Consider the following 72,089-nt stretch of genomic DNA (forward strand, 5'->3'; position numbering starts at 1 on the left):
CCCGCCACGCAAATATGTATCCATCCCCAGAGGATTCTTATATTAAGGATATATATTGGTGGGGTGGCCCCTGGGGTTTGGCGGCCCTGTGCAGGTGCACAGCTTGCACATGCCTTAGGCCGCCCCTGCCAGCAGTTCTTAACCTAGGCTTCACGGACCCCCTAGGCGTTCTCAAGGTCTAATCAATGGATCCGCGACTGTTTAGAAAATAAAATCATTTTAGCGGATAATATAGCGCATATACATAAACAGCAACATATTAAATTGAAACGTTTAAAACACTCCGTATATGTGAAAACGTGAACTTCGACGCTAAAAACATTAGGTTGATATCTTTAGCTTAATTCCTGGGATCAGTGTATGTACATCAAACAAAATCTAACATGGATGATTGGTGGTCTACAACAAATCAGGGGTGTGGCCAACATAAAAAGAGCAGGCATTACGAGCAAAAAAGGCAAAGCCATATTTGAGAGTGCAATAAATATCGTTTAGAAAAAAAATCTAATCTAGAAAAGCTACAACCTTCTCATTAAAACTAAACTTACATTGTTTTGTATTTTTATGTTGGGAATTAAATACAATTTCGTGATATGTGTATTTGTACGATGCCCACTTGTTTCTGAATTTTGAGGTTTGTTTAATTTGAAGAAAGTGAATTGGCGGGGTCCATGGCTTCCAGTAGCGATTAAGAAGGGGTTCACAGAAGTCAAAAGGTACGAATGCTGCTTACCCCATTACTCAATAAGGCTGTACTCGGACATTGGTGCTGCTAACGAGTGGTTACTGGGACCCACACCTACAGGCGAGGTTTGACTGAAAGTGTCAGGCATGACTTTAAGTCGTTCGACAGCAGTTGGGATTTTATAGCCCGAATCACAAATGAATATTGACCTTGGCCTCTCATTCTAAGCATGAAACCGAAACTTAGGGCTCAGTGTCACCTGTGGTGGTTGCACATCTCAAAGGTCGGCATCAGTTACGCTCGCTTCTGGGGTGCCTCCGTCCCTGGGCGAGCGAGGGCCTGCGCGGCTGACAGGAAAAGGAGTGTGCAGTGCATACTTGGAGGGTTAGTCGTCGGCGGCTTCCGCGGGCCCTCCGGCCTGAGCTCGCCGCCGCAAGCGCTTCTGGGAACACAGACGTACCCGGGCCGAGCCCCTCTCAGTACCGGTAATTGCTGACAGGATGGCGTGTAATGCGACTCCGTAATGGTAGTCTCTTAGTGCCGGGCTCTCGTGAGTGTCGTTTCCCTCTAATAGGCAGTGTTGAGACACTCCCCTCAGTTGGTCCCTTGCGGGGATCTGTCAGACAGTTCCTGTTCTCGGCTGGGTGAGCATCCAACGGGGTGCAGAGCGAGTGAGACCCCTCCAGACATCCCACGGACGCCGGGGAGCTCCCAGGGAAGAGGCGCTGTGACCCATCCCGTCAACACCCAGCTCAGGGGGTTCAGAGTGAGTGTGACCCTAGCAGTCACCAAACCCACATCAGGGGGCTCCCAGGGAACGGGCGCTGTGACCCCTCTTAACACGCAGCTCACGGGGTTCAGGGTGAGTGTGACCCTAGCAGTCACCACACCCACATCAGGGGGCTCCCAGGGAACGGGCGCGGTGACCCCTCTTAACACGCAGGGTGAGTGTGACCCTAGCAGTCACCACACTAACATCAGGGGGATTGTGTGTTGTGACCCCTCTTATCAACACGCAGCTCACGGGGTTCAGGGTGTGACCCCTTGACCCACCACTAGACTAGAACATCGGGAGCTCCCAGGGAAGAGAGAGGCGTGACCCCTCCCAGTAACAGCGGACACACAGGGTGATGGGATAACCGTGTGGTCCCCTCCAGCCACCACCCAGGAATCCTGCATCTCACAGGGCACAGGAGGGTGTCAGCCACTCCTCCCAGCACCGGACATCAGACAGATCACAGGATACGGTGTGGTATTACCAGTGAGTCCCCAGCAGTCAGCAGAGTGTGGTGTGACCCTCCCCTGTCAACACCTGGACACCCAGCACCGCCAGTGCACGGTGTGACGTGGCCTCCTACAGCGACCACTTGGACACACAGCACCCTTCCGAGGTACCAGCTTTTGTGACCCATCCTGCTCTCACAGGGTGCACTATCGTGTGACCCTCCTCCGGCACCACCCGGACAGACGGACGCTCACACACACGGTAGCACGTGGGTGGGTTAACTTCCAACTGTACTGTAGTCCCGGGCAGCTCACACTGTGCCGGTGGGTGCGCTCGGCCCTGTGGCCCTCAGCTTTCACGGATCTACAAAGGAACACCGGCGCGGGAACAGATGCGCTGCAGGCAAGACTAAACCTACAAGCCCGAGGTAAGCAAGTTATTAATGTGATAATTTCTAATTTATGACGCGAATCATTCTGTACAAAGAAGGAAGCTGATTGCGCGTGACTGTTCTTGAACTTGTAATAAGTTGTACCATCTTTGGTTGGCATCGCGGCTCAGAGTACAAGACACGCATTTTGTAATCACTAAAGTGGGCGTCGCCCGTGCATGATTTATTGCGATCGTTCATTTAAAATCAGTTTTTAAATTCCCCAAGACAAGCACAGTATATTGAGGTACACAACAAAGCTAGTTCAACTGATGGGAAATGTTTCTTTGACATGTGCCAACTAATAAAGATAACCGTTTGTCTCCTCTGATGTATACTTTGACACACATTTCCTGAAAGATTTGCGTAAGATTTTCACATCTTGAAAAGAAGCTCTTCGTTTTCACAGCGTTGCTCAATACCTAGGAAGAAGTAGTGTGGAAGTCAGTAGGCGTGGCTTTTGTATGGTGTATTCCCATAGAGACACTCAACATCCATGCTGGCATTCACAAACAGATCACACAGACAAACACAACCGCATGCAGGCACCATACACACAGACAAACATACAGGCACCTACAAAGACGGAAACAGGCATACCAGAACCACGCACATATACCAAATATACATCATCATACATAAGGTATAGACAGTTGTGAACGTAAACCAACAGGCAGACGTACTGATAACAATACAGTCAACAGTTATACAGTCACATGTGAAAAGAAATACAGTCAGCCATGAAGACATACCAACTGACATTCAGACACTCATGAAACTGAGCAACAGGTGAACAAACACATTGACCATCAGCGATAGTGGCATTCATGCACACAGGATAAAAAGTCATACATTTGGTCATACAAGCACACATTATCAGAGACCAACACACAAAGAAGCAGCAGCTGGCAGAGGGCAAGAAACACACAGGAACCCAGGCATGCAGCCACTGATGTGTGCAGTGCCACTTAAACACTCACATATAGTATAAAAAATGCCAGCACACTTACGGTCGCAGACATCAGTATAAATTAAGACTTTGACGGTGTGACGGACATATGGATGAATAGATGAATATATGGTTGAAGAATGGATGGATGGATGCATAAACGCCTCTGGTAACCTTTCGCTTTTTGCAGAGATAAATCTCATTTGAGGAAGGAAGAAAAGAGGGTGTTGGGGGCAGTCATTGACCACTGAATTATCTCCTTTGAGAAATTGCTGAAAGAGATATACACGCCATCACAAAGTCCACTGCACACACAGACCAGCAAACACAGCCTTTATGCAAACAGACCAATATAAATACAGGCACTTTCGCATACAGGCCAACACACACACATGATTATCCAAGTAACGTATTTACACATATAACTCACATTATCACACATACAAACACAGATAACACAGCAGTTCCAGATAACAAACACGGGCACGCATGGATGGATGGATGGATAGACGGACAAAGGAGGATCAATAGATGCACAAAGAGGCAGACGGGTAGGGGAAATATTAAGATAACTTCACTAAGGGTATCCATGCACATGAGAATCAATTCACCTAAAGACACGGCATGAAGACACCCATCTACACACAACTTGGGAGATATACACACTTAAGTTCACAACGAACAAAAGGCATACAGGTATTCCATGCCCCCAGACCAATAGACATTCAAACATGCATGTATGTAGGCCAGGAGATATGCAGGCACCCATGAATCCAATCTAAAAAACATACATGCACCTGTGTCAACATTTAAATAAACACACCTGTACCTGCGCCACCACATAATAATAATAATAATAATAATAATAATAATAATAATAGGCATTTGTAGAGCATGCAGCTACCCCAAATGGGGTGTCCCAGCGCTTTAGTGGACAGTGATCAAGGCAGAGGACATCAATATAGTCAGTCACATACATGCCAGTAGTTATAAATGCAACCAAGCACTCAAACCAACAGATATACAGAAACAAATCCACACACAGAGACCCATGTAAAGACAGACAACACTCATACAGGTCCTCTTGTACCCACCTCTGTGGAGGAAACCTAATTTTAGGCAGGCGTAGAATGAGTAGCATCCTGTGTCCCAGTTCCTTGTAAGTCTGAACTGGTGTCTGGAATGCTGAGAGCGAATGATGCAATAGAATGTTAGCCAGCAGCGGCTCCTCCCATAAGGCAGAGGAGCGTCGCAGCACTGCTCTGTGAGCAGTTAAAAAGAAAAACTAAAATGATAATAACTAACATTATTATCATTTTAGTTTTCCCTCACACTTAGGTGCCGGGTGGGTGGGGCTGGGCTGTCCAGAGCAGGGGCCAAGGGGGAGGAGTGTTAGGCACACTCTAAAGTGCACAGTATGGTTTGGCCGGCCATCTTAGGCGGCCAAACAGTCCTGCGCACTTTGCATGTTCCCCAACGGGCTGCATTTTACAGCCTGGTAGGGAACATGCACAGCCTCCCTGTCCCTGTCTGTGCGCCAAACCACGACAGTCTACTGCTGTTTAAGACCTCTAGTGACTGTTTGTCGCTGGGAGCTGGAAGCTCGTCCCAACGACGAAGAAGCGTGTCGCATCCGCACCAAGACCCGCGCATCGACGAGCCACGGAGAAGAAGCGTGCTGCATCTACACCGATTCCCGACGCATCACCAAGAACATTGTTGCAGTGCCTGCCTTGCGGCTGCAAAAATTTACGCATCAGACCAGATCGTCGCATCGCATCAAGCCGCCATTTTATCACATCGCACCGGATTGTCGCATCGAGGCGCCATCTTGTCGCATCGAAACTGGAACGCAGTAAGAAACTGACGCATCAACTCCCCACACAGTAAGGAAGCAACGCATCTCCTCCCCTGCGCTGCAGTAAGGAACAGGTGCATCCCCCCCGCGTGTAAGGAACGGCGCATCACCTTCCCTGTGACCCTTTTGTTTGCTTTGCGTGACGCATCTAAGGTACTTTGTTGGAAAAGTGTTGCATTTACCATCTGCATTAAACGGAACTATTTCTACCATTTAAGAAACTTATTTTTGATACTATATTGTGGATTTTTGCCGTTTGGTCTTGTTTAGATAAGGGTTACTCCTTTTTTTCTAAACTGGTGTGGTGTCCATTTGTAGTGTTTTCACTGTGTTACTGAATGTATCACAAATACTTTCCACACGCCCTCTGAGATAAGCCTGTCTGCTCGTGCCAAGCTACCAATGGGGTGAGCAGCGGTTATTTTAGGAGTGTATCCCCCTTATCCTGACTAGAAGCAAGGGTCCCTATTTGGACAAAGGTGCAAACCATTGCCAACTAGAGACCCCCATTTCTAACAAGATCCATTTGAAGTTTTGATGTGAAGGAACCAGTTTGGTAGTGGCGGTTTAGAGCGGGCTTAAGGCTCTTAGAGAGCTGTGACTACTGGCTGCTTGAAGACGCCATCTTGAAAAATCCCAAGAGGTTGTGCAGGAGTGATGGGACAGGGGTGGAGTGATGATGTGTCACCTTTGGATTGGGTTAGGCTCCACTCTCTGGCACCAGATAGACTTTGAGAAGCACTGGATCCTGCAGAACACTATTACAGACAGACCACTTATGGATGAATCCCGATCTGGAGTGGTGGGCCAGTGACTCCAGAGCCAGTGGCACCGACTGTCTATCTTCATCTGGGATTCTTGCCAGGGACCCTATGTAGTAACCTGTGCTTCCAAAAACATAAACGATCAAACAGACGCTGCAGAAACAACTGTAGTTTGTAAAGTGTGTTTATACCGAGTTCCCAGATCAGCGTTTTAGGGCATCCCTTCAGTGCACAGAAGTCAAACCAACTGTTACACAACTGCAAATAATGCTGAGAGATGTCATACTAAGGTTCCTTTCAGCACTAATTCCAATAACATATTCATCATTCTACACTACACCCTGACGGAGAAGGATCCCCTGGAACTTCTGTGGACTAGCCTCTGAAGGGTATCTAGGGTGAAGGACCTTTCAGACCCCCGCTGGATACATAACCACTTGCCCTACAAGCGGCCAGGATGCTGTGGGGCCTCGGGATTGCAGGCATGGAGTGTAGCCTGATTTGAAGGCCTTGGGGTACCACTAAAAGAAGGACCCTGGCCAAGGGGATCACTGGGAACCCAGATACAAATGCGGTTCTTGGCATCTGCATCTACTGCTTGAAGGATGCAGCTTGTCGATGGAGCTCCAGTAGAGGTTTATGAGCAGACTAGGAGTTAAGAAGGGCACAAGAGCAGATCCAGAGCTCTCTCCATCAGAGGGAGGGCAGGTACAAAGCAGCTCTGCAAGAAAATATCAAACATTTAGAGGTTAGGAGGCCAAAAACGAATACTTCTGGTGGTTAGGGAGATTCACAAGGAGCAAATTGCTGCAAACCCCATTCTTCTTAATCCAGGTAGGACTGGAGTTATCTTATTCGTTTTTTTTCCTCATGGAGGAGCTGCACAGTGGGTCATCAGAGTCCCTGGGCTGAGGTGATCTACATGTCAGCTTGTAAATCTACTGACACACCAGAGAGGACCGGGGCTCCATAGGAGAATCAATAATTGGCGCGCCTAGTGCTCCCCTTCACCCTCGTGCTGCCCCCTCTATGGAGGGCCATATCACAGGGGAGAGTCTGTCTAACCAAAGCGCAGCAGACCCCAGTACAGCGCCGGAGATTCCTGAAGAGGGCCAGCCCACTGGTGGGTTAACCCCTTCGCCGCAGGGGTAATTCCCCCACTGTGCTGGGGGGGGGGGGCGCGCACAGCGCCCCGGTGCTTGTGACGAGCTCAGCTCGTCACGCAGCACGGTGGCGCTGTGCTCATGACGAGCTGAGCTCGTCACAGCCACACCCGTTTCCTCAGAACTTTCAGCACAGCGGGAGAATTATCCCTGCGTGTGAGCACCGCTGCCGTTATGACGAGCTCACCTCGTCATGAGCACAACGCAACCATGCCTCATGACGAGCTGAGGTCGTCATGAGCACGCATGATGTTAATGAGTCTGGAGCACTGCCGTGTTCACGTACCTCCGGACCCCCAGGGAGGGCCCGAACCCCGGTGACGCCTCTGTGTGCCTCTGCCCCTCCTCCCCGGGCCGTGTTTGGGGGGAGAGGGTAGAGTGACGCACTCCCTCCGACCTCCCACCGATACCGCAGAGCAGAACTGCCAGTCTTCCCGATCCCCACTCGGGCAGGAAGCGAAGTCTGCTGACCCCCCTGCCACCACATGAGGAGTGTGCCCGAGTGGGACGGGATAGCATGGCAGCGAGGGCCCTGGCACCAGTAGGCTCAAATGAAGGGTTTCTTGGGTGCGCCTCACCTGGAGGTCGTGTCCTCCGGCACAGGAGGATACAGGGTAAATTTATGGGTCACTTGATCTGTGGGACCTGTCTCTAGTATGTGCCCCATGTTGGTAGTGAGGCCTACAAAGGGTGCCAACATAGGCATTTCCACGTGCCATTCAGACTATATATGTGTGTACAGTTGTGTATAGTATTCAAGGCACAAGTCCTATAAAAAGAAGTGGGGGGACTGACAACATGCAAAAGACCCCATGACGTCACATGCTCAACGTGTCCAAGTTTCTGAAAATTACACTGGGACATGTTCAGCTTATTTCTGTGGGCCCAACTTCTTGGCAGGGGGGACGGCATCCACCCTGTGAAAAGAGTGGGGGGACGCCGTCCACCCGCGTGTACCACCGACGCGAGCCCTGATAGTATTTAGTAGTGTGCTGTAGAGTGGTTTCATTTTTATTTTATTTAAAACAAGGCAATGGCTGTACCTCAATTTATTAAGTGTTGTTTTTTGTGTTGCAGGGTGCTGAGTCTCTAGCCCCCAGCACCTCCCCTAAGTAAGCCTTACGCTAATCTGCACCCTGAAAGCCAAGTGCTACAAAGGCGTACCTAGCTCCTACTTAGGGGTTCCTCGATACCGATGCCTCAGGGCACCAGTGATGAAATACCCAATTTGTTGTAATTGGGGCCTACTATCTCCTGGTTGCTGAGGGGCCCTTCAACACGGATTACTAACACCAGAGCTATCAGTCCTAACTTCTGTCAATAGTTCTGGCGGAGGCTAACAACACCGAGGTAGTAACCTAGTGAAGTGCCTAGGAGGGAAGTAGTACCTTTTCCACACAAATGTTCCATATACCCAGAAACAATTGTAGTTTCCTATGTTTGTTGTTCCCTGGTCTCCAGCTGCGTCCAGAAGGTAAAGAGGCTGTTAAAATCTCTGCTGTGCCCTAGTTGGAATGATGCGCAGTCAGTCCTGGGCAGAGAAGAGTATGAAATGGAAGGCGAGGCGTCCTTTTTACCTCACTACTGTCCTGTTACGATATAGTGAAGGCTGCCCTTTGTACATGTGATGTCCTGCCTGCTTCACACATGCCCAGCCATCCTCAGAATGTTGCACAAATTCATCATAGAAAGTGGACACGGCTCCTGCATTCTTTTACAATGAAACAAATCACTCATTATTTAACAGCTGGATTGCAATTTTGACAACATTCCTTTGCTCTATAAAATGACTTCTATACGTTTATACTAACAATAAACATTGATCTGTATTTATACCAGCTCGGTTTCAAAGCAGTGGAACGAGGTGGGGCTTCGCTGCTGCACGCCAAACTCCTTTGTCTACCTGGAGGTGCTTTCGATAACAGCAATTGGGGCTTATTGAAAAGGTTTTCACGAGGGAAATGACTGTTGCTTCTCTAGGCTTCCATGTTTATTTGACGCATTTATAGCGTTCACTCTCTGTGAGTAGCCCTTCTTTGCTCTGCAAGGCAGACCAAGTGGACACAGGAACCAATTCCAAAACAAGCATTTGCAATGCAATAGGTCTCGCAATTACAAAAGTTTGAGCTATTGGCATTGTAAATGACAATGCCTTTTATCCCGTTCCATGCTCATGACGGAGCCGCTCCGTCATGAGCCGCGGTTGCGCTGTGCTCATGACGGAGCGGTTCCGTCATGGCCCTGCCGCCGCGCCTGCGCGGCGCTGATTTCGCGCCTGTGCGGCGCGTTCTATTGAACGGGCAGGGCCATGACGGAACCGCTCCGTCATAAGCACAGCGCAACCGTGGCTCGTGACGGAGCGGCTCCGTCACGAGCATGCGAGCGCAGCCCGGCCCCCCCCCCCCCCCCCATAGCGCTGCGGCGGAATTGCCGCCGCAGCGAAGGGGTTAATTATGTTTTGTTTTTTTGAATATAAATAAAATGCATTGTCATTTACAATGCCAATAGCTTGAACTCGCGTAAATGCGAGACCTATTATGTTGCAAACGCTTGTTGTTACCAGGGGATGGTTTTGCAGCATAGCTGCAATATCGCCCCCTGCACAAAATCGCAAAAGCGGCACAAACCTTTCCCGCTAGCCTCCCCGCCCCCACGGCACAGCTCAGTTCTTTGCCAGGGTCGGTTTCGGGTCCCTGTCTGGCTCTGGCTGAGTGCGAGGCCCTGGGTAGCTCCCCACACTGCCCATGCCTAGCACCGGCCCTGAAACTAGCCTGCTTGAAGGACAAGACATTGTACTTAAATGGAGGAAGGTCATAAAGTAAAACTGAAAGGAGATGTGCACAAGGAGGCTTCATGCCAAAGAATTATGTGGCATTTCGAAATAAATGCATCACATCAGACAATACCAGCAATAGGGCGGGACTCTTCGATGACACAGTGAGAAAATTAATGCAGCTTCATTCCTATATCCAAACTAAACAAGACACAGCAGGTAAGACAGTCACCTAGACACATAGGGCACACTTCAAGAAGGTCAAGTATCGAGGACTAGGTTACAGTTAAAATTGGACGGACACCTTATCATATCCCACTGAAGGCTCCTGCACCCAACCATCTAAAAAAAAGAAAGACATTTATTAACCCACTTGAAGCTACGTCAGGGGCTGTTTACTGTATGCTAAAGTAAGGTAAATATGAAAACAGGTCACGGAGGAACGAACTTCGGCAGAGAAAGCTGGTCTCGTGGGCTAGTGGTTCTCAAAAGACTGCGCTAGGATAAAATGCACGAGCAAGCGGCTGGGGTTACTCACGAGAAAGGACATCTTTCCGACGCCGAGGCGTGCCTCTCTTCTGTGAGGTGATTCTTCATAGCGCCGAAGCCTCTGAAGGCTTATATAGACTACACAGAGCCACCTTCCCACTAAGAGGGCACTTTTCTGGTGTAACCATTGCACAGGTATCTGTTCAAGATATATAAAAAAAGATTTTATGATTATTTTACATTATTTCAAACACAATTGCTCAATCTTTTAATTCGATCTCCCAGAGAGATAAAAAACAAGAACCAATGCTGCGCTTTAATGAAAACTGCACCCGAGGAAGGCTAACCCTCGTTTTCAGCAGTCGGCAATCCGTGTGAAGCCACTGCGAGGGATTGTGGTGTTTAAGAGACGGGGTCGCTCATCCGCCATGACGTATAGTTTTCTCTTTTTGAGCCGTCCCACTTGGACGGCCTGGCCAGGTTTGTTATCTTTATGGAGCCATGTGTTTGGCCCAAAAAGATAAGATACCTTTTACGCCAGAAGTAAGTCAGGCGAGCCAGTCCAAGTGGGACGGCTCAAAAAGAGAAAAGTTTACGTCAAACTAACCTCTTTCCCAATGCCCGCCCACCGTTTAGCATGAACAGTGATGCCGGCCAATGGGAAAGAGGGGCTGGGCTTAAAGCCCGCTAGTGAAATCTCCCCAATATCACTAAATCTCGCCAGCAAGGCTGCGCAAATGCGCAACTTACGCTAGGCTTCGACCTAAACACAAAATGGTGTGAACAAGAAATAAACCAATTGGAGGGACGGGGGGAAAACTGGGGGACGAGGTTGGAGGTAAGAACAGGGAAGCGGGGAAAAAATATATGCACAGTTGTGAGTCGAAAATAAATGCATTAACAATCAAAATAGTTCCAGAACAGTTGGATTTTGAGGATCATTTTCATGTGCCCTTTCCAATGTAGCTGAAGAGGTAACCTCCAAATTTGGAAGTAACAAAAACGCTCAGGTGCTGCTAGATGGCAATTGATCCTTACGCAAATATAATGTGGGCTGGATGCCCTATCAACCGTGTGGGTTATGAATAGGACTTTGGGACGTATATATGAACACATTTTCTCAAAGATACAGAATGGGGAAAACCCTTTGATACATCTGGCCCTTTGAATGTTTTTCTTCTGGAAGAGGGCAACCCATGATATCCTTTCTAGCATAGAGTAAGAGGCAGTCATATGTGGATCTGAAAGATTAAGAGGTCTGCTTGGTTGTCAACACATTAGCATGCATTTCTGGAAGACCAATAAGAAAGGAATTACAGTAATCCAGCAACTGCCCTTATGATGTATTTTTTTTTACATATTTAGATTTTATTCGCTAAAAAAAAAAGATTAAGGAGACCCAAGCCACGCTCATATCCATATTTAGAGGGGCAATTACCTTGCATAAGACAATAATCCCCAGTTTTTCCATTGGTCCACCTCCGTTCCAAGTATCCAGCCCAAAACACGTACCTATTTCAATCCTCCATAGGTCTCTTCCCTCCCTACAAAGCAGGATGCACCTTAATTGCCATGCCTGGTACGGCCAATCAGACACCAGTGCCTTGGGTTGTTCAAACCATAAAAAAGGGCAGGGTTATCAGGGACTGGTGAGGGATATGAGGTAACCAAGGGGAAGGGTGTAACTGAGAAAGGAGACAAGTGTCCATGGGGTGAGTAATCAAAATGGAGGTTTGGCATCCAGCACATAAAGGGGGCAAGGGTCAAGGTGACCGCTCAGAGTAATTATCCAGCTTAAAGCTTACTCCTCAGTGTGTGTATGGTTGCAGTATCTTACTGACATGGGAATGTCTTCATCTGGTACATGTCTAGATAGACATGTCCCCAGTGAAAGGGATGACTTTGTCGAGTCAATTCTTTTCCTGGCAGATCAATATCTCTATGGAGATCCTGATCTTCTTCATCTTGACAGAGACATGTAGTTTCCGCGTATCCTCACAGTGCCAGAAGACATGTATTTTACATGCAAAACTATACACGAACTTGCTGGCAAGAGAATTTTACCCTGAACTCCCATCGCAAGGAGATTAGAGGTTGCACCATCCTTCTTTCCAATTTACCTGGACACATCAATGATGAAGTGGATCAGGCTGCCTCTTTTGTTTATTGTGCCTTTTTATCTGTCCGCCTCCAGTATTCTATCCCTCGAGTTGTCATCTCACAGCATTGCCCTGATTGTGTGGTCTGATTCCCAATTATGATCCCAATTTAGGGTATTTTAAGGGATTGATATTTGCTGATAGATAGACTCTCTTGACAGTTTGGGAGTTCATATGATACACTTTACAAAAAATCCTCTCAGATTCCCCTCTCCCCATCTTCTGTTTTTGGAATACTTGAGTTCCTTATGTACTTGGCCTTCTGAATATCCCTCATCTCCATTCTCAGACCCGTTTGTTCAACAGTGCTGATACAATTACCTCACATAAGTTCAGTTTGTAACTGCTTCATTTGGTTAGGTTAAACAACACCTTTGTCTCAACCTTTGTTCCAAGGCTATCACAGAATCATAACATTTGTCGCACTGGGCTGCTTAGAGGTTTTTCCCGCAAGGACACAGAAGTGGGTTTCTCCCACTGTTTTGAATCTGCTTTTCACAAAAAGAACAGATCCTAACTGCAACATCCCCCTTAGGCTGAGGCAAGACCCAGCACTCACCCAAGGCGGGGTACTTTTTACCACTGCACCCTTAAATATTATCACTTTTGAGCATGTCTTACCACCCCTGGCACAGCAAGACTTCAACACAAAACAAACAGCACCTTTTGAATAGGTTTTTTTTTAAACAAAATGCAAAGACTCTATTACTTTTAGAATAAGGCTTGGGGTTTATTATATAATACTCTCTAAACTAAGGCTGTCTCAGATACCAAATGCATAAGATTTTAATATATGTAACAAACTTATAATCTAAAGCCATGAAACAATAACTGAGCAAACTTATAATCTAAATCGCATGAATCAATAATTATACTGATTAATAAACAAGCAATAACTGATATAAGATAAGATACACAGGACGTCCTGCAAGAGATCAGAAACATATATATACACACACACACACACACACACACACACACACACACAGTGGAGGATCACTCTGGATGTGCACCTCCCACACACAAAGACAACACCTCACAATGGCAATAGCCAAAATAACTCAATACATCACCTGATGCATACACTGCCCACTTCTGGCCGGAGGAAGTCTTCACAAAGCCGGGGATCAGAGCTCAGCAATCAAGGTTTGATCACTCCGAGATAGACATGTCTGCCCTCACTCGGATTCCAAACTCCCAATCTCTATCCTGCAACCCTCAGCTTTAAACACAATAGAAGATTCCCGAAAGACCTCCTTCCACCACCAAAGGAATTTGACTAGAACTGGCCAAATTCCAAGCAAGCATCCCATGGCATTAAGGAGCTCTTGCGTCCCTTCCTCTATTCTCACATCTTCCAGCCTCTATCTTGACGAAGCTCTCACAAGGCCTTCCAGACTACAGGGGCGTGGTTTGGACGCCGATCGGGATGGCAGCATGAGCCTGCAGCTCCGTGCCAGATCCCGCATTTATCCTGCAATCCCTCGCTTTTGAGCCGGCAGGAAAGCGGAAATTCCACCTACAACATCGGACTGGCCGAGGAACACTCGTGAGGGCCGGCGGGTGGTCCGCGGATATGCTGGGACTCGGCGCTGAGATCTCGAGGAGCCGTGAGCGAGGACTTAAAATGGCGGCTGCCCCGACCGGCGGAGACTGATCGGCAGGTCACGGCGATCTGTGGCTGCGAAACAGAGGGAGCTGCTGCCTGGCGGACACTGTGGAGGGGGGGCCTGACTAAACGGAGACAGACGGCAGCGGACGAGGGAGGGAGAGCTATCTGCTGCGCCAGAGACTCACGATCGGGGAGCCCATCCCCCCACCGCTGGTCTCGGTGGCTTCCTGGGAGCGGTGTTGCCCCGCGGCTCTGCGCGGATCTTTGGTGGCGGAAAGGACAAAGGCGGCGCCGTGACACCGGCAGGCGGTGAGGAGGCGGAGGTTCTTGGGGGAAAGGCTCTGCGGATTGGAGGACCCAGTACCCAAAACCGGGATTGACCTGCTGACCGGCGCGGAGCCCCAGGGGACGCCCCGTACTTAGAGGGGAATGGCTGCGGCGGAGTGGAACGCATCCGGGTGAGCGCTATCGGCCCATCGGGCGGACAGAGATCGACGGCTGCCGCCAGGGCAGGGCTGCTATTGCGCCGGACAGAGGGAGCGGACAAGACCGGGTGGAACCGACAACCGCCGCGCTTGGCAGCTGAGGGGCCCCTGCACAGATTGGGGTTCCGGTCCGGGCTGGGATCCTCCCGCCTGACGAGGGACCACGCGCTCAGTTTTCCCCCCCACGCTCCTCTCTCTGACATTGGGCCTACAACTGATCTGTGAGAACCCTGTGTCTGGCACAGGGAAACGGTGAGATTGGGCCCAGGAACGACCGGCGCAGGACTACAGGGGGCCCCGGGGAACATGTGGAGCTAGGTGGGCCACTCCCAGAGGGAGCAAACGGAGGTCGGCCATTTTGAGCACTGGAGTGGAACCCCTGAGAAGCAGACGACTTGTACCCTGAAGGTGAGGGCCACTGCCCGGGAAACACGCAGTGAGGGGTGTGGGGGCACGAGAGGTATCCCTGCCTGGCGATTGGGGACTGGAGCCGAGCCGTCCACCTGGAAGCACTAATCGGACAACGCACGTGGTGCCCAAGATGGCCGCTATCGGTGGCGCAGCGAACGCAGGGCAGGGGCATGACCAGACGACTATGCCGGACACGGATGGCGAGCTCCAGGAGGGCCCGGATACATCGGCACAAGAACGCAGATTGAATGCACGGCTAGATAACATACTGGAGGCGATCACTGCGACCAAGGAGTCTCTGCACCAGGATATAGCACAGGTGGCTCCAGGACTGGGCCTCCTGAGGGCGGACCATGCCAAACTTTCCGCTCCAAGAGTTAAAACCGGCAGTGGTCACTGCAGAGCATAAACTGTCCGATATACTCACCCGACTGGCGACATTGGAGAAACGCGTGGAAGATTCCGAAAGCCGCAACCGAAGGAACAACGTAAGGGTAGTGGGCCTGCCAGAAAAAGTTGAGGGGGACGATGCAGTGGCTTATATGGAAAACTGGTTGCTCTGGAAGGCTTATCTCCATTCTTCTCGATAGAGAGGGCACATAGGGTCCCGGCCCGCCCACCCATGCAGGGTCGACCTCTTAGACCGATGGTGGCCAGACTCCTGCATTTCAAAGATCGTGACCTATTGATACAAAGGGCACGCTCCACGGGACCCTTCCAGGTGGACAATAGCTCGGTCACGGTTTTCCCGGATTACACGCAAGAAGTCCAGAGGAACACGGCATCTTTCCTGGCAGTGAAAAAGGAACTAAGAGATGAGGGGATACAATACTCACTACTCTTTCCAGCTAGACTACGAGTGATCCTAGATGGCACAACCCAATTTTTCCAGACCCCTGACGAGGCATGGTCGTGGCTTGAGCTATACCGAGCGGGTACGGACCGCCAGAACAAAGGGGGAAAGGAGAAACAAAGGCCAGTCCAGGTCCGAAAGTCTCAGCAAATCCGCAAACGTAACAAACTTAAAAGGGCACTGAGAGCGGACCTGATGGCGGCGGATAGGAAGAGAGGGCTGGCTGCAACGGCAATCATCACGGGGTCAAGCAGGAGAAGTTGTCGGAGGATTCAGACTCGGAGGAAGGGGAGAGAAAGTCTGGAGGAGAACTTTCATAAGCTGATAGCTCGGCGGGGCCGACGGTCACACCACAGACAGCGGATGGACTGTTTAACAAATAGTATTGGGAATAGGAGACATGATGGTGGCTCTCTGTTGGAGCAGACTATTCCTGATGCTTGGCGAACTAGCAGGTACTCTGTTGTAACTATCATATGGGATCAAGGGCTTGGGGTGAGGGCTGGGCCTGCCCCGGGTCAACTCTGAGGCACCCCCTTACTGCCCTTAAGGCTTTCTGTGGTGATGACCACAGAGTAGTGGGCTGTGTGTGCTGTTACAGGTTTGGATGGGGGCTGAAGCTGTGTTATTAGGTCCTGTCCTGGGGAGTGGGGTTGGGGTAGTTTGTTGGGGTGTTTTGGAGGGGGGGAACTGCTGCAATGTTGTGGGGGGTCGTTTGACACTGTCGAAGTGGGGGGTGATGGCTGCAATGGGGACGTTACCTGATTTGAAATGCCTCACATGGAATGTCCGTGGACTCAGAACTATGTCAAAGAGATACAAGGTGCACGCCTATTTGGTGAGAAGAGGCGTCCAAATCGCACTGTTGCAGGAAACTAATTTAACCAAACCAGAGTGTAATGCATTGCAGAAGAGATGGCTTGGCCAAGTGTTTGGCACCTCTTACTCGGCGTTTGCAAGGGGGGTGCTGATATGGGTCAGAGCGGGGGTCCCGTTCCAAGTCACGAATCAATTGGTGGACCCTGGGGGTCGGTTTGTGGCGGTGGAGGGGAGGCTCTATGGCCGTGAGGTGGTCCTGTGTAGTGTTTACGCCCCCAATGTTGACCAGGCCCAATATTTTGACAACCTCACGGGCTCCTGGCCCACTTCCTGGTGGGCCCTATTATACTGGGCGGGAACTTTAATTCAATCATTGACGTGACGTGGGATAGATCGCACCCGCCATTGGCCGACTCCCCGGTGCGTAGACTAGCAGCACACAGGAAGGATTGGCAAGAAAGGTGGGGCCTGAGAGACGTGTGGAGGGAACAGCATCCTAATGTTAGGGACTACTCCTTCTTCTCAGCGCTACATGCACTACATGTCAGAATAGATTCCATCCTGTGTAGCGACCCCCTAGCTGCCATGGTAACGCACACAGAATACCTTGCCAGGACGATCTCGGACCACAATCCCTTATTGATAGCATTGCGATGGCAAAGGACGAGATCTGCGGTCCCGACATGAAGGCTAAGGCCTGATACACTAGAGGACTTGGTGTTTAGTGACAGGGTCGAACAGGGCATAGAGCATAGAGCACTTTGATGAGAACGAGGGATCAGCCGCCACGAGATTGATTGAATGGGATGCGATGAAGGTGGTGGTGAGAGGTATCTGTATGGGCAGCTTTTCGAATGCAAGGACGACTGTCTTGGCTGATTTGGAGAAGGCGGAATGTGTGCTGAGAGAGCTCGAGCAGCGTAGGCCTGAAAGACCCGACCTGCAGGGCCAGCTGCTGGAGGCGAAAGAATTGGTGGCGAAAGAAACAGAGAGATTGCGATGCTATGATTACAAGCTGTACCTCACTAAGGTGCATGCGGAAAGAGACAAGGTGGGCACACTGCTTGCGAAACTTGCTAACCCGGAGCCTAGGTGGTGCCCGGTCATGAGTATCAGAACTGAATCGGGGGAGGTGGTTTACTCACAAACTGCAGTATTGACGCGCTTTCAGACGTATTATACGAGCCTTTATGAGACTCAGTTGGAAGCGGAACCCTCTGCAATAGGCGACTACTTACGCACGGTCCGGCTCCCGGTGCTCGATGAGGAAACGGCGAAGTCCTTGGGCGGCCCCATAACGTTAATGGAGATTCGGGGGCTATTAAGCAGATGGCTAGAAACAAGACACCGGGGGAGGATCGCATGTCAATTGAACTCTATGTGAAATACATTGATGTTTTGGCACCCAAGCTATTAACGGTGTACTCAGAAGCCATGACCCTGGGGCGCCTCCCCAGCTCAATGAGGGAGGCGCTAGTGGTGCCGCTGTTGAAACCTGGTAGGGAAGCATTGGATGTGATGTCGTATAGACCCCTCTCTATGCTGACGGTGGACTACAAGATCTTGAGCAGTATTCTGGCCACTAGACTACTGCCACACATGACCACGCTGGTACACGAGGACCAAGCAGGATTCATTCCTACCAGGAACACGTCCATTAACACCCGCCGGCTGATCTGCATACTACACGGCCCCTTAAGCTCGGACCATACATCAGCAGTACTATCGGTGGATATTGAGAAGGCTTTTGACAGCCTTGAATGGTATTATGTAGATGGGGTGCTAGAGAAGTTCGTCCTAGGTGGAGGCTTTGGGCGATGGACAAGGGTTCTCTATTCCTCTGCCACTGCCAGGGTGCGATTGGGGTCTGTCATTTCACCCGCTTACCCGGTACGCAGAGGAACGAGGCAGGGATGCTCGCTATCTCCCCTTCTGTTCGCTCTCGCGATGGAACCACTGGCGGCGCGGGCTAGACAGGGAGAATCGTATAAAGGAGTTGGATGTAGTGGGGATACTCACTATATCTTGCTGTATGCAGATGATCTGTTGCTGTATTTGGAGGACACAGAGGCGGCTCTTAGGGCGGGCATGGAGATGCTATCATCCTTTGGCGGATTATCAGGACTCAAGGTGAACTGGACTAAAACTTGTGTTTTCCCATTGCGGACGGTTATGTAAAATATCCTCCTCTTGCAGTGGATGTGGTCTGGGAAGAGAAGTGCTTCACATATCTAGGAGTCCGAATTTACCATGACGCTGCGAGTCTACTAGAAGGTAATATAGGTCGCTGTATCAGGGGGCTGCGGGATGCTTGTCCTTCTGGGCCTCCCTTCCTCTATCGGTTCAGGGTCGAGTAGCATTGTTAAAAATGGTAGCTCTACCACGACTGCTATATTATTTCCGAACCTTGCCAATCTGGATCCCTCAGCTGATCTTCAAAGACTTGAGGTCAATGATTATTGGTTTCCTTTGGGGAAATGGCAGACGCAGAGTGGCGTTGCACAATATGACCAGACCCAAACTCGAGGGAGGGATGGCGGTTCCTGATTTTGAATTGTATTACCTGGCGGCCCAGCTCCAGGTTTTGACACAGAACGTCGCAAGAGAATTTAGAGGCCCAGACCAGGTACGTGGGAAGGGTATCCAGAGGCACGTCCTGTCCTACATAGTTATGCAACAGAGACTGAAATTGAGTGAGTTCACCCTTGAAGAGAAAACCCTCCGGTTGTGCTGGCACAGGAGTCTGAAGAGAGCACGGGCCACACAACCTTATGCCCTCTCGGGATGTTGACGGCGCTGCCGCACGGAGGCGACTGGTCTCCGTTGTTGGAATGGAAGGAGCTGGGTCTACAAGTGGTAGGGGATCTGTATGTGGAAGGGTTGTTGGCTCCATTTGGGGTGCTGCAAGACCAATTTGGTCTCCCAGACGGGGTTACCTCCTGCATGCGGCGGTCTCTGCAGCAATGCAAAAACACTGGAAGGTAGGACTGATGGAGCCAGACACGACTATGGCATGCCAGTATGTGGTGATGGCTGCGGGCACGGTCAAGGCGGTAACTTGTCTCCAATCGAGGATGTTGAATGAAGGGCTAGAACCGCTCACTGCGCTGAAGGTCAAATGGGAGGAAAGTATAGGCAAGCCTATTCCAGATACGGTTTGGGGCCACATTTTGAAACGGACGTGGAAGGGTAGTAGGAACGCCCGGTTCCAGCAGGTGCATTTTTTCATACTGCACAGAGCTTATCTGACCCCAGGGAAACTCCGACGGCACTTTCAGGTACAGGATGCGGCATGCCCGAGGTGCTCGGCACTCGAGGCTGAGCTGGATCATATGTTGTGGGGTTGCCCAAGGTTAGGTACATACTGGCCAGAGGTGGGCGAGCTTCTGAACGCAATTACGGACAGAGAGGTGGAGTTTGATATGGCGGCATGCCTGCTGCTTTGGTTCCCCCACACAGCGAAAACGAAAATCACGAGCAAATTTATCGATCTGGGACTCATGCTGGCCCAGAGAGAGATTACGTGGTGCTGGAAATCCAAGGAGGGCCCCTCTATCAGAAGATGGACGAACGAGTTGTTGGAATGGTATAGGTGTGAGAGTGTGATAAGAATGCGGCAGGCCACCAGAACGGGTAATGAGAAGAGCCTGGAGATGGCTAGGGCTTGGGAGATGATTGTGCAGGCTTTGTGTGACTATTTGACAGAAGATGAGGAAGAGGGACTTCCAGAGAATGTGGTTCTATGAGGCCGGGGGCATGAAGACATAATTTCTATTGATAGCGAGCCATTCTGTCCGGAACCCACAGTCACAACCCACATCAGCAGCAGTTGGGGGGAGGGAGGGGAGCATGGGTGTTATTAGGTCACCCTGATAGGAATAGGAGGGATGCCGGCGACAGGACTCATAGCTGGTGACTGCAGGAAGTGGTCGCGGGGCACTACGCATGGGCTCCCGGGGGGCATAGGTTGGTAAGTGCTAACAAATGGTCGACATAGGAGTGCACTAGCAGAGACCTGCTCCATAGATCCTGTAGGTCCTAGCTTTGCCCGCACGGAGGGAACGATTCCACGGGTGGTGACGGGGGGGGGAGGTAGTTGATGGGGATAAAAGCAGATACTTAATTGTGATATCGACCGGAAACCCCTCTGTGGCACGCTTGGCGACCCTATGCTGGAACTTGTTGTAGCACCGCCCGGCCTCCGGGATGTGGGCTGAAGGGCTGTGTACAACCTTGAGAATGCATAGTGCCTCGTAATGAGGTGGATATGATGGTCGATTTATCCCGATATTTTGTCACTAATTCTGCAATAAAAATATATTACCAAAAAAAAAAAAAGGCTACATTAAACAAAAAGAATTGCTCAGGAAAACAGCAAGACCTTGAATGTAAATAACCCAAACTTGCAAGCACTGCTGTGCATGCAGAGAAACAAGGCAAAGTATGACATGAAGCCATGACAAAGTCAATAGTACAGCTCCCACTGAAAGACAGCAAGATTACAGGACAGAAGAGAAGCAGGCATATGCAGGACCATCCTACATTAAGGCTAGGGTAAAATAACACACTAAAGTCAGTTAAAATGGTGGTGGTTGCGGGTCATCATAGGGTGCCAAAATCACGAGTGGCTCTTTTATTACACCCACGCACCATCCTCCCCATGTTCTTTTATTTATCCTTCTGATACCTTCTATTCGGCATTGCCATTCAGGGTCCAAGATTGAGCTGCATTCCTGTTTGTAGACCAAGGCCATGGCCTGTGCAGGGTTGGATAGTGTTAATGTCACCATACAATGAACCCTGCCTGCAATAAGGTTGGGTAGTGTCTCTATCTCTACCCCATGAGCACACCCAGCCCCACTTTGGATAGCATCACTGGCTGTAGACCCCAAGCACAGCCTCAATGTTGGGTAGCATTGGTATCCATAGACCATAGTCAAAGCCCCAGTGTTGGGTAGCAGAAGCATCTCTAGATCATCAACATGGCCTGCCCCAGGGATGGGTAGCACCAGACTCTCTTCAGTCTGAACACAGCCTGCTCCAGGTTTGGGTAGCATCAGCACGTATTAACCGTAGTCATAGCCAGACCCAGGGTTGGGTAGCAGAAACATCTCTGGATCGTCAACATAGCCTGCACCAGGGAGGATTAGTATCGGCCTCTCTAGACCTTAAACACTGCCTGCTCAAGGGTTGGGTAGCATCGGTATATAGACGGTAGTCACAGCCAGATCCAGGGTTGAGTAACATTGTTGTCTCTAGGCCAGGAACATAACCTGGTCCGTGGTTAGGCAGCATCAGCATCTCTGGACCAGGAATTCAGCCCAGCCCAGAGTTTGCCAGTCTGGTGCTGTATCTCTATACTTTAAACATAGCCTGCCCAAAGGATGGATAGCACCTCTGTGTTTGGACCGGTGGACGTGAAATTGTGGGAATGAACCTCTGGGTGTCGGGCATGATTAGATGTCATGTGGGAAGCAACTGGCTCTGACAAAGAGAAGCACTTACCCTGAAGACAAATTAAAAAGCAGTGCATGAAAAACAGAGAGGCTGTGAGCCTTCATCTAATGAACAATGTCTTTTGTCACTCATGTCCTGGCGGGAAGTTGGTGTCAAATGAGAGCCACCAAATTAACCCAAAGACTTCATCCGCTCAATTCAGATAAATGATCACACAATGTACATTTGTAAAGAGAAAAGTCTGCCAATAACATGCTGGCAATCATGAATTTGAGGGAGCATTCAAAAGAGATAACATAACTAGAATGTACAATTTTAAGAGTTTGCAAGGTGCCCCACGTGTTGAATACACGGCCAGCTGGTTGGGATGGAGTGGGGGCAGAAATACCAGAATGCAAACTAAGTTTGTCTGAAAAGAGTGGACTGATTAAACATGTTACACATGACATGGAATCCATTGCCACCTTAGTATAGTAAAGTGACCAATGACAAGGTAAGAAATAACATAAATCTTTGGAAAAACCTTTTTAGATGTCCTCTAGGATCCCTCGTGAATGTTGGGTCCTTTGCCTACAATGCACTTTTTAAATTTCACATATGAGGTTTATTGTGAGAAATAAGAAACACAGAATGTTGAATATGAATGCTTTAGCACATATCAGTTTTATCTGCATTTGTTACAGGGTACGCCCTCAATCCAATTGAAATTCTTCCAATTGCTTGCAGTGTTTAACAGTTCATAGAATAAATGTGAGTAAAATATGTTTATCATTTTTGGAGGGTCCTGGTGATATTATTTCTTACGTAAGGGGCACAGGATTAGAAAGTTTGAAAACATTGCTCTAGCCTATACCATAAAGACAGCCTGTAACAGGATTGGGTAGTCTCAACCATAAACCTGGGTTTTCCTAGGGTTGGATTCTCAACACTTAATAGGTATGCTCTGCAATCCCCGGAGGTCTAGGGGCTGTATAAGACATATATGTTGCCCGCAGAAGGCCTGAAATCTCACGACATATGTAGTACATTGGCAGCTACGGTGCAAATGATCTGTGACCAATGGTAAAAACTCAACTGGAAATAGACACAGCAGTGGCGTAGCAGAGATGCCATGGCCACTGGTGCCTGCACGGGAAATAGGTCCCCAGCATGCTGGTTTGGTAGTAAAATACAGTCACAATCAGTGTCCAGTGGGCTCCTAAGATCTCTGCGTTCCGGTGCCACTGCATCTGCTGCACCAGTGATAGCTACTCCCCACAGACACAGACCACTCCTGAGACTGAAACAGTATAAACAAGCGACAGTGCATTGCATATTACCACAGGCAGTACATATGTGAGAAATGCTTTACATTGAAATACATTGTGCAGCTGTTCACACAGTGACAAATAGGTAGTGCCATCAGTTAAGTGTTAGGCACAGTGCTTAATTTGAGCTGGTGGTTGCCGGTGTGGGCCACCGGCACTCATTTTTGGCGACTGGCACTTATTTTAATAATTTTGACATTACCTGAGAACAATAGAAGGAGAAACATGCAAAGGGGTAAGAAGGAGAAAGAGAAAGAGGGCAAACTGACACAAAGGGAGAAAGCAGGAACCCGCACGAGTACAATAAAGGGTCAGGGAGTGTTTGGTAGCGGATTAAAGAGGCCTGGGGTGGATTTAAGACTATGAGACCCTGTATTCTGCTCACTGACATATTATAGCGCCGGCTGCGGGCATCTAAGCAGAGTTGCCCGCCACCGCCCCATCAATAGGAGGCCCACCAATCCAGTCAAGTGCCCCCCTCTGGATTAGAACTGTAATCCATGGCGGGCGGGTGGTGCTGCAGCAGTCCTACAGCAGCAGCTGCATAAGGCTCATAGTGAGCCTTAACAGCAGACAAAGCTGTGACAGTACTTGTAGCACGTTCCTGCACATTGTGTCATGCATGCCACACTGTGCCAGAACTGGGGTGCAATTCCAGTGGGAACAACATGTGTCCCCCCACATGCACCCTCAATGCCCATGAGTGGCAGGGGGCCCTATTAGGGCCCACTTAGTTGCCTCAAAGCCACCCTTTTCATGGCAGGCTTTCTCGTATTATGCACGGTGGTGCTGCAGCGGCACCACCACCATTCCGCTGCGCGACGGCCGCAGGATATTGGATCCCCGGCAGATGCAGGTGTCCTGTGGCGTCACACTCTGAATACTGCGGGCGGACCAGCAGGGATCAGACCACCACCATGAGTACGGTGGTCCTGTGGACTGGCACACTTGTAATATTGTTATAGTAGAAGGGTATACCCATAACAGTCGCTGGGATCTGGGTGCTATATGGTACAGAAAAAGGGGGTCCCAGTAGCTAGTATTTGTGAAAGACGCAAAATATCTATGTGTAAAACACTCGTAACCAATTAAGCAAGAAAGAGATTTGTAATAAACACACTGTTATTTAATCACACTGTGTTTCATTATACACATTACTTTTCAGATACAGTGCAAGTGGTGCCCCAAGGAAGTGAGAAAGTGAAATATAAAAATATGTACAGTATTGTCGCAATTGTAAACAAGGAGAATGTTCATTAACATCACCACTATAGTTGCTTTCTTGGCATCAAAGGAGCCAAATACTATGAGAACAATCAATGTTCAAAAAACAACTTTAAGCCTAAACCATGCTACATGCGCTACAAACAATGTTCCTCTTGTTTACAATGCGACAATACTGTACATATTTTTACATTTCACTTTCTCACTTCCTTGGGGCACCACTTGCACTGAATCTGAAAAGTAATGTGTATAATGAAACACAGTGTGATTAAATAACAGTGTGTTTATTACAAATCTCTTTCTTGCTTAATTGGTTACAAGTGTTTTTACACATAGATATTTTGCGTCTTTCACAAATACGAGCTACTGGGACCCCCTTTTTCTGTAACACTCGTAATAAGGCCCTAAAACTAACAAACATATTTCTCACTTTGTATTTGGGAAACAGTTAGCGAAAATGCATCTTGTCCACTGCTTTGCGTCAGCCTCAAGGATGCATATTTTTCTGGGACAGAGCCCTGCTTACAAATGTTAGAAGATAGGGCTTTGCACAAAAACAATGGGGCTGTAGTGTGGGTCTGTCAGTATGGCATCAATGAGAGACCCTCAACTTTAAGCTTTAACTCAGAGCAGGAGAGAGAGGAAGAGACAAAAATGAGAAAAGACGAAGAAGAGAAAGATAAGACAAGGAGAGAACAGGGGCGTAACTCAGGCCCTGAAGCCCCCACAGTGTGGGGCCCCCGCGCTCCAGGGGCCCCTTCACTCAGTCTCAGCTGCGGAGACATCAAGCAAGCCTCAAGTCTGTGCGCGCACGATTTAATTCATGATTAAAGTTCAATCATGAATTAAATGGTGTGCACTGCACACGCCACGGCCGCGGCCTCTTCATTATTTTGTCGCAGGGATTCTGCTCCTACACCGAGCTGTGCATAGAGACTTGGAACCTCAGTGAATTAGGGTGTGCCAAAACTCACCTTAGTAGCCTAAATCCCCTACCAGACTAGCAATCAGTGTCTCATTGGTTCTTCCATACCCCCAATGATTAGACAACCCAGAACATGAACTTAGTACACCTCAGGTAACATGGAACACATGAACACTCTTTCGTTATTCTAACATAACAGTCTAATGCTGTGTTCTCAGGCGCAGTATCTTAGCTAATACAAGCAAACATATTATAAGCAACAAGGTTATCAGCATAGTTACTATTCCATAAAATACAAATGGTGAAAGCTTTTTAAAATGCTAAAGGAAAGAAGTCTAAAAAGCACCTCAGTCTTACCCTCCCTTGCTAGTATATTATATTATATTATATTATATTATATTATATTATATTATATTATATTATATTATATTATATTATATTATAGAAGGTCTCTTTGGGTTTTAGAAGGGCGGCCCATACCTCTGGTCTTAGTAGAAAGGGATCACATCATCTTCTACCCCAACTCTCTGCAAGCAAATATTCATCAAGTGTGTTTGCATGCTCTGCGCAGTGCATTATTAAACGCGCCAAAAGCCAGAGTTGGCCACGGCTGCATATGTGTTATGTCTAGGACGTGCGCTGATCAGACCGAACAACAACCACTGGGTTGAAATAACCTTGAAGGCCTCGGCACTCACTGTTAAGACATAGCTTACCAAGCAAAGCTGATACTATAGGAAAACATATTATTCTCGTGTGAAGCAAAATATTTTACTAGGCTCAAAGCATTAATAACAATATGTGCCATGTGCAGAAGCAGCAGAAAGGAAAAATGGCGTTTAAACGTCTAATAAGCTCATGCTAACTTAACACAGTGTGAAAACAAAGCCTATCTGCATGACACCCTCCTTTCATCCGAGCACGGATAAGATAAGATAAGATAAGGGGCAAATTTAGGAATGCAGATCTCAAGAAAAATAGTCAGAACAAGTCTCCAATTTGCACAAGGACGATAGAAATTTTTTTGAAGAAAAAACCTCATAGTTCGTTAATAGTTCAATGTTATAAAAAAATTAGCCTTTGGACAGAGTAAAGTCAATAGGTCTGGGTCAATAAAAAAGTGATGAGAAAGTAAAAAAAATATCCGATGTCCAATAAGGGGCGTCGAGCATGGAAGAGAGACAGAAAATATATATATCATCCTAACAATGAATATGCAAAATATGCAGCAACGGCCTCAAACAGTGAGTCACTGTTCTCATCCGAAAATAATTTGGCCATCCAATTCAACAAAGGGAAAGAACATATATGTTCCTCAATTACTGGAGCCTCTAGCACCATCAGAGGACAACTCGGTGGGTTATCAAGGAAGCTGCGTGCCAAGAAATCTTGCGCCGCTGCAAAAAACACATTCCAACGACCCAGTACTCCATGCATTGCTGCAAAGGCCATAATCCCTCCATCAGAACAAAGCAATTCATGAGCAACTAAAGGGCCTCAAAAGTTGATTATAATCCGCAAGGGAGACGTCGTATTGCAGAGACACAAATCCAGGGCCCATTCGAAGTCGCAACTCAGGCAATGAAAGACAGGCTGGACACATGTAAAGTAGGAAAATCGAAACGATAATCCATAAGCTGCACTCAATGTAGCAAAAGGCAGCGCTCCATAGTACTCAAGCATTCGGGCGCGAAGCAGCCCCAGCCGAGACAGCTCGTCTTGTAACACAGGATGTGCATTCATTTTGAAACAAGCAAAACTGCAAAAGCACACCTGCAGCCAGAGCCAGCAGTAATGGAAATCCACCAAACAAACTGGAAAAAATAGAATGAAAAAATGCTGGAAAGACACCAAATATAGTCTGAAAAGAAGTTACAAGGCCACTGCTTACAACTTTAAAAAAGTGAGCCAGCCCAGTTGTGGAGGATGCATTGAAGATAGTTTGAATTAACTCACCAAAATGCAAGGGCAAATCAGTATTCAATAAAGCATGCACTTCTGTGCGGGTGTTAGCCATGTGAAGGTCGAATGTTTCACGAGCAGATGTGAGGGCAACTTCTTTTTGGGAGAATAGAGCTCTTATGCGACTCATCTTGATGAACTCTGCTTTCAAGGTCGGAATCTTGGGCCAGATGGAAACATCAAGTCTCCCATGCGGAGGAGGATACAATACATTTTTACAGCAAACCACCCGCTCACTGACGGTAACGACATAAGCAATTCCCGCCACTAACCCACAACAATCTTCATTATTTAAAAGTAAATAACTCCCGTTTGCCAGTAATGTGAATGTGGGTACGATAGCAGGCACAGGTGTACCTTTCAAAATACAGGCTAAATTTGGCTCATTCTGATTACAGGAGCCACGTAATTGGATATGCCTACACATCAACGAGTGATCTGGTGTTTCAGTGCAATCTTCACCATTCAAATATACTTCCTTTCCCTCCCTAACGCATCTATAGGTAAATGGAAGCTACCAAGCTTCATAGAGATAAGCCCTACCAAGAGGCTCATATCTACCAATGGCAAAGTACTTCATACACCCCTGGAACTTGAATAAAGGGAACGGGAGCGTTATTAATCCGTGGATAAGCCACGTTGCAGTATTGGCTTCTGCCACAGAAAACGGTAAAGGTTCCAAACTTTCAATGTGTAACATAGAAAAAGATGCAGGAAAGCAAACGCTGCTTGTCAGTCAAGTTAAACGGGGCAAACAAGGATGACGTATTCATTGAATGACAGGGCACTTTTCCTGCCTTCAGGGTCTGCAGTGTCCATGCAAACTGCATAATAGAATGCAATTGATTTTGACCATGGTAGAGAATAGACACTTCATCTTGCACAATGTCAACAACAGATGATACAATATTGTCTAATGTGTAAATGCAGGAAGAGAGCGTGTTTATGCTATTATCTACAACAGCTAGCACCTTTTCTAAATTGGCTTGATCTATAGCCCTAATACGGGTAGCCGCCTCAATCTGAGACTTTTCCAGACTTCGTTGTAAATAGCATATATCCATCTTTTAGATCTGCCATTAGCCGGGCCCTTAATAAAATCATTCAGATCAACATTGTCAGTCAGTTTAGACAAATGTAGTTTAACTGACGCCAAGGTAGAATGTCTGAGCCAATTCTGGCACAATTTGCCTATAGAATAGGTAGTCACAGAATGGCCACTTTCAAAACGGGGATCTACTCTGACCTGTGTAAAGCCTTGAGCCAAACCCAGAAAACGATGCTGGTAAGAGTCAGCACTTCTGTGCCAGAGCAACCAGCCTTTGGGAACCAAACTGGATATGTTAAAGGAAGAATTTAGCAAAAGAGTTTGTAATTCTCTGATCGAAAATTTAGTGGCATTACTCTAACCAGAATATTCTTCTAATTCAGGAACAGAAGGAGCATTTAATTCTTTAGTAGTAGCCAATCCAAAGCAAGTTGTCTGTGAAATTGTTGAATTCAAAAACAACATATGGTTCGGGATGAGGCATGCATGGTGCAAAGCCTCAGTGCCTTGCACTTGCCAGCTTTTAGAACCCCAAACTGATTTAAGGTCAATGGTATCATTCCACAACTCGTAGCCCTCAACAGCCAACTGGTTTAGAAAGGACTTCGAATACAATAATTTAGTATCGGTAAGTGTAACTTTGGTAGTGGACTTTCAGTCATTTTAAAATAAAATGCATTGGGATTCGACTGATTAAAATTGGTAAAGTAAGTGAACCTTTTAAAAAAGGAAGCAGAACTGCCTTGTATAGGAGCTGGACAATGTTCCCATTGCGTATATTTCACAGTGTTCCTCCTGGTATTAGCTTTATGAAGGTAATGATTGTCAAAATGTTGGTAACAATATAAATCACCGTAATTAGCAGATTCTAAATACAAATCTTCAGCATCAAAGGCAGCATAATATTTCAAATCAGAAAACAAAGATTGTACGGCCTGAACATCCCAATCATCAGAACGTATATTTTGTTTAATTACATCCCCCATAGAAACTCTAAGCACATTAGGGACATTTATAACCTCAGTGGGCCCATGAATTTGAAATCGAACTGCATCCCATACAATCCCATCTAAGACAGGCCAAGCAGTGATATTAACAAAAGTCAGGTCCCTCTTCAATCTGTGTGAAGAGGAATGGGGAGCCAATGTTCCATTGATATGTCAGATGCATGTTCTCTCCTCGACATAGTGTCCATTCATGAGTCGGAAAAAATACACCACAAAGCCAATTGACATACAAAGGTAAATTAAAAAAAGCACCAACCAAATGTAGGTCCAAGGAGGAATCAAAAAATGCTTTTTAAACAGTTTTGCAAAAAAAAGTAAATTTTGAAAGTTTTTTCGATGTGTGTGAATCAGTGTCAAATTAAAATCTGTATCCTGTAGCTAAGCAAGTTTGAAAATCAGGCATCGATAAGTCAGTTGGGTAAGTGTAGTCAGTTTCATCAAGTTGAGTACCAGGCAGTGTACTCAATAAAGGGCCCGAAAGGGCAGGCATCTCGAGGGCAACATCAGGCACTGGATTAGAAGCCGGGGTCAAAACAGAATTCCTCAAAACCGAAGGACATGAGACTGCCGGTGGCATACTAAGAAGAATCGGCATCTGTGTATTTTGACATTGTCAATGGAGATATACCTGTTTTCCTTACGACCTGGAAGTGGAGGTAAAAAGACTGTTCTAGTGCCCTTCACACCAAGCACTGGAACCGGAGCTCGATAAGAGGGACTAAATTCTTTCTTGCTTTCGATCTTCTCACAAACCAGTTCTCCAACTTGCCAGCCAACTACCGGGATCTGCAATGCATCTTCCAAGGTGGAGGGCAAATATTCCTTTGCAAGACTGTCGCTTGTCCTTTGTAGATTCTGTAAAACATTGCAATGTTCATCTTCGTCAAAGGAGGCAGCAACAGCTGCCTGGTCTAGGCCGGCAAGGTCAGGTACAAACATTTTGATACCAAAGAGCATTTCGTATGGGATCTGCCCACCCAGAGACCTTCTAGGGAGATTATTAAGAGCACGCTGCACGCTATTGAGGTGGGCCAGCCAGTTCCTGCCAGTGTCTATAACTCTAGCCGTCAAAGACTACTTTAAATCTCGGTTCATTCGTTTCACAACACTATTATCCTCAGGTCTGTATGGAGACGAAAACTTGACTTGGCCGCCCAACGAAGCCATGGCATCCTTATACGCCTTAGAGGCGAAAGCAGGACCCTGATCCGAATGGAAGGTACCACAGGCAAAAATCCCTACAAAGACATGCAAGTCTCTTATGACAGTTTGCGAATCAGCGCTGCGGTGTGGCCACACCCACACAAAGTGTGTGCATGAATCAACTGCTACTAAGATGTACTTATATGCAGTATCAGAGGAAAAAGGACCGCAGTGATCTAAAAAAACACATCCAAGTGGTTTATTAGAAATGTACAACTGTGTCTGGGGCAGACACATAGCAGTAGAAGGCTTAATCTGCTGGCAAATGTCACTTTGAAGGACATAATCACGTGTCTGTTTGTACGGCCCCCGCCACCAGAAACGTTGTTGTAACTGAGCTACAGTAGCCGAAACGCCCGCATGCGCAGTCGCAGCACCTTCATGGGCTGCAGTAATCAGCGATGGTCTGCGGTCCGCGTTGGGAATTAACCTCTCACCAACGTCAGGTAGTTTCACATAAGCAACTTTATCAGGACTTAAGTGATATGTATACTTCGAAGGGAATCCCTTAGGATATTTACTTCCCTTCTCAGTTGCAGCAACAGCTGCCAAGATATCATCATCAATCTTACTTTTGGAATGTGTAACTGCTGCAACCAAATATGTCGATAATGCTGATTTTGCGGCCTCATCGGCCAAAGAATTGCCAACAGCGTGAACTCCCACGCGCTGATGACCGAGAGTGTGAATTACAAACACGAGTGGCAAGTGCTCTTTAAGCCCTGCCACTCGGACCAAGATCATTTTATGTTTTATTGTGCTACCCTTGGAATCACAAAAATCATTCTGAATCCAAAAGAACAGGTTTTCGTTGTAAGACTGGACACTGTAATAAGAATCACTCACAATAAGAGTTGTCACACTAGGATCAGCGTACTCCAATGCAAGCATCAGAGCACGAAGCTCTGCCAATTGTGCGGTGCAGTCCCATAAAGTCTGCGTGTGCACAACTCTGGACTTGAACTCATCATTCACCATGGCACCTACCACAATCGCGCAAGCGGAAACATATGCGTGCTTAGACCCATGAACAACTTGAGCTGAACCATCATTGTATATGATGCAATGGAAATCCTCCGAAGGCCGCATAGTCAAAGGCGCGGGATGAACAAATTCATACTGCAAAAACTCCTGCGACTGAAGGGAGGCATCAAAAATAAATGTGACATCCGGAGACATCAATGATGCTGCCCATTGTATCCACCGTGGGTGCAAAGCTTTAGAATTTGGTACACTGGCCTTTATCACTGCCTCTAGTGCAGGATACGGGGTAACAACCAACATGCGTTTTCCCTGTTCCTTAAGAATGGCCATTTGCACTGCTGTCAAAACTTTTTCCACAGTGGAAAACCGCATTTCAGCCGAAGTGTACAAGTGAAACTTGTAAGCAATAGGTACTGTGTCTCCTTAGTTAAGAGTAAGGTAAGTGAAACCCACCGCCCAAAGGTATGATTCTTATCACCAAGTTGGTGTGGTTATCACGAGTCAGTAAGAATTTAGATTCAAGTAGATCAGCCTGCAAAGATTGCAAAATATCTGAATGTTCTGGCAGCCAGCAAGATTTTGTAAAAGTAGGTTGTATCAAAGCATACAAAGGCTTGATACGCTGGGCATATTCGGGAATATAAGTACGACCGAAATTCAAAAATCCCAGCAAGGACTGTAATTTTTTCAGAGTTGTAGGAGCATGCAGTTGTGGGCATTTCTCCAAGAAGTGAGGAGCCAATCCTCGACCTTCATTGTTGAGATGGTAGCCAAGAAACAACACTGTGTACTCTGCAATGTGAGACTATCAAAAGTTAAATTTGTAACCAAAGTCCGCAAAGTTACAAATTATGCGGTCAACGTGACTCAGATGCGCCCAAAGCTCGTCGTCTGTGAGATATATGTCATCCACATACGAACACGCATCCGTGTCCACTCTCTCCAAGAGAGAGACAATACGGGCAGCAAACACGCCTGGACTATTCTTATAGCCAATCGCTAGGCGTTTAAATTGGCGCTGTTTGCTGCCACAGGTAAAACTGGTCCATTGGGAACTCAGACCATCCAAATTGTGGGCAAAATAAACCGTTGGAAATGTCAAGTGTGGTTTTAAACCGTTTCTGCACAAGACCGATAAGAGCAGAGCCGTGGGTATTCTGTACTGCACAGGTACGGCAATACGAGTTCAAATGACGGTAATCCAATATCAAATGGTACAAGCCATCTGGCTTGGTCACAGTAAAAAGAGTTATTCATCGGTGACACACAAGTTTCAATTACACCTTGATATTCCTATTGTTCAAGGATTTCCGAGACGGAAGCCTTAGCTTCACGTCGGGTGGGAGATTGAGGTTGAGGCTGTGGCATAGACCGTAAAGAAATACTGTGGCATAGACCGTAAAGAAATCTCGTGGTGTGGGGAAAATTTATTTCACCCACAATGTGTACGGTACAAAGCCGGCGCAAGGGCCTTAGCCCACTCTTCTGCAAAATTCAGAGCATGCTCTTTCGTGACTGTGTGCACGAAACTAGGGAGGATTACCTCCTCCCCCTCTCGGAGCCGTGAGCACAAAAGGTGGGGGCCAGTCAGCCTCCGCTAACAAAATGTCATAGGTAGTTGCAAGATTTTCCCAAAATACCCCTTTTATGGTACGTTGCATGTCACCTTCAATTAAAAGGACCATTTTATAAAGTCTATCAGGGGGAGCTACTCTGGTATCAGCTGTGTCCACAACAACATATTGGTCAGTCGCTGTCACCTTCAGTAGTGGACGCAGGGCCTCTCGCACTATGGTTATCTTCATCTCGCGCTGTCCAACAATGTCAGCGCCCATGTCTGATTCCGAAGCTGCGTTCTCACTATCTGTGGCATATCTTGCTGTTAAAGCGGCAACTTTCTTCTTCTGAAACTGGGGTCTTTTTGTCGAATCATCCTGCTTGCCTTTACTGTCTTTCGGGCAGGGCTGGTCGTGTCCCTGCTGTCCACCCTGACCTCTGCCACCTCCTCCACCACCGGTCGATGAGGCCGATGAGTCCTGAAAAGAATGAGGAGAGCGTTGTTCAGAAACCTGAAAACGATCAGGTGATTTTATCGTTGCACGATCGCGCAAGTCATAAACACGTCTGTAGGTGCAGGCACTGGTGATGCAGGACTTGACCCCTGTTTTTCTTGCTGTTGTTTACCCTGTTTCTGTTTTTTCGGCCACTTTTGCTTTTTAGCCTTGGTCTGTTCGTCTGTTTCTGACTTCTACCCTTGGGGTTGCTTTTTCTATTTTGTAGAGAAAGGCTTGACACCCAAACTATTACGGCCCACGGTCTTGTAAGCTGCCGTAATAATCCACGGTAACTGTCGGGGTTTATCGGCATCGGGAACAGCCTGCAAAGCGTTAGACACCTGGAAGCTTACCGAATCTCCCTTGACATTTGCAAGCACGAGATCGGAAACTACGTCCAAACTGCTGCATAGCCGCATACCCAATTCAACCACCGCCTCAGGTCCGTGCTCATCTTGAACACGTTTAATGACCGAGGGAAGGACGGTAATTGACGGAGTGCCAAAGCACCTCGTGTACACCGTCGCAAAAATCTTACCCCAGGACTCACAGTCACCAGCTTCTGGTAACAAGTCTTTCGGCAAACTATTTGTCAGAATCCTGTGTTTTTCTACAGGAGTCGTGTTAGGAAATACTGCTTCCAACTGGTCAAAATTCTCGGCAAGCCAGAAAGGCATATCATCCTTATCCTGGGGGCGCTTGCCCATCACTGCATTAACAATGACAGGACTAAGCTTCATTCCGCTCGGTCTGGCTGGAAGCGCCGCAACACCTAGGGCCCCGCCCGGGAGATTGCGGGTAATGTATTGCACCAACTACTGAATTACACTAATTGCGACTGTATGTAGCAGCCGTAAATCTGCAACAGGAACCACTCCATGTCGAGGATGCGGTGTAAATCCAGCCAAAACAGGCCAGGTAGCGCCTGGAATGGACAAAGGACCTAACCTAGCGCTAACAAAGTGTGGGGTAGGGTGCAATTAAACCAAAGTCGGTGCTGCCAAGCATTAATCGGAACTTCCTGTGTCCTATACGGAACATATTCCTGTGGCACGGTAGTGGCAGTATAAGTGTCGAACACACCAGTATTTGCGTTCACAGCAGGGAAGGTCACCCATGAGTAGAAAATCTCGAAAAGGTAAGCTACTTCCGCACTCACTACCATATTAACTGCCATGTCCTCTAACCCAACGTTATAAGTTTGCAAATGATTGCGTACCGCAATTCGACTATGTTGCGGTATGTCAACGTCAGCCATAGTGACACAGTAAGAAAGAGGTACAATATAAAACTACCTAGCACAACTGGGTAGTAATTCAAAAGGAAACCATTTGAAAAGATTCAAGCTTGAAAAGACCTATGTAACTATAGGTAGGTTTGTCCGACACCACTGTCTTCCGGAAACAATAGTGAAGGTGGTTAAGGACCGTTAGAAGTACTACTCAAGAGTCATGTAATAAGACCACCAATGGTTGTGCGCCATGTCGCAGGGATTCTGCTCCTACACAGAACTGTGCACAGAGACTTGGAACCTCAGTGAATTAGGGTGTGCCGAAACTCACCTTAGTAGCCAAAATCCCCTACCAGACTAGCAATCAGTTTCACAATGGTTCTTCCATACCCCACAATGATTAGACAACCCAGAACATGAACTTAGTGCACCTCAGGTAACGTGGAACACATGAACACTCTTTCGTTATTCTAACATACCAGTCCAGAACGAGGAGTAAATGAAGACACGTGCAAGTTTGAAATATTTATTTCTAATGCGGTGTTCTCAGGCGCAGTATCTTAGCTAATACAAGCAAACATATTATAAGCAACAAGGTTATCAGCATAGTTACTATTCCATAAAATATAAAGGGTGAAAGCATGTTAAAATGCTAAATGGAAGAAGTCTAAAAAGCACCTCAGTCTTACTCTCCCTTACTAGTATATTATATTATAGAAGGTCTCTTTGGGTTTTAGAAGGGCGGCCCCATACCTCTGGTCTTAGTAGAAAGGGATCACATTATCTTCTACACCAACTCTCTGCATGCGAATATTCATCAAGTGTGTTTGCATGCTCTGCGTAGTGCATTATTAAACGTGCCAAAAGCCAGAGTTGGCCACAGCTGCATATGTGTTATGTCTAGGACGTGCGCTGATCAGACCGAACAACAACCACTGGGTTGAAATAACCTTGAAGGCCTCGGCACTCACTGTTCAGACATAGCTTACCAAGCAAAGCTGATACTATAGGAAAACATATTATTCTCGTGTGAAGCAAAATATTCTACTAGGCTCAAAGCATTAATAACAATATGTGCCGTGTGCAGAAGCAGCAGAAAGGAAAAATGGCGTTTAAACTTCTAATAAGCTCATGCTAACTTAACACAGTGTGAAGGCAAAGCCTATCTCCATGACAATTTAAATGGTGACATTTTGGTACCGCAGCCTCTAATTGGTTGGTAATGGTGGTACGCACGCACGCGCCCAGGCCCCTGCCGGGCTGGGCCACAAGTGACTTTCACTTCTTGCCCTGCGCGGGTTGATGAATTCAACGGTGGAAGACTAAAAGTGGAAATGGAACAAAAGCGGACCTGGAGGGCCCCTGGAATTGCTGCTGCTTCACAGGTAAGACAGAAGAAAACTTGGTAGAGGAGCGTATGGTACACCCTGACTCCATTTGGCTACGATCTATGAGAGTTTACTACTCTGAAAGTACATACCCCTTAATTAGCATAAGTTGTGTAGTGAGAATAAATTGTGCACATTATATCACAGGCATGCTATGCTCAAGCTTAGATATAATGCGTCACAAACATAGCCCCCCCTTTCTTCCTATTATTCCCTCTCTTTCTGTCTTGCTCCTCACTTACTGAAAACCGTGATTTGAAAAAACAGTTCACAACCTCTCTTTCCTTCTTTCATTTAGTTGCTTCCCTGTGAAATGGATCCAAAAAGAAAAACACTCTTGCCTTTTTCTGACATTTTTCTCTGTTCCAAAGTGCAGCCTGGGGATGGAGAGAAATAAAAGGTTTTAAATATAAAAAATAAATGTATAACTAAATAAAGCAAGACAGAGTAGTTGCAAAGTGGCCAGATTGTTTTTTATTCACATCCAAACACATCAGTCTCACTTTACAGACTTTGCAGTGAAGCGCTACTTTTGTTTTCTCGTCTTTCTTTGAACAGCATTGTTGCCCCAAGGTGGGGAAGTGCACCATTCCTAAATGTATTGCAATACCTGGTTGATTGGTGGATTGGAAAACAAAATGTGTACCATGTCTCTGTGTTTATGGATGTGGCCCTTTTAACCCATACTGCTTCCGTTTTGTAAGGATATAAGCAATGGACATTGAAATGGCTCCCTTCTGGGCCCTGTAGTCATGTCCTTAACTTTTCAGGTAAAACCACTTGCTGATTTCTGAATAGTGAGTGAGAGATCCTTAACTCCTTGTACGCGGGGCGGATTCCCCCGCTGTGCTGGGGGGCGGGGGGCGCACACAGCGCCCCGGTGCTCATGACGAGCTCAGATCGTCATGAGCCACGGTGCTTGTGTGCTCATGATGAGCTGAGCTCGTCATGACCACACCCGTTTATGTAGAACGTTCGCACAGCAGGGGAATTTCCCCAGCGTGCGAGCGTTCTAACGGTCATGACGAGCTCAGCTCGTAATGAGCACACGAGCACCGTGGCTCATGACGAGCTGAGCTCGTCATAAGCATTCAAGGGGTTAAGGTAACCATGTTGTTTCTGCTACATTTCTCATGCTTTACTTATTCTTGCATTCCCTGTGAGTGTTTGCTATTACCATTTTTTTTAGGCAGTACATTACTCTTATCAAGTGCATAATTTGAATTGAGCCACATCCAAATGTTTATAGCGGGCACAATTAGGTTGTCGCTGAAGGCAGTGCGGGTTTCTCTCAGTGAGGCAGTATGGTGTTCAGTGGGGGAGAGAATGTGGCACTATGGCCAGAGCTGTCGAATTTAGTACTGGGGAACCGGGTTTAGCCTTGATGACCAGTCCACCAGACCACTCTACTAAGGGAGCATATTCCCATGCTAGACCTTAGAAGACCCCACCAGACCTTAAAAGGCCTGATGTCTTAGCATAAGCAGGTGTACCCTAGTGGTGCCAATTGTGGGTTAACCATGAAGGCCTGTCCACCACAAACCATACTGGAGTTCCTCTCCAGTCTTGCGAGCAGGCCTACGAAGCAGCACACCCTAGAGCAGCAGTGATCCAGTCACTGTGACTCTGTCATTGAGGTCACATGAACCTTAAGCAGGTTAGGGCGGTGCGAACGGTGTGACCGCACTGGGTACCTATTTCAGGTGGGTGCGTAGTGTTTGTAAGTATATTTTGGTTTTTAGAAAACTTGGTGCCTCCTTCCTGGCCTCCAGCAATTTTCAGCAACACTAAAAATGTCATGATAACTACGGTGATTAATGTTCTTCCTAGAGAGAGATCAGAGTTTTGTCTAGTGGAAGGGTTGACTCCTGGAAAGGTAGCACAGAGGGTTAATGTGCCTGCTGCAAAGAATATGTACCATACAGATCACAAAGTGCACATAATGTTAACTAGGTTAGTAGGTTACTGCTTTTGTCAGAGAGATCCTTTTGTTACTTGCAGTTTATAAGTTAAAATCCTAACATAGAACAGTGAGCTATTAAATTATACTGCCTACTAGTATGGTTGCCATGTGGCTTCTACACCTTGTAGTCCTTTGTCTTATGTAACATTTCCTATACATTGATTTCCACACATATAAATGATTGTCTCTGTGTAGTCTGTGTGATGTAAAGTGCTCTGATAACATATACTGGTATAAGTGGCGCTGTAAATCAAATTAAATGCATCTGAGAAAGAGTGTGGTTATGGAGACTTGAGTGGGACTGTTAAAGGGTGGTAGTGATGGAGTCCGAGGTGTAGGTGATCATTGGGGGCACCAACAAACATTGTTGCACAGGGCGCCACCAGCACTAAAGCCAGCCCTGTCATCGAGGCCAGTCCACCTCAACCATTGATACCTCCATTGGCCTTGTTTCAGCAGTAGCAGTTGCAACTCACCAAGGATTGGCAACGCAGGATTTGCACACACACCAAACTAAGTTTGCAAACTTCACAGTCTCTCTGCTTCATGCACAAGCACTTTTAACATGTGCTACCTGTTCTGGAGCCACTGGAATTATGCAGCAATGGGGGACAAAATGATGCTGCAGTGTTGACTAAATTATGCAACAAAAAAAAGCTGCAGCGTAATGCAATATATTTTCTTATACTTTATTATTTAGACATTTTTGCACATGTTAAGTCTCTGCAAAGATTCTGCCTCATTAGTATCAGTACAACATACAAATGCAGCAGTGAGAAAGATGATCAGTCAACCTTTGCAAAGGGCCATCCACTTTGTAGCAACTCAAGTCGCGTTTTTTTGTAACTTTTTATCCGTTTGAGCTACAAAAATGATTAGTTAAAACTGTAAGATTATGCAGTGGATGATGTATTATGTGGCAAATATGGCAGAGCCATAGTTATATAAAAAAACATTTGCAAACTAGGATATTTTGCCATACATGTTTGAACTGCTCTTCTGGAAGAAGGGATGAGAAGTGCTAATGAGAGAAACTGCATGGCTTGGAGACTGCATGGCTTGTGATTCCACTTTTAAGCGTATTTGGGACATTGTGTGATTGGAAATATATCCCACTTTGTGAATGTATTTAAATGCCAATAATTCATTTTAAACCTTAAATAATCAAGTGTATCAATTGGTTAAATTAAATAACACAATAAGCTGTAACTGTTTGGTGAAATGCCAAATACTAAAAATTGGGAAGTTTGGCTCATTTTGGCCACACCTCTGACTCCACCCACTGATCCAATCCTTGGGTTATCACTGCCCTCGGAGTCTCCGCCCACAGTTCCCCTCCTTTTTTTCCCCCACTTCCACCACTGCCAATATTACGACACTCGACACGATGTAGCCCAAATATGACGTTTCTGACGATACCTAATAAGAAAACAGCATAAGGACCATGAGGTACTCACTGACAAAGGAAACATAAACAAGAACCATAAGATGCAGGTTCTACCAAAAATTTTCTTGGCTCTGATTCAATGAACAAAACACCACCATCCATCCGAAAGCAGGTACACATTATCATCAATATGATGACATCTGGCATAAAGTGTTATCAATTTTATGTTGCATTAACTACTGCAATCATGGGTTTAGCAGCCACATAATACCACTATAATATTACGGAGATTCACAAAGTGCTATATTGCCATTAATATATGCCTTGCAGCACCAGCTTATCATCTGAGGAACACGTTTGATAAAGATAAAGATAGAAAAAGAGCGCCCGCTTCCCATTTTTAGTGGGTGTTTGAAAGTTGCTACCCTCGACTCGCACATTCATACAGGATATGTCATGTATGTCATCTGTGTAGTGCTTTATGCCATTATATAGGCTCTTCCTTGGGAATGGACGAAGATAGAAAAAAGAACCAGGGGAGAATGCAGGTAATGTATAAAAATATCACTTTAAACTACTCAAACGAGACTTTGCAATTGTTCTAAAATGAAAGAGTTCCCAACCTACTCACTCCACGTGTGTGTGATAACAACACATGACGACATACGTTAGTGTTAAGATTGATAGAATCATCTTACAATGACCTGCAACTACATTAATGGTACATTCATATTGAAATCAGTACATATGTGCTGCTATTATAGTATAGCGGAGTTTTCAATAGACAGCGTTTCATAAGTATTCCACAACCCCGTTTTAAATATATACTGCCGCGGATCATTCGGTGAGACTAATTATTGGTTAACAGATTTATATCCACTTTTCACACGAGAAAAATACTTGCAGAGCCTTTGTGAACGCGCTGAGCCCCACGGGAACTGCCGTCAGGCCCCTGCCGCTACAGTCCACCCCGCCGTCCCCATCGCAGTGGCAGGGCTGAGGGCCGAGCGTGACTCCAGCATGTAAGCAGCGGAAAAGTGCAGTCCAAGTCCCCCAGCGACAGGGTCACGGAATGTGTTTTTCCCCTCTGATGCAACAGAGCTCTGCATGCAAGAGTAGGGCAGTATCCCGTGGGTTTTCCTTTCCCACCAGATGCAATACAGTTCATCAGTGGGGCCCTAGACCTGTGCGGCACTTTGTACTCAGCTGCGGCACAGTACTAGGATTGTGTGTCTGGCACACTCATTTATCTACAATTCAGTACAGTCTGGGACTGTTGATTCTGTCCAACAGTAGTTCCGTAAACCCAGCACTGGAGAAGCGTTTGGGGTCTTGTACAAGGCGGTCTTCCAACAGTAATATGCCGGTACAACCAAGATGGATCGCACACCGCTAGCCTCTCCTCCGGTTCGCCCCTTAGCACTCTGGTACATGTATTGCATGTAGATGGACGAGTAAAAAGTAGTTCACCACAGTTGGTGCGAGTGGTTACTCGTTATCCCCAAGATCTCTGGACCCGAGACATGGCCCGGGTTTCGGGACAGTTTCCCTCGTCAGCAGAGCAGTGTTTGGGGTGGATGAGAAGGCCGCCAAGTAACCGTCACAGGCCCTGATGCCTCTCCGGCGCGCAGGTGCGTCTCCAAGAGCTCGTCAGCTCAAGGCTTACGGGAGCCGTTTATGTACAACCAAGATGGATGGCACACCGCTAGCCTCTCCTCTGGTTCGGAGCCTGCACAGCAAACCCCTGACCGACCTACACTCTGCTGACGAGGAACAACAATTCCGAAACACCGGTGTCCAGAGTTGGTGCTGCAAACTTGCTTAAACACACAAACTTTCGAAATAGCGCACTCGCTATAAAACTGCATCTACCGTGATGCTCCTGGGGTTCACCCGCTGGTGGGTGGAGTCGGAGTGCGACCCATGACTTTCAGTTAAATGGCTTCCTCGAGCTAAGAACTGACGAGCTCGGATCCCGCACCCACGCGCCTTGAGAGGTATCAACCTGAGAACACTTGGCAGCCTGCACAGCAAACCCCTGACCGACCTACACTCTGCTGACGAGGAACAACAATTCCGAAACACCGGTGTCCAGAGTTGGTGCTGCAAACTTGCTTAAACACACGAACTTTCGGAATAGCGCACTCGCTATAAAACTGCATCTACCGTGATGCTCCTGGGGTTCACCCGCTGGTTGGTGGAGTCGGAGTGCGACCCATGACTTTCAGTTAAATGGCTCCCTCGAGCTAAGAGCTGACGAGCTCGGATCCCGCACCCACGCACCTTGAGAGGTATCAACCTGAGAACACTTGGCAGCCTGCACAGCAAACCCCTGACCGACCTACACTCTGCTGACGAGGAACAACAATTCCGAAACACCGGTGTCCAGAGTTGGTGCGGCAAACTTGCTTAAACACACGAACTTTCGAAATAGCGCACTCGCTATAAAACTGCATCTACCGTGATGCTCCTGGGGTTCACCCGCTGGTGGGTGGAGTCGGAGTGCGACCCATGACTTTCAGTTAAATGGCTCCCTCGAGCTAAGAGCTGATGAGCTCGGATCCCGCACCCACGCGTTTTGAGAGGTATCAACCTGAGAACACTTGGCAGCCTGCACAGCAAACCCCTGACCGACCTACACTCTGCTGACGAGGAACAACAATTCCGAAACACCGGTGTCCAGAGTTGGTGCTGCAAACTTGCTTAAACACACGAACTTTCGAAATAGCGCACTCGCTATAAAACTGCATCTACCGTGATGCTCCTGGGGTTCACCCGCTGGTGGGTGGAGTCGGAGTGCGACCCATGACTTTCAGTTAAATGGCTCCCTCGAGCTAAGAGCTGACAAGCTCGGATCCCGCACCCACGCGCCTTGAGAGGTATCAACCTGAGAACACTTGGCAGCCTGCACAGCAAACCCCTGACCGACCTACACTCTGCTGACGAGGAACAACAATTCCGAAACACCGGTGTCCAGAGTTGGTGCTGCAAACTTGCTTAAGCACACAAACTTTCGAAATAGCGCACTCGCTATAAAACTGCATCTACCGTGATGCTCCTGGGGTTCACCCGCTGGTGAGTGGAGTCGGAGTGCGACCCATGACTTTCAGTTAAATGGCTCCCTCGAGCTAAGAGCTGACGAGCTCGGATCCCGCACCCACGCGCCTTGAGAGGTATCAACCTGAGAACACTTGGCAGCCTGCACAGCAAACCCCTGACCGACCTACACTCTGCTGACGAGGAACAACAATTCCGAAACACCGGTGTCCAGAGTTGGTGCTGCAAACTTGCTTAAACACACAAACTTTCGAAATAGCGCACTCGCTATAAAACTGCATCTACCGTGATGCTCCTGGGGTTCACCCGCTGGTGGGTGGAGTCGGAGTGCGACCCATGACTTTCAGTAATATGCCGGTGCTCCTTTCCTCTTCAGGCAGACCAGTACCAGGGCACTGGAACTCTTTTTGACTCTAGAAAGTAAAGAGGGGCGGTATTTCTTGCACCCTCCTCTCTTCACACACAGAACAGTACCAGAGTACTTGTGTACACCGTATTCCACAAAACCAAAGCAGTCACCGCGTGAGGTAAAGTCTTTCCCCGGCTTTTTTCTTCTAAAGTCCCTTCCCTCAGGGATGAGGCTGGTCACACCTGCAGAGGCACAGATTCTCTCCAGAGGCACAGATTACTTCCTCGCTATAGAGGTGGGAGCAGTGGTTCTTGTACAATCCTTTTAAACAAGGGGGTTCACAGTCCATTCACCTCAGAATCAGCACAGGAACCTGGTTTCTTCTACTCCTCTGAATACTCATGCACGAGAACACAGTATCTTCAGTAGGTATGCCCCGTTGAATTCAACACAGCACTGGGAGACAGTGATAACTGTCTGCAGTCTGTGTGGCTCACGGACACTTAAGGCAGCAGGCTGCAACAACGCAGAGTTGTAGGATTCTGAGGCACACAGGTAAGCTAAATAACGCGCTACTGATAATGTTCCTGCTGACAGGGCCTAGTTTTCTTCTCTACTGGCAGTTTTGAATCACCAGCGTGATAAGTAGCGATGATGTTAATTTTTCCTTGTGTGCCCAGATGTTTTCAGGAAACAGTTAAAATGTCAATATAACACAAGTAAATAATGTTCCTTCTGGAGGGAGATCAGCGTTTTGCCTAGTGGCAGGTCTCACTGATCATGAAGTGGTGCAGAGGGTAATGTGCCTGCTGCAAAGAACTTATACCATGCAGTTCACTAAACTGCATTTTATGAGGCTACCTCAGTGAGTTGCTGCATTTTGTCACAGAGCTCCTTTGGTTACTTGCAGTTCATAATGTATGTATGAGATAGAACTCTGAAATGAAGCATGTCATAGAGATGGAACTCTGAAATAAAGCACACACCTCTTGCTGAAGCGGAAGTGCGCATGTTGACACTGCAGATATGAACTAATTCAGACTAGTGGCAAGAAGTCCGAAGATGCCGGGGGTGTGAGAGGCATTAAAGGGTGATCCCAGACTCTGGGAGTGCTGCGCTGCGTTATACAACATGTCATTTTACTACTGTTGCCAGATATCCTGGAAGCAATTCCTGGAGGGTGTAGATATATTTAGTACTGCAGATTTCCTGGGGACCACCCATCAACATCTATACTTGTAGCATTTCACAACTCTTCTCAGATCTTTTTCCACACTAGAAACCGTCACAGATTTACCCCAGCCAAGGGCTGCTGGATCTCGCCATCCAAGATTGGAGGAGGAAGCACCAAACTTTGTGGGGGTGCAGGGTTAGGGGTTTCTCCACATGACAACGTTTTCCTTTACAGCCCAAAAAAAGAAACGTGTACATTTTCAAGGAGGCTCCAATTCAGCCATGCATACTGCTCCACTGTGGGGAACTCCACAGGAGGAATAGGAGCCTTTACCAAAGCTCACATGACATTACCATAAATCGACTTTCATCATAGCTGTGCCATGTGCAATCATTGCCCACACATATACAATGTTATTGTGAGTGAAAAAAGCCCCAACAACACGAATGATTGCTGCCTCAAGGATTTACTATGATCTTATGTTATTCCTTATAAATTATGAGCCTTCATGACTCACAAACACTGACTACCCAACACCTGCGCAAAAGTTAAAACAATACATTTTCTTTAGAGAAACAGATTAAACAGCAGCTTCCCTTTTCATTGCCACAACCATCGCCTGTGCATTATAGTCCTAAAGGGTAGCTGTGGAGGTCAGTGTGTGGGCTGGTTCATTTTAGCAGTATGTAGGCTGAATAGGTCTTTTGTTCTGAGTTTTAATGATGATTTCCCAGATCTTACAGCAAAGCCTGAAGCAAGCTCAAATACATGGCGTGATTACTGAAAAGTCAAAACACCTATAACGTGTATGAAGTGGTAGAAGGCAGCTGTCTTATTTTCTTGCCTCGCCCACTGCCGATAATGTCCGTCCCCAAAGGCTATGTGTGACAGGTCACAGTGTGGGATGATTTTTTTTGGCTGTTTGTGGGCATTTAGGGTCTTGTGCATTGTGTTTCCTTGCTCATTTCTCTGCTATATAAACCTTGCTGGAGCAAGTTTAAATGCAGAGGCTACATCTCTCATACCTAAGTTAAAAAACATACATAGAGCATATGGGTGTCAGCTTCCTTTTTCATTGCCGGCCTGCCACCTGTGCATACAGTCCTGTGGGGTAGCTTTGCAGGTCAGTGTGTCAAATGACTTATCTCAGCCTGTATGGTCTGGTGCTCTGGGTTTTACTGTTGATTTTTGGATAATACCACAAACCTTGCATGAAGTATCCTTAAATAAACACAGTCGCACATTACTTGCTAAATACCTACAGCATGTGAAGTGGCCGCCTTCAGCTAAGAGCTTTCTTTTTCCTTGCCTCTCCCACTGCTAGTACTGTCCCCAAAAGAGTAGATGTGACACCGCAGAGAGTGGGCTGATTTGTAGGCTGTTTGTCGGCCTATTAAATCTGGTATGATGGGTTTTACTGTTGATATCCATTATATTACCACAAACTTTGCACTACAGCAAGCATACATTCATGCAGTCTACCATCCCTTGAAATCACATATATAGCATGTCTTGATAAGATAAAAATTACTCCTATTTGCAAATGACCGCTCTTTTAGCTGTCTGATTTGCTGAGGGCCACTTTTATTTTGGTGCCATGCTTACTTTCTGTCCCAGTGAATCGCCAATCTATGAACACTTAAGGGCACGCTGGGTGACAACAGGAGTCGCTGAGACAATATGTACCTTTATAACCGGAGACAGTAAAGTACAGGAAGTCGCTTTGGGAGACTGTAAGACTCCGCAATCCATTGATAAGAGGGCATTTAATGTGGTGAGAACTGGGGGCCTCTACATGCAAACATTCAGGCCAGCGAGCAATCCAGAGTAAGTTGGGGTAACACAGGCAAGGTGATACCATGATAGGAGGAGCAGAGAGAGAGGGGGGGGGGTAGAGACTGAGGGAGAGAGGGAGGGGGAGGGAGAGAGGGAGGGGGAGAGAGAGAGATTGGGGGAGAGAGATAGAGAGAGATAGACATGTTTATTTCTGAGACATATGCAGGGTAATGCCGTGGAAGAACATGAAAGATACAGTATCTGTACAACCAGGGTAGCCCCAACGAGTGTAGATAGGTAGGAATAGGAGAACATAGGCCAGTAAGACATAACTAGAGAACTCCAGCAGCACAAACCATGGGCCTGAGGCAGGTTGACACCCGAAAGCCCAGGCATGCTGTGACCAAAAAAAAGAACCCCACTCTGCTTATTCCTTACAGTTGAAAGTTATTTTTACTGCTGTAGTGTGAGAATGCATTTCATGAAAAGGAATATAAAGTAGGGTTACCAAAAGAAAAATGCCAGCCATGTGTTGTTTAAAGACCCTGAAAGGCCTTGTCTTGACACTAAATAGGGTTATAAATAAAAATGTATGTATTCATTTGTAATGACTTTTCTGTCTTTGTTCCCTTTAATTATCAGTCATGGATCATTCAGGCAGCCCTAGAACACAATTAAAGCGCATCCTATTTCTATTTGCAGTTCGAAGTATGCACAGATAAGTGCTGAAAATACGGCTTTAGGTGACTGCTTATTTTTGTCGGTGGGGTAAAGTGGTAGTTGGTGGGCCGGGCCGCGGGGGGGGCCCTCCTTGTGCTTTGCAGGGGGCCCCCTCAAGTTTCGTTATGCCACTGGGAGGGAAATATATAAAGAGACAGGAAGTGTAGGGTAGTAATATAAGGAGGCTTGAGGTGAAACCAAAACCTAGGCAGTCCTCGTATTCGGCCACCCCGGCTTTCAGCAGCACATTCCTAAGAAAACCTTTGGGCCCATGCACTTTTATTTTTTACAAACCCATAGCATACGCTGTGCATCTCTTATTGTTTGTTCATTCGATGTAAAACTGATGAGGAAGTACATATTTCCGCTTTTGAGAAATTTTAGGCAATGTCGCAATGTGTTTTGTTTACTGATGTTTACTGATGTTGCCCAATGTCCTTAGAGTATGGTGTGCACTTGAAACTGTTTTACGAATGCATGGAGAATTGTGAAAATAGCTATTTCACTGTGTCTTTCAAGAAGTGGAGAGGATGTCGCCTTAAGGCTAGGGCGTTAGACCTCGATGCTCAACATCCTGTGATTCTGGGCAAATCACTTCATCTCCCCGTGCCTAACAAAAATGAATGTGTCCTTCTGTAATGAAACTGGTGCTCATGTAAAGCGCTCTGATACCCGATTCGGGTCTAGTTCGCGCTATATAAAACTCTATTAAAAAAAAAAGTAATTATGGATTCCCCCATGCAAATTACGGGCAAAATATTTTTTAATGTTTTTTTTTTTTATTCGAGCTACTTCTTTTCTATCTGGTTTTAAACTTCTGTTTTCTTCTTAGTTATTGCTGGCATGGCTAACAGCGAAACAACTGGAACGAAAATGTAGTGATTAAGTATAATGCCGTCCAGATTGAGCAAACAAATCTATTGTGGGTGCATCCAACTGGACAGTGAATACAGGGTTAATGGTGTCGGATAGCTGGGTGATGGAAAGAGAAATTCGGCAAGATAGTCCTCTCTCACCATTGTTGTTTGCTCTTGTGGTGGATCCATTGGCCTGTACACTTCAAGTAGTGGTGCAGGAGTGTGGCATCACCTTGGGTGCGATCGCTCATATAGTGTCTATGTATGTAGATGACACATTGACATTCATGCACCAGCCAACCAGAGTGCTACCAAGATTACTGGGGAATTAGGAAGCTTTGCAGCAGTGCTAATGAGCAATCTTCTTGCTGTGGCATCTGAAGGCATGAGGACCTGAAGGTGGCTGGGGACAAGCACAACTGTACTGATTCCCAGAAGGCTATAGAGAACTGAACAAGTTAAGGACCAAACTGAGTATGTTATTGATCAGTACATGTGACATTGGGTCTGAACCAGAGGCTATTTGACAACATAAAGAAAAGCCCATAGAGTGCCGAAACAATTAGTACAGGTGAGCATTAATAGGGAAACAATATAGGTATTGAGAGACCTCAAGGAAAATGTGGTTAAGGATGACTGGGTGAACAGCCCCTAGATTGTTAGACTGTTGGGAAGACTTCTGCCAGTAGACCCTCGCCGAAAGCGGAGCCCTTAGAGGAGAAGAATATAGAGGACTCCACAAAATCCCAATTTCCATGGAATGTGATTTGTTTTTTCGAGAGCTTTATAACACAAGATTTGGATCCCGGGGGGACAGAAGGTTCCCAGTGAGTGAACATTCATTGGTTTTGTAGTACTCCTCACCTGGTAAACACTAGGGTGTGGCTCCCATAACCACCAGTGTTCACTAGGTTCACCAACATGTTACACTACACCCACATTGTCACTCCCATCCCCTCCTCCCTCCTCCTTCTTATATTGACAGCCCTTCAGTGGCACACAGTACTTTCAAGCTTGGGTAGGGATTCGGGTGGGTGGGGTTTGAAAGTGAATTAAGTGATTTTTCGCCCATGGTCACTATCAAAACCTGACCCGGCACACCCTCAACGGCGGTGTAAAGTGCTCAATGGACATCATTCTCCTGTACTATTATCTATTTTGCTAAAATAAAAAGGCAATAAAGCTTGTGTTAAAAAATAAAATAAAAGGATGACTGTGTGAACGTTGCTATGTTCAGAAAGTTCTACTCTTTGTTATACTCGGATGGTTGAGTTGAGTCCTGCTTAGAATGTCGTTCTGGGTAAGCTCTTGTTTCTAAAGGTCTGGGAAGCCCAGGGTATGGGTTGGGGACCCCGTAGAAGGGTGATCCCTAGGGAGAGTGATCCCCACATTGACAGGCCCAAGACGCTACATACATTTCACAGGCCTTAGCTCCACTAAATGTGGATGCACAGATTCTTTTGTGAACCATCTATAGAATGCTAGATTAAAAACACCTGGATCGGATACATAACGAGTAAACTAGATTTGTCAAGGGGTGCAGACCTTTGATAACACAAACTATCTCTCCTTGTTGAAAAGTCAAGCAAGAGGAGGAATAAACCAATATTAATTTAGTTGAATGCAAAGGAGCACTTTGGCACCTTGTGCTAGGGTTCCTGGGGAAAGTAATGGAGAGGGCAGGGTTGCGGGTGATGCACATTAGAATTATTCTGGTGAGTTGCAACATGCAAGGAGCTACACTACTAGCAGTAGGTGCCCTGATCCATTTTCACTGCCCAGATGGACTAGACAGGTTTATCCGATGTTCCCACTCCTATTTGGCCAATGGTCAGGCTCAGTGCCATTTCTTCTCCATATATCTCTGCCTATGGTCAACTAATGTTACAACTGAATACACTTCATCAGGTAACTTTGTTCTATTCTTTTCTTCTGTTCCTTTCTGTAGGGGGTGCAGCAGCGCAACCTTACCTCAGCTGATAAACCACATCACAAAAGAATGGCCATGATCACCCCTGCCACCTCTACCCTAGTGGAGGCCTCCAATAGCTCTTGTCATGTGGATTCAGAGTTCAGATATCTGCTTTTCACTGTGTCATACAGCCTGATCTTCATTGTGGGCTTCGTTGCCAATGCCTACGTTCTTTGGATTTTTACCCGCATTTATCCGACGCGCAGGCTGAGCGAGATCAAGGTCTTTATGATGAACCTCACCGTGGCGGACATGCTCTACCTGGTGACCTTGCCACTCTGGATCGTGTACTACCACCACAATGGCGACTGGATCATGCCTGATTTCTTGTGTAACATTGCTGGCTGCTTCTTCTTCATCAACACCTACTGCTCCGTGGCCTTCCTGGGGGTGATCAGCTACAACCGATTCCAAGCCGTGACCCGACCTGTGGAGACCGCCCAGGGTTCTACTGGGAGGAGAGGCCTCTGCATATCGGCCATAGTCTGGCTCCTGATCGTGGCCATCGCCTCCTACTTCTTCTTTGTCACTGGAACAAATGTGGAAAGTTTCGGGTCACACAACGTCACTCGCTGTTTTGAAGGGTACGGTCCTAAAAACAGCAAACCAGTGACAATAATCAATTTTTTACTGATTGCTGCCTTCTTCATTGTTTTCCTGATTATAGTTGTATGCAATATCATTATTATTAAGACTCTTTTATCACAACCTGCGCAAATAAGGCAAAGTGTTAACGCAAAGACGCGTGCCCTGAGAATGGTGTGTGCTGTACTGGGTGTCTTTGTGATTTGCTTCGTTCCTCACCACGTGGTCCAAGGGCCCTGGACTTTAACTGTTTTACACCTTTGGAGAGTCGAGGATTGTGCCTTCCGTCAAGCCATGAACGATGCCCACCAAGTGACACTCTGCCTCATGGGCACAAACTGTGTGCTGGACCCTGTCATCTACTGCTTCCTAACTAAAAAGTTCAGGCAACATCTTTCAGCGCATGTCAGGAATATGACAAGTAGTCGGAAGTGCTCCAAACAAACCACTGAGACAGGCTTAGAAGGCATGGTGCCACTAAAACCTTGTGCGGTGAACTAAATTCAAAGCCATTTGATGCAGGCTTGAATGAATGAATGAATGAAAAAAGACTTGTAAAGCGTAACAAATGCCAAATGGCGTCAAGGCGCATGAGTATTTGCCCCTATGTATTCCTTATAATCAGTGGTAGACACATGCTCATGCACTTCCCAAGAATACTTCTGGCCAGAGAGCATTGTGGAGACAATGAAAGGAAAGGTACTGTCAATCCCAATGAGAATGAACTGCACTTAAAAGGAGCTCACCTTCTAAAAGAGACAAGCACAGCCCACGCACACTGGATGCTCCCTTTTAGGGTGCCTTTCCTCTTTAGCAATGACAAGGCACTAGTGACTCATTGGAGGAGTAATTACCTTTATAAGGCAACCCTTAACTTCCAAGGCTATTTTTATACGGTATAGACGGTGGAAATTCCAGTCTCCAATTTATAGGCTGAGCAAAGTCGTAGCTTGAGCAGCAAGAGTCTCCCAGGGCCTTCTCTGCTGAGTGTGAACAGAAATAATTGGAATGCTTCCACAAAATTCATTCTTGATTCTAACTCTAAAATCCTTTGAAGATTTTTCACATGAGACCTTATAATATATATGTCTGTGGTATTTAAAATGGTGAACACTTTTCATTTAGGGGATTAGAGGAAAGCTTTGTGTCCACCAAATGCACTGGCTGATGTCTGACATTATCTGGGAACAACGCAATGGAGCTGAGGGTTAGAGGTGAAATAAGAAGTTAAGCATAACCTTGTGAATTGGTGGAAATTCTAGATGGGCAGTGGAGACCATCAGACACCAAAGATCGATTTGTAAAATGTACATGAACCCAATACACAGTTTTGTTAGACATTAAGGACCAGGTCCGAGATGCACCTGAAACCTATAGACGCCGTGATGTACAAATAGGCTGGATGCCCCTAAAATCACTGGACCCCACAAAGCACCAGTACTCAGTCTCAAGATGTACCTGAAAGCAATAAACACAATCAGACACAAATAACCGCTTCCAATATGTATGCGAAACAAACAGTCCCAGCTAGAGATCAGTAGCTAGTTTCAAGATGAACTTGAAACTAATAGGTGCCAATATGTTATGTGGTATAGTAATCCTGCGGCACACAACTGTCACCTGTGTGCTAGCATAGACACCAATAGCTAGTTTCACGATATCTTTGAATTTGATGTGTTGGATTGTTCTTTGCAGCAGCTTATGATGTACGAAAAACTCACATGCTACCAACTTGATCCAGTAGAAAACATTCATAGCTCACCAACTGGAATTTCCACCATGGTGGAGTTCAATAGAAAACTCTCAGGTTTCACACAATGCACTTAATCCAGTAGTAAGCATTTCAATGCCAAGATTTGAGTGAGAAAGGCTTTAGGAGGAGGGGTAGAAATAAATGCACAAATGCATCAGATGCACAGTAAGAGGTGGGCTTCTAGACAGGCTTCTGTGCCTTGAAGGATTTACAGTGCGACCTTGACATTTGATTATGATGTGAGTGATCAGCAGTCCCAGCAAGCTCAGATGTGTGACCTTAGCATCTGAAGATGTGGTGTACAGGCAGCGGAACACATTCTTATAAAGACTAAGGGCCAGATGTATCAAAGGGTTTTACCCATTCTGTGTGTATGGGAAAATATGTTCATATATGTGGCCCTAAATAAACTAAACCAACCATGACTGAATTCTTTGGATTTGTAAATTATCCATGTACCTTATTGTGTGCAGATCTGTAGCAGAACTCATGGTGTTGGGTAGCACTGATCGAGGTAGTTAGGATGCCAGTAGCATACCTGCCAACTTGAAGAACAATCTCACTGTGTTAGGAGGGGCCGGGGACTTGAAGGGGGCAGGGCCTCCTGCAGAGAAGTACCTACAAAGCACTTTTGAACCGCACCCCGCACCCAAGTCCCCTCCTCCCAGCTTGCTGAGGCTGGTGCCGATGTCCTGGGGTGTTTTCACATCGCTTAATGGATGTCGACCGTTCAAAACCGTGGGAAACGAGCTGAAAAATCACTATTTACAGTGGTTTTCAGCTCGTTTTCCCTGCCAGGTGTGTGATATTAGCTCCTCGCCGGAAGACCTTGTGATGGGAGCCGAGACCGTGGGAAACAACCTTTACAACGCATTCATTACATTGCACTACCTTTACAACGCAGTCAATACAATTCAACATCCTTTTCATCGCATGCCATTACAACACAGCCATTACATTGCATGCCACTACAATACGTGTCATTATAATGCATGTCACTACAACGGAATTTCGCGCGCAATGTCGGCATCCCCGACTTTGAGGAAAGCTTGTGCATACTGAGACAGCTCGGGGGTTACCCAGAGCCTCCTCCAGTAGGCCACTGGTCTGTAGCGTGCCACATCCTCGAAGAAATGACATCACAGGTCGTAATAAACGGGCAATAGTGGAGTAGATTGTGGGAGGCCAGTTATACCCCTCAAAAATTTGTTTTGGGAAATAATCAATGACGCTAGATTGCTAAAGCCCCATAGTTTGGCCCCATACAGGACCGAGGCACTCATTTTTGAGTTGTAAATTTTTAACACAGGGGCAATTGGCTTTGTGTAGTAAAGGGACTGTTCCTTTATTAGGGCACCAGACAATTGTGCATGTTTAAGGGCCAACTCGTCTATGTGAGGTTTCCAGTTTAGTTTACAACCTAGAGTAATACCCAAATATGTGAAGACTTGAGTCTGCTCTAGTGTGGCTTCTTTCATGGCTACTCGCCCTCTTACAATCTTTTGTTTGTGTAGCATCATGAACTTGGTCTTGTCCACATTAATTGTAAGACCATAGTCCCTGCAGAACTCCTCGAATCTCACAATCGCCGTCTGGAGGCCTTATTGGGTTTTAGATATTAACAAGGTGTCATCTGCAAACATTAGCAGGGGGATCTTCCTAGCAGCATGGATAGGGGTGTCAGTGGGATGATTCATAAAATACTGGATCACCCTATTAATATACAAGGAGAAAAGCATTGGTGCCAATACACACCCCTGATGAACCCCTCTGCCAATCGGGAATCTATCTGTCAGCCTCCCTTGCTGACCCCATCGGACTCGTGCAAAGTTTGAATTCTGAAGTTTGATTAAAAAGGCCAGTAGATCCAGGGGCATACCCTGTCCCGAAAAAACACTCCACATCTTGGCAAGCGGAACTAGGTCGAATGCCAACTTAAGATCTACGAAAGCAGCATATAATGTGCCGCCTTTGAGGATCACCACACGCTAGTAAATTAAAAACAAACTTAAAAACCTGGTCGATGGTGCTCGTGTGTGAGCGGAACCCGGCCTGCAAGGGAGAAGGATATCAAAGTCGTCAATGCAGCCTTGGATTCTACTCAACACAAGCCTAGCAGTCACCTTCTGAATACAATCAATTAAACTTATGGGACTATTATTGCCAGGGTCTAAACAATCCCCCCTTTTAAAAATTCGAATGATCTCAGCTCCCAACCATGAATCTGGTATAGGATAGCCGCTAGCAATAGCGTTCACTAGTGACTGAATATAAATTACCCACATAACCCTATTGTGCAAGAACAGATCAGCAGGTACACAGTCTAACCCAGGCGCTCTACCTCTCGGGACCGTGTTCAGTGCTGAATCAACCTCCTGCCTGGTGTAGTGGAAGGGGGGATTACCTACAGGAATGGGGGTGGACCATGAGCTAATTCTAGTTCGCGGGCAGAGATAGCAAACTGCGTCTTAAAGTGGGATACCAACAGTTCACGTGCTAGATGGTTGCTAGGTGGTTGACTAGGCTTCCCCTTACCCCATTTGACCAAATACCTGAATGCAACCATATTTATATCTTTACTGGCTTGGTACAGCTCATCCAATACTGCTCGTCCCATTCCCTTTTAGCCTTTTGTTGCACTAAATTGTATTCCACCCTCGCACTTTTAATTCTGTCTCTATTCTTGGATCTTATCGCCCTGGCTAATGCTTTATAGGCTTCCCTGAATGATTTCCCATACCATGTATCCACCGTGGATCCAACATGATTCTTAGTTTTTTTTTACATTAGTTATAGAAAAAGCCCTTAAGCTTGTTAAAAAGTTCATTGTGGATGGAAATAACTTTAGACTCAATTTCCTCCTGTGTAACACAATTTTGGAGATCTATTGTTGCTTTGGCGACCAGCTGCCTCATAACTTCTAATTGGTCCTCATTATTTATACAATTCGACCATTTCACTCTCCTGGTATCCTCACTAAGATGTACTTTTATATGGTTGCTTCCCGCGGCCTGTCCTTCGGTAACATGGCATCCTTCCAGCTGCAGTGACAGTACCAGGGGGTTATGGTCACTTTCCACCCGTTCCACAACAACCATGTCCCTTAGGGAGGACCAAAATTCAATGTTAAGGAATATGTAGTCTATACGACTACTTCGCAACCCATTACTAAAGGTAGGGGAGCCCTGATTGTCAGATTTCGCCCTCCCATTTACAGCCCTTATCCCTTGCTCCAGACATAATACTTTTAGCTGTAGTGGATCTTGCATCCATTTTTTAATAGGGGTTAATATCAGCTGCAGGATTTCCCACTGAAGATCCTCCTCTAGACTAAGGTCTATGTCGTTAATGTCTAGTGGTTCGAATGAACAGTTAAAATCGCCAGCAACTAGTATGTTTCCGACTCCTTTGTACTGATCGAGATAAGAATCCAAGAGGGCAGCAGTGCCAGAGGCTTTCTCACGAGGCATCCATCTTGCATAAACATTAAAAATTAGGAGATCCTTAGCATCTGGAATCTGAAGTTTAAATATTAAAATATCATTACTATCAATATCCAGATGCTGTACTTTATACCTGTCGTTCTGTCTCACACAGGTGGTCTCCCCCTTTGACCAAAAATGTAGATAACCTTGTCTAAACTCGGGGTCCACTGACCATGTTTCCTGAAATACCAGAATATCATTGGCATCAATAAAAGATGACCAGTCCAATGATAATAATTTGATCTTTAATCCGGCAATATTCCAGGAGACCAAAGCGTGGTTTAAGAAACCAGAGCTAGATTTTGTGGTGGGTTGTATCCAATTGTCACAGGGCACTAGGCTAAGATCAGTTACTCTGGCCAGTGAACTCACTACATTGAAAGGAGACTCACTGGGACTATCGACTTCCCCCAGTTTATCTTCCTAATTGATGACTCCCTCCGGAGCCTTAAACATTACTAGGGGAAGAGCCCCTTGCACCTGGGTATCAAATATAACCTTGTACTTTCCTGACTCCATGGTAGCAAGCTTCTCAGTAGTAGAGAAGCCAAATTTGAGTTCATGTCAATCATTATCCTCCAGTAAACTAAGGGGGTCATTACGATGTCGGGCGGATTGTCTCCGCCAGGCTGGCGGTAGCCACCGCCGTCCTGGCGGAGGCAATCCGCCCGACATCCACACTAGTTTTACCCCCGCCATATTAGTATGGCGGGGGGGACTTTGGCGGACGGAAAGACCGTCCACCACTTTTCTGCCCCGGCCGCCTTGTGGCCGGGGCGGAAAAGGAATAATATGGTGGCGGTGTCTATCAGACACCGGCAGCCATATTATGATGTTTGTATTTAAGTGCCTTTCTGTGGCGGCGATGCCCCTGCAGGCCCCCAGAGTGAAGGAGAGGTGGGGTGTGTACACGGGGGGTACCTGTGGTACCTCCCTTCATTTGCATTTACAAAGCGGCAGGCACCGCTGAAATGCATTTTTAGCATTGTGGCGGGCGGTGCAGAGAGCACCGCCTGCCACAAGGCTAAAAATACAGGATGTGCCCGCCACTGTGGCAGGCACATCTTAATACCCCCCACGGGACCCCCGCCCTTATGGCGGGCGGTCCCTATTACCACGAGGATGGCAGGCGGGCAAAGTCCGCCCGCCATCGTAATGACCGCGGAAGTGCCTCAAATCTATTAGAGGTCGGGACCGCACAATTAAAGGGTCCAAGCGTGTTTGCTGGTATCCTCTGTACTCCCCCTCTGATGTTTGTGCTTGATTGATAAAAATAGCCCAGCGGTAGGACATTAATAGCTTCTTTACATACGCTGAGTGATACTGCCCGGACCAGGATGAGCCGGACCAAGCTTGGAGACCTGAAACTTAAAACTACACAGTCACCATCCAGGAACTTGTCAGATTGTCCAACCCAAGCAACTCTTCTAACCATCTTGAACTCAGAGAAGAGATGATTCCCGACCCCATTCTTGATATTCAAGAAGTGAAGGGGCTTATTCTTGAGTGAGGACCAATGTTCCTGTTCTCGTGGTTGATGTCTCGGGACATTAGCCAATACAATGGTATAGGGTGTAAGATAAAGAAAGACATCCGTCGACATATCTTCACCCAAATCTTGCAATCTGGCCAAAAGGCCCTTTGGCCCTTCCTTATGTATCAATAGACCATTGTGTAGGAGGTGATGGTGTGGTGGGTTTTGGGGGAATTACTAGAGAGGGGGGAGGTCAAGCCGCAGTATGTGAAGGTGGGCCGGATACGTTTCCTACTTGACTGACACCTGTAGCTTCAGACTGACTGCTCCCCAAATAAACTTGTGGGACTTTTATAATATGCTGCTCCATTTTAGATAATCTCTGATCTATTGCAGCTAGTTTTGACAAGAGGGGTCAATCAAGGCTAGCAGCTTTACTTCCACTCATTTTAGGAAATCATCTTGAGTCTTAATAGAATTTAATTGTTGAAGTTCTAATGGGGTAGTATCTACAATAGCTGCACCCGCCTTGGTGTTGACAGGCTCAGCAGATGGAACTGAGATGCCACCCCTCCCTATTGTCACAGTCTTGTTTTTTTGAGACCTGATGACTAGCTTTGGGAGCATTACGCGATTTCCTTTTCTTTAACTGGGGATTTCCTCCTGGGGCTAGTGTTAACTTTTGTTGCCTAGTGAGCATATTGGTAGGAGTAGCTGGCGGTGAGAAGGATAAGCTATCCACAATACATGCGTTAGAAAGTCCTGGCTGTGGACTATCTACTAGCGCTGGTGATGTTTGGGAGCACAGGTTGGGTGTGGTAGTTGGCTCTAATACAGGAAATGGACCTTTAGATGGACATAATGGATCTAGTGAAAGTCTCCATTCGGTCAATTGTATCTCGTCTATTAACACGGATTCAGCCAGAGAGAGAAAAGCATCCAACATCCCCACCACTCCTGATCCCGCTGCCCCTTTTCGCGTGGTCTTGCTCATCCCTAGTTTAGAAAAAGAATAACTCTTGAACAACTAGGGACAAGTAACAGCCAACTACAAAATTGAGCTAACCAGTGAGCAGGAACTGTAAACCCCCTTCTTGCTAAACCCAGTAATATGGGCTTACATAAGAAATTCAATGTCAATGTTAGAGCAGCGGCCCAGCCCAGCCTCTTCCGGGCCCTGATGGGCCCTGATGGGCCCAGACGGGCCCGCCCTTCGCCCGGGCGCGTCCCGTGCTTCGGGAGCCCTTGGCCCCTTTTGAGCGCCTCCTGGCGCTGGACGGTGCGGTGTGCAGCGTGCGCGCCGCACGGAATGCTGGGAGGGGTAGTTCGGCAGGGCTGTGAAAGTTCCTGGCGCCTCGTGCCTCGCACTGATGTCAGCAGGTCGTCCCGGTGAAACAGAACACAGCTGGTGTGTCAAAAGAGGGCTCCCGTCCCGCACTTCGGAAGCCCTTGGCCCCAATTGAGCGGCTCCTGGCGCTGGACGGTGCGGTGCATGGCGTGCGTGCCGCACTGAATGCTGGGAGGGGTAGTTTGGTGGGGCTGTGGGTGGTGAAGGTTCCTGGTGCCTCGTTCCTCGCACTGATGTCAGCAGGTCATCCCGGTGAAACAGAACACAGCTGGTGAGTCAAAAGAGGGCTGTGAATTATTCACTCTTCGGTCAACAGGGCCTTAAAGTAAAAGAATCTTTCCACTTATTTCTGGACAATGGTTTAAAATCGCTTTGAACGCAACAACGTTGCAAAACCGCCAATTTTCTTAATTTTCTTGGTCAGTTACACCCTTTTATTATTGCAGGTGTTTATCTAAACCGGACGCCTGTTCCCGCTTTTGTCTTGCAGCAGAGTGGTCAGAGGTAGCATTTAGGTAAGCATAGCAGTAAATAGAGGCAAAGGTAAAAAGGTATAGGCATAGGTTGAGATACTATGGGATAAGCAGAGGTAGAGATACAAGGGTACAGACCTGGGTACAGGTACTAAGGAAAAGGCAGGGGTAGAGCTGCTAGTATAGGAACAGACATATAAGGCTATATGCAAAGTAGAGGTGGAGGTACTAGGGAATGGCAGAGCTAGAGGTACAAGAGTGCTGGCAGTTATACAGATACAGGGTTATAAGTAGGGGATGGGTAGAGATTTAAAAATGTACGCAAGGTGTAGCTTGGATATGTGGGGGTAGTGATACTAAGGTTTAGGCATGGATTAAGGATCTAAGGTATAAGTGGTGGCAGTAAAAGTGTGTATATAGAGGTATGGCTAATATGGTATGGGAAGGGGTTGTAGTATTGTTGTATAGGCAGCCTTTGAGCTACTGGGGTGCACTTGGGGCAATTTGTTTGGTTCTCGATAATCGCTTACAATTGTCTGCTATCAACTATCTGTTAATTTATGAGGTGTTTACAATAGGAAGGACGTAAGAGGTAAATGGAAGTTCTCGGATTTCTGCGTGAGGAGTTAAGACTAGAATGGAACCCACCACTGGAATACTATAGCTATGGTGGAGGAAGTTTAAACTGTGTCTCTTGTGTTTAAATGTACTAAGAATTCGCAATATCGGCCATTGCAAATTAAAGACAACACATAGAGACGCCATTTCACAGTGGTGGCCAATATGCAATTATAAGTCCAGTCCAGTCACAAATTAACTGTAAGCCTTCACCAATTTCAGTTGTGCTTGTGAATCCCAGTTGGCTTATATAAAGCCCAAAAAGAGGGAAATGAAGAGAGCAGAGAGACAACACCTCATAAGCCTTAGCAAAATAACAAATCACTACCCCACTAACAAACTGTCCAGGAAGGACTTCCCCGGTTCCAATTCGGAGGACACAAGGTACTTCCCCTTGTTTTGAACTCTCAGATGTGCAGGGATGCCTATTAAGCCTCCAGATTCATTGCCACTAATGTGTTCTTAATCACTAAAAAGGGTTGTATGACATTACAACGCATTCTATTGCAACGTATGCTTGAGGTACTATAACGTAATTATAACGTAATTCATTGTAACAGCATGCATGGTCAATGCTATATGTGGTAATGGTGCATGTGTTGTAACACATGCGTCGTAAAGGCTATGCATGGACACAGCCCCGTTGTAATGGCTGTTTCCCCCACAAAAGCTCTTTTCTTCACCAGTCTGTATTGGTGCAGATCACGAAAAAACAGAATTCACCGGTCTCCAAGCTACACCAAGTTGTTTCTGGCGACCGCTTTCAGGATGTCACATCTTTCCTCAGAGGATCTCAGAGCGGCCCTCACTGTACCTCCTGTCTCTGGCCTGTTGTCTCATAGTCTGGAGGGTGCGATGAGCACATTTCACCATCTTCTGTGCCGTGTCGCCCTTCAAATCTACCAACTTTGACAACACCTTGCACATCTCATTTAATGAGATCATTTTGGGAATCATGAGTAACCTCTAGGACTCTGAGGAGAGACCCTCTCCCCATATTATCCAACTGTTCAATTCTCACATCAATATGGGGATCTCTTCTGTCGCTATGGTCTTACAGGACCCCAGGCCTTAAACAGTAGTGTTCACCTCTTCAGACTGACCCTCCAGCTTGCAGATCTGCTGTCCCAGCCTTTGCTGCTCCTGTTCAACATCCTGCACTTTTTCTGAGAGCCCCTCCAGTCACCGGTGACATTTTCTCCTGTTTTAACACTACCGCCAGAAAGTTGACGAACTCGACAATACCCTCCAAATCTAAATCATGCTCCCAAATCTTTTTTTACCCTTTAAATGCGAGACAATTTCACGCGTGCGTAAATCGGATGGCTCCCGACCGTCCGATGCACATGCCACCCGTGACGTCGGACGGCTAGGGGCCGTCCGATGCATCCAAAGGGTTAAAATAGGCATTTATAAAATGCAGCTTCACACTGACTGATTCAGATGCTCTCGTTATATTCCAGCAGCACCATTATGAATTATTTTGAGTGAAAATAACAATTAAACTAACTCACAGAGGAGCTTATTTACAAGCCTCTTGCGCTGCCAGTGTGTCACATTGCGTGACACACCAGCGGCACAACCTGCTGCGTGATACACGTGCACACGTAAAGCCACCCTGCGTGTGCTTTCCATGCGCTTGTAAATATCGCCCCTTTTTACGCAACTCTTTGCGTGTTAGGGGCGTGATATGGTGTTGCTGTGGGTGTTCCCATGCAACACCCATATTCACTGATGCATTTCCCGATTTACGAGCATTCATAAACCTGAAAATGCGTCAGAATGATACGCCACCCCAGGGGTGGCATAGCAAGGCGCAACAAGGAGAAATGTTTTAGTTTCTCCTTGTTTTTTTTTCTTTCAATGCGTGCTGCATTCTACAGCACAGATTGGAAGTGAAAATCCACTCAATTGATTGTTTTTGTGCGGGAAGAGGCACCTGCACAAACACAATCTCCCCACGACACGGGCATCCTTGCACCATGGAGCAAGTGTGCCTGCGCCAGCGTATGGCAGCTGTTTGTGCACCAGTGCATGGAAAAGGACAGAGATGCGACATATTGTTGTAAATATGTTGCATCCCTGTGCTTCAAAACTAACAAAGCACAGTGCAGCAAAATGACTTGCGGCACTGCGATGCATTCGTTTCTTGTGAATAGGGCCCTGTAAATATATATTCCACACATTTAGGACGGGCAACATTACGATATTTAACAGAATTTCGGACGGTTTAAAACATTTTTCCATCCATTCTCATTGTAGCATCATGGTTGTTATAACATTCAGTACATGGTAATGTAGCCAAATCCAGATTTATTTAAAAACAATTTACAAAACGTTTAGTGATAAAATACAATCTCAGGATGGGTTCGGAGAGCCTGTCTGCCATTTGGAAAGCCTCCAGTAATCCCTCGGGCAGCTCCTTCTGCCTAAGGCTGTAGGAATTCCATTTGAGGGCCCCATGGGTGCCAGGCCACCGGCCACCATGGGTGCAAGTCCGCCAGCCACCATGGGTGCAAGGCCGCCGGATGATGGCCTGTCGATCCCTGCACCCGGTGGCATGCACATTGAGGTGCCTGCCACAGGGTGCATGGATGAACTGCACCTCTGCTCTTTATAATGAGAGCATGCATTCCGGCCAGAATGCATGCTCCCATTGTAAAGAATAGGAATGCGACCGAACAGCGTTCAGTCGCATCCTAATTGCTGAATTGGGACCGACGAAAGGATGTCATTTGGTCCCAGTTCCCAAATGATGACATGGTAATCAGGTCTAACTATACACTTGTGTCAGTTAAAAACATAGCTTTTGTGAACCAGCCAGCCTGTCAGTTACAGAACCTATATTAGAAACAAGGGTACAATAAAAACAGAGGGGCAGATTTATGTTAACTGGTGCATCCCCAGGGATGCGCCAGTTAACATGCGCCACAGTGCGCCACAGCTCCGCCAGCCATGGGCGCCGCATTTATAATGCGGCGCACCATGGTGCAAAAACGGCACAGATGCGTGACGCATCTGTGCCGGAAATGTGTTGCATTGCTGGAGTTGCGTCGCAAGCGCGACGCAGCTCCAGCAAGGCTCGGGGGTGCCCCATTTTAACAATGCTGCGTCAAGACCTACGCCTGCTTCAAGCAGGCGCAGGCTTTTGACGCAGCATTGGTTTAAAAGTGGCTGAGTGAAATCTCATAGATTTCACTCAGCCACTTTTGCGAAGCGCACCTGCCCCGGAACGCCCACCCTGCGCCGGAACGCCCACAAGCGGCGCAGGGCTTTACAACATGACGCATCTGCCTAGATGCGGCACGTTGTAAATCGTTCGTAGGGATGCGCCACGTTTACGCCGCCTTACGTGACGCAACAGCGGCGTAAACGTGGCGCAAGGGCCTCATAAATCTGCCCCAGAATGAAAAATGCGAAAATACATAAAAGTATTCTAGGGACGGGGCATGAGGAGGCTAGTCACAAACACGAGGCGCACTAGCTCTCTTTCAGGCTTCCTTACAGCATAGTAAAGCAATAGCTTCTTACTATGAATTGAAGTTGAGAAGATTCCTCATGCGCTCTCCAGTTCTAAAGACCCGAGAATTCTAAAGCTCCTTCACAACCTCAAGGCACCTTTACAGGCATGGGGTCTAGACACTCCGGGGCTTATTTAAAAGCTTCTTGCACTGCTGGTGCATCACTTGTAATCTGGGAAAAAGTGACGCACTGGCGGCGCTACAGGCTTGCAAATAAGCCCATCCTTTCTTTTAAGGAATCTACTGTGATAGGACTGTGCACTGTGTGCCTCCTCATCTCTTATGTTGGACTTCAAACACAGAGCTCCATGTATCAGAATCCCTCCCCCTGTTCCACCCCCCACCCTTGGAAGAGAGATGCAGCACTAAGGAATGGTTGTAAATAGACCAATGTAGCAATACTTGAGTGAGTTCACTTCAAAAGTATGTAATGTAGGCCATATTTACAGGATATCCACATAAGGTTTCTTTTCAGAAAGCGAATCTGATTGGAACTCGTTTACAACATCCTCAAGTGTTGTGTTGTGTTGTGAAAATCTAGCATGGATCCAGCCCTCCGAGATCTATGTTGTACACCCCTATTATGTACTTAAAACTTGAAGCCAGATTACTATTGTAGATTCTGTAATATATACAAGGAGATGAACATAGCTTATTCAGAACAGCCATGCCAAATACAAGGCACACAGGAATTTGAAACATTGAAGAGGCGATCTAATTGGTATGGTTGGGGCGTTGATTCTTATATGATGTTTTTTTCTGGTTAACTCCAAGCTTATTGTGTTTGCTACACTCCTTTCCCAACCTATGACCAGGCTTTAGGCCTCTGGAAATAAGTCACATGCTGCTTACTCTATACTTGTTGATGCTAGCATCAGAGGCTGACCACTGCCGCACACTGGTTTTGTGCCAAGACTGGGCAAACACACAGCAGGCGAGGATTGCACCAGACAAAGAAGTTATGCAGGCTCGCCTATGGAAAACATACTGCTGGAAGGGCCAATGCTTACTAAAGTCATCTCATTCACCTACCAGACTCTGATGCAAAATGAACAAGGAGATTTAAAATCACTGCGGGCAAGATGGCAGAGGGAAGTGGGAGACCTAGCAGATGAGAATTGGGGCGAGACGCTGCAGTTCCCAAGACGAGTAGCGATTAATGGCAGATACCGATTGACACAGCTCAAGATACTACACAGAGTATATTATACTAGAGTCCTCCTTCATAAACTGGATAGAGTGTCGATGAGAATTGTTTGCGAGGGTGCGAACAGAGGGGTACGCTCCTTCACACACTCTGGGATTGTCCAACAATACGTGCGTTTTGGGAGGGGGTGATTTATAGGTTAGAAGGATTCTGCTGACACTCAGATAATTCCAGTGGCCCAATTGATATTGTTGTGGATATGGGGTGGATTTGATGCCTTCTTCTCCTATTAGCAGATATTATTTGATCTAGGTTTTCTCCTGGCCAAGAGAGAAGTAGCACAGAAGTGGGTGTCCACTATGGTTCCAACGGTGAGAGACTGGGAAATGGCAATTAATATTAGTTACACACAGGAAAAGGTGATTTAATAAGGGAGAGAGTGTCTGAAACAATTTGATAAGATTTAGAAAGGATGGATGACTGAAGTCTAGATTAAGTCTGTCCAGTGACTTGAGTGGGCAGGGGGAAGGTGGATGAGGTTTGGAATGGGGATTGGTTGTTGTTTTGTTTGCATATATTTGCTGTATTGTTTGGAAAATTAATAGAATACTCTAAAAACAAAAAAAAAGAATGGCCAAGCGGGATCACCAACACTCCTAGACACACATTGGGCGAAACCCTGCACCTCACCATACCTCCGGCAATCTTATCGATACACAAGCAGTACCCCTCAAAATTGGCCATAGTAATTTTTCAAGGATGAACAAATACCCTTGATTCAAAACTTCAATGGGAGGGAATAGTCAATTGAACAAAAGCTCTCCTGCAGTCGCCTAATGGTGACTGCTTAAGCCTGAGGGAGTTCCCCTTGAAACTTTAGCATGCACTGCGGGCAGCCCTGCAGTAGCATTTGTAAGCATATTTTGTGCCTACCAGCTATCTAGAAGTTTTCATTTTTGGGTTACTTAGGGGCCAATTATGATTTTGACCATTCTCCTGTAGGCCTGTCACTGCTGCGCTCCCAGGATGACTGCTAAGCCCATTGTGCACCCGCCCACCAGATTCAAAGTTGAATCCAGGACGGGAGCGACGTGCAGCGGTGGTGTCACGGTGGTGGCCTCTTATGCTCATAGGATAGCCTAACAAGCAGGCTGTCACCATGACAGTGCAGACTGTACATTCCTGCACGGTGTGGCATGCGCCATGGTGTGCATACCACACAGTGTATGAACAAAGTTGCAAATACAGTAGTAGGAGGGCATACACGGTTGTGAGTTTATACTCAGTCCACTCTCCCTCATATGCTATCAGGCAACTTCATGAACCTAATAATAGAAGTAGAAAGCCCGATTTCCAGCTGTCTTACAACACAGCCAAGCCAAAGATAAACAAGCATTAAAAATGCAATAGGTCTCGCCTTTCATTAAGTTAAAGCCATTTGCTTTGCTATACAATACCATTAGCAAAGCAAATGGCTTTAACTTAATCAAAGGTGAGACCGATTGCATTTTCAATGCTTGTTTGTCATCTGCTGTAGGATCTGAAGGAAGCCGTAGCACTTTCTCTCTTCACAGCTTGTCTTGATGTGACAGTTAGGGGCCTCGCAATTGGTCGCTCAATGAGTGTTTTGCACTTACTTGTTCCGTACTGGCTACTATGTTATATTCTGTTCTCTGCGCTTTACCCTCCAAGCTATCCTATTGCAATAATCGTTACGAAACAGATGTAAAGAAAGAAGAAAATGTCTTATTCATCAGTGATACTGCTCAGCTACATGTAGTTTACGGGTTCAAACAGCAGAGCATACGTCCATCCTACGTGCTGTTGCCCCAGACAGCAGTATTCGTGAAATTACAGAAAGCTTTTTCAATACAGATCATACATTTTTCTGCAGAATCATGAAATAACAGCCACAAATGCAAGCTCTATTTGCTACCACAGAACCAAACTCAGCAGCACCATACACAACACAGCATGATTTATGCCACAAATTTGAGATTTGAACGCACTTCTTAAATACACAAATTTTATCCGAAACATCAATACAGACAAATGAAAAATGAAATACAAAAGTTTTATCAAGAGTCATTAAGGCAGCCAAAATATGTGTGCTTTGGTTACAGTGATCGCTTATATCACACTTACTATGAATTACTACTGTTTGCGTTCAATACAAACTGAACAATTTCCAGAGTCTGAAAATAAATGTCTTCATTGCCTACCTCAAGTAAACTATTTTTATCGACCTCACAGGATAAATGGCTGAGATGACCCTGCTACTTAGCGAGTCTATGAACTGAAGGTTGTACACAAATTGCTATAGTAGGCCCACAGCTGACAAAACTATGCTTTTAACAGGTACCTTCAAACTTAATCGTTACTAGACATGTGTAGTGTACAGACAAATACTTAGGTGGTGGGCAGTGAAGGTGGATCGCTAAAGATCACACAGAAGTATTTTTAATAGCCCTCCATCCATAGTAATATTGAAGCCATAACAGCATGTAAATGCCTATTTAAGGTTTCCACTCGGAAATATTTTTAATAAGGCAAATTTGTACAGAACCCTATCGTACCAAGTGCAATTCTTTGAAAAGGCGATGTTAGAGACCAAGTGGCTGCGGTTTCCTCTCACGATAATGATTCCAGTGACCAGAGGCACAACTAAAGCCAAATTTCAGGGGAGGGGGGCACGGCACGCTAAGAAATTTTTTTGAGGGGTAAGGGGGCTGAATCTTTAAGCAATAGGCAGAGTGGAGCTGCAAGGGCTCTTAGAAGGGGCAAAACAACAACAATGCCTCATTAACATGCAAATGGTCTTTTAAAGACCTGTGAAGTGCTCGGGTGCGGCTGTGTGTGTGCTCAGGAAGCTGTCTCATCCCGGGCTCCAACACACAACGGTTGGGGGGCTCAAGGTGACCAACAGATGCCTTACAAAAGCAGGAAGCATTTAGCACTGGAGGAGAACGAGAGGCAATTTACTCGCCAGAGAAACACTTCAAGGAAAAAAGCAACACGCTCTCCAGATTATGGAAATTGCAGAAAGGAAGCATGCAGAAATCACTCCAACGATAACAAAGACTTCCAGCAAAGACACAGCGTGTGAGGCCGGTTGTGCTGCCTGTGTTTATTTTAAGAGACCATATATTGTAGCTACTGTACACTGATGAGGGAGAGGAAGAGAGAGACAAGCGCTCGCCATTCCAGCTGCATGGATGCAATTGTCTGGTAAACATTACCAAGCAGCAAGCCACGGGTGCAAAATCCAGTCCGTGAAAACATGGTCAGTAAAGCGGACACGGGACATCTAAAGAAAAAAAAACAAGTAGTCCCTAAACAAATCTAACAAAGCCAGACAGCGTAATAAAACAGTATATGAAAAGCTCCTGTGCACACGTCAAGGTAAGGGGTACTTATGTAAGAACTGTACAATAATACTTAGAATAAACAAGAAATGAGATAGTCGAACTCCAGCGAAGTGTGCAAAAGGATTTGTAGTTCGTTTTTGATCAGTACATTAAAAACAACTTAAGCGGACACGTGTTTCGTCACATCGTGTCAAGATGTGACTCTTCAGGGCTGTGTTCTTATGTAGAGGGTAGGAAAACGCAGTAGCGGCAGGGGTAAAGCCGGCTGCGACAGGGGGGAAGAGAGCGGGGGCAGTGGGCCCTGTCTGGCGTGTAGGCCTAGACTGTGGCCTCTGGACAGGTGTATCCAGGGGCCGGGAGCTAAATGAACATAGCGGAGTCCAGTGGTGGCGGGTCTCTCGGATCCAAGTACTTCATTTAGCTCATTTCTTGTTTATTCTAAGTATTATAGTAAAGTTCTTACATAGGAACCCCTTACCTTGACGTGTGCACAGGAGCTTTTCATATACCCATACGGTGGGGGACCATTTTCCTACCTTCACAGGTGCTGTTCCTGGGTTTGTTCCTCTGACCTGTCGCACCGTTACAATCCTGACTCATTTCTACTACTCTAAAATGAACACGCTGAGCGCCAAATCTTCCTGTCTTCTCCACAAACCCTATCACCTCGTGCATTCGCAATAAAACAGTAGTTGGTCAGTGCTACTTCCGATAAAAATGGAAGTGATGCATCGGATCAACAGCCAACAGAAACAAAGATAACAACAGCAATACCAGACTTGGACAAATAACAAGGGGCAAGAGAAATTCCACAGACTTTGGACCAGCATACAGATTACTTTATGTCTCGTTGAGACAGCGCATGCGCTGCATGCGCTGTCAAGCCGAGACCTAAAAAACCACTGTCCTGACTGACATTGGGGCTTCCACCAATGATCCGCCTCTGCTGCTCATCCTGGATCATCTTGTCCTGTGGGGAGGGGCACTTCCTTCTGTATGTTGCATCTGGCAACATGAATCTTCCTTTTTATTTTATTACTCTTTCACAACAAAGTAAAAAGAATATATATATTCACTGAAAAAAACAGGTTTCAGGGACGTTATAGTTAGTTGGACATTTCACTCATACAAAACCAGAGATATTCAGCCGGTATAGTTAGTTGAGCTAACTGTAACTCGCGCCCCCACAATCCACTGCTGATGACATCACATATTACATCACTCATGACATGGTCAGTGACATCACTGATGATCATCAGCAGTGCATTGCGGACGTTGCCTAACTAACTATAACAGCCGGATTTTTCTGGTTTTGTATAACTGGAATGTCCAACTATCTATAATGTCTGTGAAACCTGTGGTTTTTTCAGTGAATTTCAAAGGTTGTTTAAATGCTATTTTCTAACTATGACATCCCTGAAACCATCTTTTTTTACTGAATTTCGAAAGGTTTTTTCAATGCTAATTTCTAACTATGCCTACAGAGATAGGACATGTGCAGAAAGAGGAAGAAAGGCGCAGAAAGAAGCAAGAGATATGCAGAAAGAACCAACGGAGGTGCAGAAAGAGGCCTTGTTGAAAAGTCATCCTGTGCCCCCAACTGTTTGCTGACTGGTTCTGGTGGTAACTAACTCTGACTAACCAGGCCTGAAGCCCATGCTATGCTGAAAGACACTTAAAATACAGTGAAAACACCTACATACACTAGGGTACACTATGGATTGGGGTACCCCTGTGATTGGCAGGACCTCCTCTGTAAGGCCCTAGTACATAATAGGGCAGGGGGATTAAAACTACCTCTAAGTCAGAGGTGCAGAAAGAGGCAAGAGAAGTACAGAAATAAGCAACAGAGGTGCCAAAAGAGGCAAGAGATGTGTAAAAACACGCAAGAAAACTGCAAAAAGAGTAAACGGGTGCAGAAAGAGGTAATAGGGATACAGAAATTTATAAGGTGCAGAAAGAAGCCAGAGCAGTGCAGAAAGAAGTAAGAGAAGTGCAGAAGAAGCAAGAGCAGTGCAGAAAGAACTAACAGAGGTGCAACAAGAGGCAAGAGGGATGCAGAAAGTGGGAGGAGAAGTGCACATAGAGGCAAGAGAGATACAGAAAGAGGCAGGAGCGGTGCAGAAAGAAGGAAGAGAAGTGCAGAAAGAAGCAACAGAGGTGCTGAAAGAGGCAAGAAGGGTGCAGAAAAAAACAAAAGAGGTACAGAAATAGGCAAGAGAGGTGCAGAAACAGGCAGGAAAGGTGCAGAAAGGGAACAGAGGTGAAAAAGAGGCAAGAGAGGTGCAGAAGGAAGGAAGAGGGGTATAGAAAGAGGCATGAGGGGTGCAGAAAGAAGAAAGTAAGGAACAGAAAGAGGCAACAGAGGTGCAGAAAGGCGTAAGAGAGGTGCAGAAACAAGCAACAGAAGTGCAGAAAGAGGCCAGAGAATTGCTGAAAGAAGCAACAGGTTTGAAGAAAGAACGGGAGAAGTGCAGAAAGAAGCAAGTGAGGGGCAGAAAGAAGCAAGTGCAGTGCAAAATGAACAACAGAGGTGCAAAAAGGGGCAAAAGGTATAGAAAGAGTTGGAAGAGGTGCACAAAGAGGCAAGAGAGGTACAGAAAGAGGCAAGATGGGTGCAGAAAGAAGGAAGAGAAGTGTAGAAAGAGGCAAGTGAATTGCTGAAAGAAGCAACAGAGGTGTAGAAGGAAGCAAGAGAAGTGCAGTAAGAGGTAAGTGAGGTGAAAAAAGAGGGGTGCAGAAAAAGGTAGGAGAGGTGCACAGAGAGGCAAAAGAGGCACAGAAGGTAGCAGGAGGGTACAGAAGAGGCAAGAGAGGTACAGAAACAGGCAGGAAAGGTGCAGAAAGGGGGAACAGGGGTGCAGAAAGAGGTAGGAGGGGTGCAGAAAGAAGGAAGAGAAGTGCATAAAGAAGCAACAGGGGTGCTGAAAGAGGCAAGAAGGGTGCAGAAAAAGGCAAGAGAAGTGTAGAAAAAAACAAGAGGTACATAAAGAGGCAAGAGAGGTTCAGAAACAGGCAGGAAAGGTGCAGAAAGGGAACAGAGGTGAAAAAAGAGGCAAGAGAGGGGCAGAAGGAAGGAAGAGGGGTGTAGAAAGAGGCATGAGGGGTGCAGAAAGAAGCAAGTGAGGAACAGAAAGAGGCAACAGAGGTGCAGAAAGGCGTAAGAGAGGTGCAGAAACAAGCAACAGAAGTGCAGAAAGAGGCAAGAGAATTGCTGAAAGAAGCAACAGGGGTGTAGAAAGAACGGGAGAAGTGCAGAAAGAAGCAAGTGAGGGGCAGAAGGAAGCAAGTGCAGTGCAGAATGAACAACAGAGGGGCAAAAGGTATAGAAAGAGTTGGAAGAGGTGCACAAAGAGGCAAGAGAGGTACAGAAAGAGGCAAGATGGGTGCAGAAAGAAGGAAGAGAAGTGTAGAAAGAGGCAAGTGAATTGCTGAAAGAAGCAACAGAGGTGTAGAAAGAAGCAAGAGAAGTACAGTAAGAGGTAAGTGAGGTGCAAAAAGAGGGGTGCAGAAAAAGGTAGGAGAGGTGCACAGAGAGGCAAAAGAGGCACAGAAGGTAGCAGGAGGGTACAGAAAGAGGCAAGATAGGTACAGAAACAGGCAGGAAAGGTGCAGAAAGAGGTAGGAGAGGTGCAGAAAGAGAAAAGAGGGACGTAGAAAGAGACAAGAAAGGTTCAGAAAGAGGCAACAGGGGTGCAGAAACAAGCAAGAGAAGTGCAGAAACAGGCCAGAGAATTGCTAAAAGAAGCAACAGAGATGTTGAAAGAAGCAAGAGAAGTGCAGAAAGAGACAAGTGAGGTGCAGAAAGAGGCAAGAAAGAGGCAAGAGAGGTGTAGAAAATGGCAAGAAAACAGCAGAAAGAAGCAAGAGGGATGCAAAAAGGGAAGAAGGGAAGAAGGGTGCTGAAAGAAGCAAAAGAGTACAGAAAGAGGCAAGAGAAGTGCAGAAAGAAGCAGGAGAGGTGCAGAAAGAGGAAAGACAAGTACAGAAGATGACAACAGGGGTACAGAAAGAAGCAAAAGAGGTGCAGAAAGAGGCAATAGAAGTGCAGAAAGAAGCAACAGGGGTATAGAAAGAGGCAAGAGAGGTGCAGAAAGAGGAGAGAGAAGTGCAGAAAGAAGCAAAATAGGTGATCAAAGAGGCAAGAGGGGGTACCCAAAGAGGCAAGAGCAGTGCAGAAAGAACCAAAAGATATGCAGAAAATGGGAATAAATGTACAGAAAGAAGCAAGAGAAGTGCAGAAAGAGGCAAGTGGGGTACAGAAGGAGGCAAGAGAACTGCAGAAAGAGGCAAGAGTGTTGCAGAAAAAGGCAACAGAGGTGCATACAGAGTGACCAGGTGTTCAGACAGAGGCAAGAGAGGTGCAGAAAGAGGGAAGAGGGTACAGAAATTTGCAACAGAGGTGCAAAAAGAAGCAAAAGAAGTGCAGAAAGAACCAACATATGTGCGCAAAGAGGCAAGAGGGGTACAGAAAGAGGCAAGCAAAGTGCAGAAAGAAGCAGAAGAGGTGCCGAAAGAGGCAAGAGAACTGCAGAAAAAAGCTAGACAGGTACAGAAAGAGGCAGGAGAGGTACACAAAGAGGCAAAAGGGGTACAG

The 72,089-nt window shown here is 46.6% G+C and overlaps 1 protein-coding gene across 1 annotated transcript; it reads left to right on the forward strand.

Moving 5' to 3' along the window:
• Nucleotides 1-1,050: 1,050 nt before the first annotated feature.
• On the forward strand, nucleotides 1,051-52,484 carry PTAFR (platelet activating factor receptor). Its single transcript, XM_086957492.1, has 2 exons — nucleotides 1,051-2,337; nucleotides 49,697-52,484. The coding sequence occupies exon 2, from the start codon at nucleotides 49,748-49,750 to the stop codon at nucleotides 50,804-50,806; it is 1,059 nt and encodes a 352-aa protein (XP_086813618.1). The 5' UTR covers nucleotides 1,051-2,337; nucleotides 49,697-49,747; the 3' UTR covers nucleotides 50,807-52,484.
• Nucleotides 52,485-72,089: the final 19,605 nt, after the last annotated feature.

This window comes from Lissotriton vulgaris, chromosome 2_1 (assembly GCF_964263255.1).
Source record: "Lissotriton vulgaris chromosome 2_1, aLisVul1.2, whole genome shotgun sequence".
NCBI lineage: Eukaryota > Metazoa > Chordata > Amphibia > Caudata > Salamandridae > Lissotriton > Lissotriton vulgaris.

Excerpts from the sequence above, each read along its gene's own strand:
- PTAFR (XM_086957492.1), top strand. The coding sequence starts at position 49,748 with ATGGCCATGATCACCCCTGCCACCTCTACCCTAGTGGAGGCCTCCAAT.